This window comes from Mustela erminea, chromosome 2 (genome assembly GCF_009829155.1).
Source record: "Mustela erminea isolate mMusErm1 chromosome 2, mMusErm1.Pri, whole genome shotgun sequence".
NCBI lineage: Eukaryota > Metazoa > Chordata > Mammalia > Carnivora > Mustelidae > Mustela > Mustela erminea.
Window position 1 is genome coordinate 12,691,209 of NC_045615.1, and position 71,189 is coordinate 12,762,397.

General features: G+C 49.1%; 1 protein-coding gene across 2 annotated transcripts; it reads left to right on the plus strand.

Moving 5' to 3' along the window:
- Window positions 1-1,969: 1,969 nt before the first annotated feature.
- FAM167A (family with sequence similarity 167 member A) lies at window positions 1,970-42,052 on the plus strand. Of its 2 annotated transcripts, none has more exons than XM_032332262.1 (4): window positions 1,970-2,242; window positions 8,955-9,057; window positions 20,688-21,503; window positions 40,444-42,052. In XM_032332262.1, exons 3-4 carry the CDS (start codon window positions 21,135-21,137, stop codon window positions 40,705-40,707), a joined length of 633 nt encoding a protein of 210 aa, XP_032188153.1. In that variant the 5' UTR covers window positions 1,970-2,242; window positions 8,955-9,057; window positions 20,688-21,134; the 3' UTR covers window positions 40,708-42,052. The 2 variants fall into 2 exon arrangements, with proteins under 2 accessions (XP_032188153.1, XP_032188155.1); XM_032332264.1 differs by lacking the exon at window positions 1,970-2,242 and adding an exon at window positions 5,268-5,533.
- The last annotated feature ends 29,137 nt before the right edge of the window (window positions 42,053-71,189 follow it).

Consider the following 71,189-nt stretch of genomic DNA (forward strand, 5'->3'; position numbering starts at 1 on the left):
TACTCAGAATTCAGCACAGGCCCCGTGTGTCTAGGTACACCCCACCCAAGAGAAGGCTGAGTCCCTGAATCTGGACCAAGCCCTCTACCTGCAAACATGGCTCCTGTCCCGCTCAGCTGACAGCCTTAGAGGGAGACAGATATTAATCAATCACATAACTTCACAAATGAAGATAAAAATTACAGTTGGTCCAGGAAGGAGAGATGGGTAGTACTATGAGGACATATAACCTGGGGTTCCCTCGGGAGACAGAAATGTGGCCAGCCCCATGTGGAAGGAAGGAGCAGGTGTGGAGAAAGACCCGGAAGAATGATGGTGTGGAAAGCAGAGCAGCAATGCAAGGTGGAATCCAAGGGGTGGGCGGAGCCAGACCACGCAGGCCTGATGGGCCATGCTGGTTTCTTATCTTGGGAGGAACGGGAGCTGTTAGAGGGCTTTAAGCAGGGAGCAGCCAAGATCAGATTTCGATTTTGAAGAGCGTGCTCTGGCTGTGGGCGAGTCACTGACTCAGGGGCGGGGGCAAGAGTGGGTGCAACACGGACTGGAAGAGGCTGTGTTGGAGCTGGGGCAGGCTGACGGTTACTTGGGCCAGGGTGGTGGCAGAGGGGATGGGAAGAAGTGGAAGGATTGGATCGATATTTCCAGAATCAAGTTTGAGTCAATAATGTGATTTTTTTTTTTTCAAAGAAGTCCCCATTGAAGTACACTTGTGAGCTAGAAACATGAACCTGTTAGCAAAAAGAGGTGCTCACATTAGCAGGATGTCTCCTTAGACAACGTCCCTGGGCAGACATCCTAGTGAAGGCAGAAAGGAAGGAAGTGGGAGAGGCCCCAGATGGGGAGTTGCAGTGAGGGACCGGGCACCAGGGGGCAGCACAAGGGGCTCAGCCTCTGAGTTGCAACAACTAGACCTGCCCACCGAACCGGGTAAGTCACTTTGCAGTCCCACACCTCACTGTGTACCTCTGCTCGTTGGGAAAACAACGCGGGCTCTGCACCCACCCCCACTCCTGTTGTTGTCAGGATGGCAGATTAGATCATTTCGGAGGATCCTGCCAACCTCAAGTGTCTTAGGAAAGGAACTTGGCCATGCCCCAGGCTGCCCTAAGAATGAAGCCAACTTCCAGTAATCACCCCTGGGGTCCGAGGTTCCAGGAGAAAGTGGAGCCCTTGAGCTCCAGACCGGAGTCCTGGGTGTCCAGGCCAGGAGAGGGCAGCCCTGGCTGGGTCCGGGATGACTTGTAGGTTCCTGGAGCTGTAGGCGCTGGTACAGCAGGGACGGGACCTTCCAATGTAACTATCTCCCGTGGTTGACACAGCACAGAGAAGTACATGCCGGAAGGCACCCCGTGATTTGTGGGGAAAACACGTGCTCTGGGGGCAGGCCCCTCCAAAGCACTCCCAGCTCCTCTGGGAGACAGATCTGGAAAAAGTCTGTTTCCACTTAACCTCTGGTTTCTGCGGAGTCTCTCTGAGCCTCAGGTTCCTCATCTGTAAGCTGGAAATGCCCACATCTCCCTGCAGAGGCGCTGGGTTGGTGGGGCATATATTAGACACTCCGTAATGGGAGGAGCTGCTGCGAATTTGAACTCAAGCCCCCTGTGAATGGGGTGTCGGATCTGGGCTCGCCCACGCGCGCTGCAAGGTCGTTCTCCCCCCCCACCCCCCATACAGGCAAATTGCTGACAGTGGCAAAGCCACGTTGCCATGCTTGGGGGGTGGGGAGACTGCTTCGGTTTCGGATTTAATAAAATTTTTTAAAAAGGAGATATTTGGGTTTGGTTTCGTCTAAGGTTTGGCAAATGTGTGTGATTTGCTTCTCCTTGTGGCTGGGCGGCGGCTCCGGTTCAGGTCCTGGTGGGAAAGAGCAACTAGGGGGCTTTAGGACCCGGCTGCCCGTCGGCTGGACCCCGAGGTCCCGGGTCCCAGGTCCCGAGCGTCGGGTAGACAGGCTTGAATGAGAGGCTGGCGGAGACCGGACTGAAACCGCTCAGGGTGGAATAGCTCCGCCGTCGCCAGGCAACCGCCCTGACGCAACGCAAAAAAAAAAAAAAAAAAAAAAAAAAGTCCCTTAAAAAAAAGAATAGTGCTGAGAATTCACGGGAGCAGAGAGAAAGGGAGGCAGAAGCCAGCTCAGCCCCGAGGCTGGAGCCAGAGGCTGCGGCGCCAGAAGCCCACGTCCCGAGAAGAAGGCTGGGAGCTAGGGGACTCCCTTGGAAAGGGCCTTGGAGCGCCCCGGAAGGTGGGTTCGCGACCCGGGTGAGACGTTCCCAGGACTGGGGTTGGAGCTGGGTGCCCCGCTGAGGGTGGTGCGGCTGTGGCCCAAAGGCGGCTGCAGGGGAGGGGGCTTGAGGTCGCAGGTCCCTAGAGCAGGCACAGGCAGAGAGCAGTCTGGTGGGGCGGGGGGCCGGGTAGGAGGGAGTGGCTGGCTAGCACCGATCCCAAAGCACCCTGGAGTGGACACCGCGCAACCCTCCCGCAGGAGAGCGGGATCCCTGGAGGCTCACTTGTCTCATGGGGAATGGGACAGCCTGCTGGACTCTATCTCCCACATCCTTGCTGTTCCCTTCCATGGCTAAGATCTTGATGGAGTTTTGGGGTACACTGAGAGGGAGGAGCCCCACTCAGTCCCTCCAGGTCTATTCCCAGACTGTTTGTCGTCTCTAAGGCCGCCCTATCCCCTCCAGCCTACTTCAGGCACAGTGACATCAAGGTCCTGCCCCAAGGATGCAATCCCTAACTCAGAAGAAGTGACCCAGGGCACTTGGGCCCTGGGTGTTCTGAAGGGCTGAGGCCAGTGTGATCAGAGGGAACTGCACTGCCCAAAGGGCCCCAGGGGAAGGAGCAGGTCAGCCTTGAGACTGCCCGCCCCACCTCCACCCCAGGGTTCACTAAGAGAAGGCAGGAAGGTCTGTGGTCCTTGGCTTGGGCACAGGTGTCTCCCTCTACCAAGTCAGGTTGGATGTTCTGCTTTTAAAATAATCCCTTATTGTCTGTGTCTAGTTTTCATTCTCTGTGGCATGTGGTTCCTCCTGAGAAGGTCCAGAAGGTAGGCTGATTCTAGGTTGGTGGATCATGACCTCCTCTTAAACTCACAGGCACGTTCGCCCGGATTAAGTTGCCATCAACTCCCAGCCATTTCTGGTGAATCCCGGGTGGGATGAGCTCAGGTCACCATCAACAGCAGAATCCCCTAAGTGCCTAAGGGAATCAGGGCTTCAAAGCATCTTCCCTTCTGATGCCCCAGAGATGGTCCTGCCGCCCACAGGACAAGGAGTGGAGAGGGGAGCGTGCTGTCTCTCTGTGAGAGTGCTGTCCAGAAAGAGCGAGGAGGCCATGGCGCCTCGAGCCTGACCACGACCGCTCATTTCTGCTAGTCTGTTTTTAAGAGGTTTGGCAGAGCAGCCATGAGCTGTGCTTAGAGTGGATAAAGATGACAGCTCTTTTCTAAGTACACTTACCGAGCAGGCACTGCTTGACCACCCTTGTCATCCTTTGGTCATTTTATTCTCACAAGAGCCCCCGGAGGGGCCACTGTATCCCCATTTTGCTGATGGGACTCCAAGAGACTAGGTAACTCTGTATGGCTCAGGTAGCTAGTGAAAGAGCAGGGAGTCAGCCTCCTGTGCCTGACTCGTAAGACAGTGCTCTCAAAGGAAAACTGCTTTGGGAGATCCGAGGGAAGAGGTCCAGAGAGGGGGAGAAAAACAGTTGCACCCAGAGAAAATGAGAGCTCTGTGGCAGGGCTTATCCTGTGTCCGCGGACTGTGCGCTACCATCCTGAGGGACCCCGTGCAGACAGGAAATCCACCTCTTGCGTCAGGAACCTGAAAGGCTCTGCAGTCGGACTGGCTCGCTTCAACCACACTTGTCTCAAGTGTAAAGAAGGGCTCTCCCTCACCCCCTTCTTCTCCCTGCCCGCCAGACGCCCCCCAACTTTTCAGGCACTTGTTTCTCTCTCGTCCTCCCAAATACATGCATGGATTTGCACGAGATGAATAGTCCCATTTCCGTATCTACCAGCTTGGCCTCCCTCCAAAACCAGACTCTGATGGGGAAGTAAATTAAGGCAGTGCCTAACTGTTTGCTCAGAGAGACCCACAGAGCCCCAGGCCAAGAGGGGAGAAACTGCTTGTTAGGCTTCTCACACACTCGGGTGGTTTTCTCTAGGTAAATTTTGCTAGTGGAAAACTCCTGTGGTGCCACTCGAGCATCTGGAATTTTCAGACCCCTCCGGAGCTATGCTGTAACTGGCTGTGGCTCTTTGCTTGACTGGGATGTTGAGCTGCTTGCAAAGCTGGAAGGTGAATGATAAGCTGCCCCGGTTTTGCTCCCTGGTTTGTAGAATAAGGTTGAGAGAGTTCTTACTAATTGGAAATCTCCTAGGATTAGCCTGGTTGGCCCTCAATACACAAATGTACCCTGGGACGTGGATTGGGGTGAGGAGAAAGGAAGGAAAAGGCAAATTCTGAAGTAGTGGTCAGGCTGACCTCGGAAGGTGTGAGGCGGGGCTACAGAGAGTTTGGGAGCAGGGAGAATGAGATGGGGGGTGGGAAAGGGGGTTGGGCGGGAACTTGGCAATCAGCCTGTAGAGTTTGGGCTGCCCTAGAGGGTCGACTTGCCAACATGAGTTTGGAAGGCTGAAAATGTCAGCTTTTCCATGGTTAGGACAGTTGCCCTGGCGCGGGAAAGCCCAGAGCTGCCCCTGCCCCAATTCTCTCTGGAGAAGTGTGGGAGAGAAAGGAAAGAAAACAAGAAAGAAGGTGGGCAGGAGGAGAGATTAGAGGCTTGCACTCCCCACACCATCTGCTTTCCTTGTGAATGCTCCCTGACCCCCTACCCCAAGCATGGAACAGGCTTACCCAGGAACCTGGAAAAGTCCTTAGGGAAGGGAGTGCATAGGGCAGCAGCCCATCTCCTTGTGGGCACTGTCCAGTCCAGGGAAGGTTCTCATCCTTAGGGGTAGAGGAGTAACAAGCTCCCCGGCATCAGCGGCCTCCTCCCCATAAGCCCCTGCCCAGCAACCTTTACAGAGTCCTGGGAAGGGGCCAGGGTTCATCTTATCCAGGGGTATAGCCTGAGCTCCATTTCTTCAAGATAATCTCTCCCGTATGGCCAGAAACCCACCCCCCAACCTGCCCCCCACACACCCAGAATCTGATCTAATTGTGGGAGCTAGTAATGGGTCCCAAAAGACTTCCTCATACATCTTGTCCCTTGAGACCTCGAAGGGAAGGCCCAGCTCAGAGCTGCTTTTCCGGCTACTTAATGGGCCCAGACAGTGACCTTCACTGTGGCCACAGTTTCAAGGCTTACTGAAGGCCGAGCAGCATTTCCTCATTCCAGGAAACCAACAGAGCCTCTGAGTGTGAACTGGGCACTTCAGCCGCAGAGGCCAGCTGGGGAACTCTCAGGCGATGAGTACCCAGGCCCTGGATCGGGATCCTTGCCTGGCAGGCCTCTCAGGGCCCTGGCTCTCCCCTCCCTTCACCCCCACAGTGTGAAAGGAAAGTGACTCTACCTCCTTAGTCCGGTGAGCATTGACATATGCGGTGCCCTGGGGACACTGAGATTCTATTAACTGACTTAAGTCATAACTCTAGGGTTTGGCTGGGTTGGATTTTGTTTATTTGTTGGATGGCAACCCCTGCAAGGAAGGTGAAGGCGAGCCTGGTTAGCAGGTTGGATGAAAGCAAGCCTCAGACCACATTGTGCCGTAGATGTAGACATTTTTTTTTTTAAGATTTTATTTATTTATTTGACAGACAGAGATCACAAGTAGGCAGAGAGGCAGGCAGAGAGAGTGGGGGGGGGGGGGCGGGAAGCAGGCTCCCTGCTGAGCAGAGAGCCTGTTGTGGGGCTCGATCCCCAGACCCTGAGATCATGACCTGAGCCGAAGGCAGAGGCTTTAACCCACTGAGCCACCCAGGTGCTCCTGTAGACATTTTTTTAAAGAAAGATTTTATTTATTCATTTGAGAGAGAGAGCACAAGCAGGGGGAGCGGCAGAGAGCGAGGGAGAAGCAGGCTCCCCACTGAACTCAGAGCCTGACATGAGGTTCAGTCCTACGACCTGGAGATTACAACCTGAGCTGAAGGCAGACGCTTAGCCGACTGAGCCAACCAGGCATTCCCCTATGTAGACACTTTTTTTAAAAAAAAGATTTTTATTTATTTCACAGATAGACAGTGAGAGAGGGAACACAAGCAGTGAGAGTGGGGGTGGGAGAAGCAGGTTCCCCACAGAGCAGAGCGCCCAATGTGCAGCTCGATCCCAGGACCCTGGGATCATGACCTGAGCCAAAGGCAAATGCTTAATTACTGAGCCACCCAGGCGCCACTATAGACATTTTGTGAACAACTATTTGCAGACAGGCCCAGCAGAATTCATGCAGCTTGTTCTTTGGACTGGGTGAGGTCGCAGCCATCTGTCCCACTAGGTGTCCTGACCACGCCTCCCCTGAGAGCTCACTGGATTCCTTCACCCTGCCTCTCCAGGTCAAGATGTCTCGAGTAATTTTCGCCAACCACGTATCTAGAATACCTCTGTTTTCACCAAGCAGATTGCATTTCTAACATTTACTCTGTTAATTATCAAATGCCCGGTGTGGAGCAGAGAGAAGGACAGCCAGAGCACCTGCCAGAGTCCCCCTGGAGGGCAGACCCTCTGCTGAGGTGCCTGGCCAGGACGGGGGAGTCCCAATCGCCATGCACCCTTGTCCCAGCTAGCTTAATGAAACCATGCAGAAGGGTTTTAAGATCAGTTATAGACACCGTGTGACAGAGGAGACAATGGTCTTGCCCTCAAGGAGCGTGGAGTCTGATCAGGGCTGCAGGATAGGAAAGACCATTCGAGCAGCCCAGAGTCCTGAGCTGATGGGACAGTGATGTTCCGAGCGTTCTGGAGCACACAGACGTACGTCAGCTCGCTTGAATGGTTTGGCAGCGGTCCCGCCCTTTGATAGGCCAAGGAGAGGCCCAGCCAAGTGTTGTCATGGATGGGAGGAGACAGTCCTACTAGTGACTAGTAGACTAGTCAGATTAGTGACTAGTGATGTGACTAAGAATTCACGTACCCTCTAGTTCACTGGGACCTTCCACAGCTTTGAAGTAGGTTCCAGGATGAATCCCATTTCATGGATGGGGAACTTGAGGCCTAGAGGGTTAAATCAATTACCCAATGTGGTAGAATTAGTAAGTGTTGGGACTGGGCTATCAGTCCCTGTCCCCCAACACTCAGCCCTGCCCCATCCCTAACCTGCCCTATCTGTTTCTCCCACTACTGAGTCCTACCCTCTGTGAGGTATGAACTTGGCAGCTCAGCTGCCCAGCAGCTTAAGCTGACACGAGTGGGGAGCAGTCACTCATCCCACTTTCTGTTCTGCCAGAGCCAACTGTCCGCTCCAAAGCCCAGTGTGGGTGCTGTCCTGCCCTCAAGTTAGCTGCAGGCTAGACACTGCTAGGTAGCCTCAGTCCAGCCTGAAATCACCCCTGCCCCCCAGCCCCAGCTCCCGAGGACGGGCCCTGCCCAAACACAGGGAAATGCTAAGGGCCCTTCAGTCCCTGGAGAGGTCCGCACGCCCAGACAGAGTATGAAAGTGAAGTGATTTGCACAAGCCCATGCAACTTCTTAGGAAGTCCTTGCTAAACCATGAGGCTTTGGAACTTGTAATGCAGAGCAAAATAGAAAGCCTGTCATCAAAACAAATCCCCATTTGAGCTGAACTTTGTCGATTCTGCTTATTTGAAGTTGAAGCCAATTATCCTGTGGATGTGGATACTCCTAAATCAGCCTTGTGTGGGGGCTGAGACACATCCCCGTCTGGAGACACTTTGGTGGGCCACACCCCACAGGGGACGACGGGCACCCCAGCGCCCATAGTGGTGAAATGGCACCCTGAGTTTCAGTCAGCTGTGAAATGTTCCCTACTTTGATAGTCAGAACACCCTCTTGAACCGTGTCCTACTTTGATCTCTGCAAATTGCTTTAAAGGCCACTTTGTGTCTGCTTTCTACCCCTTAATCCCCAGTGCCATGGCCTTTGGCCAGAACAGTGCTGTGGTCACCAGCAGCAGTGGGCCGGAGCAGCAACGGGCTGCCTCAGCCCCCTCCTGGGCGTCTCTGCCTCCATCAGCTCTCCCTGGAGGAGGGCCCCTGCTTCAGACTCCGCATTTACCATGGCTCCTTCCCCACTCTCCCTTCCCTGCCCCCACCCCACCCCCGCCAGCCTTCCCCACCAGAGGACTTGAGGATTCTCAGGCACCTTTCTCCCTTCTTGTCAGAGCAGAGCAGCCCTTTCCCAGGACCTCACAGCCTTGGAGGGGACACTGTGGCCTCGACCCCGGGGTGGCCCAGCAGCCCCCTCCCTGCAGCAGCCCTGTGCTTTCTTCTCTCCTTCCCCTGAGGCCATAAATTAGATCTGCAGGTCTGAGGAGCCCAGGAGCCCGGGCCTCTCCCCACAGCAACAGGGAAGCACAAGTCTTTCTTGGTGATTTTCTGGGCAACTTCTTTCACTGGGTAAAATGATAGGAAAGGTTTCCACGTTCCCAGCCCTGTGTGTGGCAGGAGGCCTGTGTGTATGCTCTGAGCTGCCGGGAGCAGAGCCCATCAATTATTCAGCATGGGCTGAGCACTTTGAATGTGCAAAGGTCTGAACAAGTGTTTTTTATAGAATCTTGCCTCACAGTATCCCAGTGAGATGAAGCAAAGCTTCCCAGTATTCTAGACAGTAAAAGCTCAACATGGAGTCAGAAGAGGAATCTGAGCCCAGACAACCCCACTAACAAAGCTGTGTGACCCCAGGCGAGTCTCGAGACATCTCTGGTTTGCGGTTTGTCTGTGGATGAACTCTCAGGAAGGGCTCTCTGGCCCAGACCATAGTATGTGGGGAAAAACTTGTGATCTTTTGTGTAGAGGGTGATTTCAAAATCGTTGTGATTGTTCTCATTATTCTAGGTATGGACAGAAACTCTCAATGATAAGTGAGTGGAGGTACAACCATTAGAACAGGACACCGGAAACCGAGCTTCACGGAGAGACCCCCCCCGGGGGAGTGTGGGTAAGTGGGTTACCTCTGCCCCTCCGCTCTCATAGCTCATGGACATGGCGACCACCACCGCCTGCTGTGGTCTAGACTCTGCGCGTGTCAAGGTGGAGGAAGCGCGGAGGCCGCTATGCCCAAACTGCGCATTTTGCAGGGGAGAAGCAAAAGCCCTGAGAGGGGAAATGAGTCACCTCCGTTGCTCAGGATGGGACAGGGTCCCTGGAGCTGACTCTCAGACTAGGGGCTCTTTTCTCTCCAACCCTGGGCTGGGTTTGTCCAAATGGCTGTCTCCTTTCCGTCTGCCAGCATCAGGGCTGGGACGCTGGCTGGGAGGCTCCCTGGGCGGCCTGGAGCAGGGAAGTCCAGGGGAGTTAGGAACCCAGCCCACTGTGCCTCCCTGCACCTCCTGGGATCCCCAGCTGGGCCTCAGCCCATCAGCTCATCCTCCTGTGCCTACAGCCTTGGGTCTGGGCATCCCAGCTGCCCCTGGAACTGGCCTGGGAGTACCAGGCTCCCAACAGCAACACCACGGTCAAAAGAAATCAGTTCTGTCTCCCCTACCAGGCACATCACTCACATTCCAGAAAGTCATGTGACTTGTCCAGGGGGGTGTCATAGTCATGAATGGCAGAACTTTCCTAAGGCTCAGGTCCCCTCACTTGCCAGGCCCTGTCCTGGGAAGCAGGCTCTAGCCTAGGAGAGAGGCCTTCATGCTGTTTGGCTCACCAGTATCAACAGAAGGGGACATCAGTCTAGCTGTTTGGGTCTCATCCTCCTCAACTTCCCAGATCAATTTTATAGGAAAATGAAGTATTACCAAAGCACTATTTAAATGGCATTATATTCCCCTGGGATTCCTAAGAACCTGGGCTTTAAAATACTGAAACACTATAAAGCATGTGTTCCTGTTACTTTTCTACAAATGAGGCCAGTGGGGACGTGGTCACAGTGGTGGAGTTGGGAAAATTTGGGCTCAGATGGTAGTTTCTTCACTCACCTGTGTATGACCTGTCAGGCAGGGAAACTCTAGATACTCTTCCTACCTCAGGGCCATTTCAAGGGTTCAACTAGACGTTTGCACAGTACCTGGCCCATGGTAGCCACTAGAAAATGGTTCTCTTCTCCTCTTCCTCTTGATTCTAGGAATTTGTATTTTTATTCCTGTATTTAGTCAGAGAGGAAATAGCCATTCATGTATTTCTTTTATTTATACCCAAAATAGGTGTTAAAATTGAACTGGTGGTACCAAACCAGCAGCCATAAGAAGTATGGGGAGGAATTGGAATCAGATTGTACCTAGACAGATCCCACAGTCAGTACGGGGAGGTGACTCAGGCCCCTGACAGAAGTGCAGCTTAAATTATCTCAAGCAAAGGAGAGAATGTATTAGTGCATAGGAGTGGGAGTTTCTGTCTTTGGACACTGTTGGGTCCAATGGCTCTGAAGATGTTGACATGTCTGTCTCTGCCTCTCTTTTGGTTCTCCTCCCTAAAGTCTTACTCCTTCTCAGTACAAATGAGTTTTCTCCATGAGGCTGAGAAAGATGCACCCTGGAAACTCCAGCTGAAAAGCCACCCCATTTAAATCCCATGAACATATACAGACTGGCCTTGCTTGGCCTTCCACACATCCACTGGATGAGTAAGGGCTAGAATGAATGTCTTAGTCTGGGTCACATGAGCATCCCTGGGGGTGAGGGTGATGGGCAGGGAGCTAGGACTCACAGTCCCTTCCAAATACTGAAATGACACTGGGATAGGCCCCACAGAAGGGATGCTGAAGACACCCATCCACCTACCAGCTACATCATAATGTAACTCATGGGGCCCAAGGAGAGAAATGGCAAATACCCAGACTAGTTGGTGTGGAAAGGTGCTAAAAAAATTTTGTTAGGGGAAGAAGCAATTGGTTGCATTCAGAAAGAACAGAAGGTTCTAGAATGAGGTGGTGTTTGGCTCAAAGATTTGGTCATGTTCAAACATGAGGTTATGGAGCAAGGATAAGACATCAGGTTGAGGCCAACCCTCCAAGCCACGCTGCTTCCCAGTTCAGACTTGTTCTGATGCCTGCCGGGAAGAGGCATCCAGGCAGCAAATAGATGACCTCCAGGAAGTGGGAAATGAAGGGTTCTTCTGTGGGGCAGCATTCGGCCCCTGCAAGTGAGCTGTCCCCTGAGGGTTGTAGATCATGGGAGCGGGGGGGGGGGGGGGGGCAAGCATTTGAGGAAGATCCCATTGACATGCACAACACTGGTACCATCCCCCTTCCCTTAGTATCATCCCCCTCTGCACACCCAGAGCTCACATGCAACAGTATAAACACACACACACACACACACACACACACACAATGTCCCAGCACAGTTCACCCCCACCAGGGTCCAGTCTCTGCAACATGTCATTCCTCCATCATCTCAGGAGCACCCTCCCATCACCAGCTCAGACCAAGACATGGAATACAGATGAGCTATGTAGGTCCAGACCAGCGGGTGTCCCCTCCTGATTCTGTCACCATGGCAACCTCTGACAGGAGAGAAAACTTGCTTTCTGGCAGCTCCTCAAAGCTCTCTGGCTCCTTTGGGCAGCTCTGTAGGGTACAGGGCTGTGTCCCCCAGCCTCTCAGCCCGGGTCATAGGCACTCCTGCCAATGGCCAGTGTAGAGCACACACTAGAAATTCACAGCTTGTGTGGACCACCACCGGGGGTCAGGCCTGAAACATCAACTCTACCCCCAAATCTCCATTTAAGATAAGCATGGGGGTTTATAATTAAACCTGGCTGGAAAAGCCTGTCTTGTCAAAGCTCTGCCTCCAGGCCGCAGACCTACTGACCCCTCACTGGGGAAAAAAAAGAGAGAGAGAGAGAGAGAGAGAGAGAGAGAGAGAAATTAGCTGCTTTAGAAAAGGAAAGAAAAAAATTCAGGTGTGAGTTGTTGTGGCCTGAGCTGCCCTGAATTTAAGTTTATAAGATGCATGATGGTCCGCCAAGCCCTTTCCCTTCACTCTGTCTTATCCTTTCTATAGCTCTGCAGTGTGGACACTGCAACAGCCCCACTTTCAAAATGAGGGCCCTTTGATTCTCGGCTGGAGGGGCCCCATCTGCCTCTCAGGGGTGTGTGGAAATGTGGGGAGGGGGAGTTTTTTGGTTGGCATGCTGTTTTAGGACACTCCTGAGCCCTCAGGGGTGGATTCTGTCTCCCCAGATGAATTATACATCCCCCTCCCCTTCCAGTCAGGGCTCTCGGTCTAAGCAACAGGAAACAGTGTTGCTGTAAGGAGTTCACAGAATTGGCAGGCGGTAGAGACCCAAGGGAGAAAACAGGCAGAACCAAGGCAGCTCCAGAAAACAAAGAGTGGGACTCAAGACCCTGTGATTTAAATGGCTTGTCTGAGACAGACTCCATGGGGTGCTAGGTTTTTACTCACACAATAACCCCAAAATACTTCTGACACCAGATGTGTGATTTTTCCACACCACAGCCCTCCAGTTCTCTGCGGGCACCAGCTGGGTGTCCTACAATCTCCCTCAGTTTGGACACCATCGAGCCAAGGACAGTGTCAAACCCTGGAAGGGAAGCGTTCAGTCTCGCAGACTGTCTCTGCTTCCCACGCCAATTACAAGTCCCGATTATTATCCATAGTTCTCACCTACCGGCTGTACATTGGGAATTGCGCACAACCCCCTCCTCCGAGTCACTAGTTTGATAGAATGGTTCACAAGACTCAGGGAAGCATTTACTTGCATTCACCTGCCAATTAAGGGGTACATAAGGCAACATGGGAGGAAGGGGTACAGAACTCAGATGCCCTCTCCAGGTGTGTGACCCTCCCAGAATTACCGTGTGTGCACAAACCCAGAAGCATTCTGAACCCCTTCAGGTAGGGTTGTTATGGAGGCTCATTACATAGGCATGATTGATTAAATCATTAGCCATTTGCCATTGACTCAATCTCCAGGCCTTTCCTCCCACCTCCCAAGGCAGGGGCGGAGTTGAAAGTTCCAACCGTCTCATCACAGAATGGGCTTTCCCTTTCCGTGAGTCCTCTCATTAACAAAAACTCCGGTGCAGTTAAAAAGACACTCTTTTCACCTCTTTGGCTCTAGGGGTCTTTCAAGAACTAAGGACAAGGGCACCTGAGTGGCTGAGTCCATTATGCATCTGCCTTCAGCTCAGGTCATGATTCTGGGGTCCTGGGATTGAGTCCCGCATTGGGCTCCCTACTCGGCGGGGAGCCTGCTTCTTCCTCTGCCTCTCATCCCACTCCTGCTCTCTCTCTCTCATAAAAAAGCAAATGAAATATTAAAAGCAACAACAACAACAACAAAAATCTAAGGACTAAACCCAGACGTTACAACAAAAAATATTCTCATCACTCCCTCATTCTCATGGCATCACTTAGGACATGCCAAGGGTTTCCGGAGTTCTGTATCAGTTCTGTATCAAATATAATTCCTTGTTACATATCATGTCCTCCAACAGTCCCTTACAGGGATGACCAGGCTGGGATAACGCTCCCTCCCCTGCACTTCACATCTGCTTCCAAGGCCCATGTGACCACAAATGAATCCTAACCATTTAGCCTTCTGGGCCTCATGCGCACCACATTTTTTTAAATAAAGATTTTATTTATTTATTTTACAGAGAGAGAGAGATTACAATGGCGGGGGGGGGGGGGGCAGCAGCAGAGGGAGAGGGAGAAGCAGGGGCTCCATCCCAGCATCCTGGAATCATGACCTGAGCTGGAGACAGATGTTTAACTGACTGAGTCACCCATGCTCCCCACACCCCACATTCTGAGGCCTGGGCCTAAGCATCTGATCAGCTAAGCTCAAGTCCCGTGCTGTCACCTGGGTGTCAGGGCACGGGTCAGCAAGGAGGGAGGATCTGATCCTCTCTGCTCAGAGGAGAGGTACCCAGCCTGACGTCCAGAACAAGACGAAGAGCCCCCTGAAAGCAGTATATGATAAACAAACAGGACAAATACCCACTGTGTTATTTTATATTCTTTGGCCAACACATGCTTGTGTTGGTTATAAATGTCAGAAACACAGTTTCTCCCTGTGCTGAGCACGATGGCCCCCAGGAACCCCAGGTCAGCATGGAACATGGCTGGTTTCTGGATAATTCTGGTACAGAAACCTAGGGGGACTCTGATTGGCCCAGCTAGGGTCATGTGACCACCTACTCAGGACAGAGAACGCATGTCCGTCTTGAAAGGGTTTCAGGGTTCTTGTCTCACTGAATGAGACTCACTGAATGAGTCTCACAGGCACAAAAGGGTGAAGTGAAGTGAAAGTTTATTCAATGAAGATGAAAACAGAAAGGAAAGAAAAAAAGAAAAAAAGAAGGAAGTGAGAGGGGACTTGAATAGGGACCCCTGAGGGCTTTTATGGTCTGTCTTTTATAGAACACTGACCAGGGAACTTGAATCTCCTTGATGTCACCCCTGATAGCACCATGATTGCTTCTCCTTGGACTGTCTCATCTCTGCTGTTAAGACAGACGAGGTGGCATGGTTATGTTCCCTTATCTCTGGTTCTGTTATGCCTCAGCATTTCTGGGATTTTTGGTGAGCCTGATCACCTAGGCCCCTGTCTCTCCTTACCTAGCCCCACCTGTCCCTTACTCAACAAGAAGCACAGAGAGAAATGCCCTTTCCGGAAGAGGGAAAGGACAAGGGGTGCAAATGACCTCACAACGCTGGACACAGAGGAGATCCTTCAGCTATACCTGTGATGCTGGATTGCCCCGAGTGCCCCCTCCCTGTCCTGGCACTTGAAGCAGGATGAGATTCTTCCTGTCTTCCTAGCGCCTGACAGTCTGGGACTCAAGGTTGGGACAGGTCTCGTGAGGACAGGTGGGGAGGGGACCAGGTCCCCTCTGCTTCTGTGAGCCTGTCCAGACTGGCTCAGACTGAGGGAGCACAGGCAACGGGGCATGGGGTAGAGGCCCAGGGGGGAATCTGTTCTGTTTGCTTGTTCATGCCACAGACATTTAGAGAGAGCAGCGTGGGGCTAAGAGCTGCGTGTTCCAGGCTGCAAAGCCTGGTTTTCACCCTCATGAAGCTCAGAGTCTGGTAAAGGAACCATCAGGAAAGTTCCCTGTAGCAGTGCTATGGCTTGAGAGGGTCAGTACGTCCAGAGGTTGAAGATCCAGCCCAGGGCTAGACAGCAGAGGTGAAATCCCCACTTTCTCATTCCTAACTTCTGCTCCTCAGCCTCTCTGTGTCTCTCAGTCTCCTTATCTGGGTAACGGGTCAGTGATACTACTTGCCTTGTAGGGTCGTTGTGAGGATTCATGTGTTCGTGCATGTAACGCTCCTAGAACAATGGCTGGCGTCGTCCGCTCTGAGTAAGCGTTAGCTCATGTTGTGATGAGATCATTGTTCCGCTGGTGTGCTCTCCTTGCATCCCGGGCACACGCAGCTGGGGTGAGTCAAGGAACACTTCCTGAAAAAGAAAACTCCTGAGAAATGATAGACAGAGGGAGAGAGAGAGGGAAGGGTGTTCCAGGCTGAGGGAACAGCTTGTGCAAAGCCACGAGGGGGTGAGACAGAGTGTTCCTCCGTGGGACAGGAGCTTAGAGGAAATTGCATACTGTGGAGAAGATATGAGACAGTTCTCCGAAGAACCTTAGACTGGGGGGGACCAGGCATGAGCTTGGGGATCCAAACAGGGCGAGAGTGGCTTTTGAGTGTCTTAGAACGTGGAACAACTGAGAGTGAGTGCAGCCGGGGAACGGCTCAGTCTACCTTCATCCTTGAGAGAGACACAGACAGGGAAAGAAGGAGAGAAGGTATTAGCAGCCCCTGCACCCTTTCCTGCCCATGAAGTCCATCTAGGAAGTGGGTTTGAAAGCTGTCCAAGTGAACAGATTAGATCACAATGACACAAGGGCCTAATTGGCCAGATGACTGAGCTGCACCCACCTGGTTTCTCCAGCAGCCCAAGAATTAGCTCATGGCTGGCATGGCCTCCTTCGCCACAGCCACTGTGTGCTGGAGTGAGCCAGGAGCATGTTCGAGCAGCAGTCCTCCTGGGCAATGTAGGTCCCCAGGCTCTGGTTTGTCACTGCTACAAAAAGGTGGATGTGCCCCTGAGGCTTGTATTCTGTTGCGGGAAATCTTATGTTCCGCGCAGCTGGGTGGCCTGCCTGGCAGGGCTCGCCCAAGCCTGGTGGGATGAGGGTCTGACCTTGTTTTTCTGGGCTCCTGGTTGTGCCAACGTGCTTTGGCTTTCCTCCCCAGGCTGTCTGCCTTTGCAAGGCTCAGAGTGAGAGAAAATGTGTTCCCCAGTGGCAGGAAGGACTTAGATTAGATATAAAGCAACCCCCCTGCTCAGGTATTGAAGGGCTCTTCCTCCCAGTGCCCGTGTTCCCAGGTCCCTAGTTTGTCCAAAGTAGAGGGAAGTCCCTACCGCCCTTTCAGACCAGGAAGCCGTCCAGGGCTGGCGTCTGCTCCCCTGCACTCAGTGGAGTGCCCACTAAGTGCCCACATCCCTGCGGTGATCTGAGTCAGTGACATTCCAGCTCAGCTCCTGGCAGTCTAGCTGGATGGGGCAGGAACAGCCGCCCAGTGGCTCTCGGGCTCCAAGGCATCCAGAGGGGCAGTGATCCCCGGGATCTGTCGGAGGACCAGAAGACCAGACAACGAATCCTATTTGAGCAAATCTTCACCACGTGCATGTGCTGAGGGCTGTGGGAAGCAGTCTGGGGCTCAGTCCCTGCCTGCTAAGGGTGGCCATACACGTCAAGGGGCGAGTCCCTGCCTCAGGTCACCCCATACCCACACATGCCTTGATGTGATAATTGGGGAGCACACCTGGGGCCAGGGCTAAGGCATTCATTCAGTCCCCCTGCCTTTGCTCTTATCATGTCGATAACACACTGTCAAAGCCGGTCACTCCCGGGGCCCTGAGCTGGGGATGGGGCTGTTTAGAACAGGAGCAGGGAGGGAAGGGAGTGGGGATAGAAGAGTGGTGTTTTCCTAAACTGGGCTTTTTTTCTCTTTCCCATGGCAGACCTGCTAGTCACCACTGTATGATGAAACTCGGAGGGGGACACCTGAACTTCTGGGGGGATGTGAGCTCCCAGGGAAGGATGCTGGGTGCAAGGAGTGGCTCGGGCCACCTAACAGGTCTGGGACAAATGGGATGACTGCCCTGTGCTGCACAGAGTGGACTATCTGGTCACATGACAGATGTAGCACGGATAGGTTTCATCATCTTAAGAATAATAGTTTTAAAGTATCCTGTTGTCTAGGACTTACCACAGAACAGGCACCGTGGGAAGGGCTGGATATTTGTTACTTCAATCCTTGAAATGGTCCATGAAGCCCAGGGCCTGCTTCATGAGCAAGGGACCCGGGCAGCCCCGCTGGGCCCTGTGCTTGGGTCAATGCTCTGCAGTTGCTATCTTGAAATTCCTAAATACTTTTCCAAAGTGAGCGCTGCATTTTCATTTGCACCGAGCCCAGCAAATTATGTAAATGAGCCCAGTTATCCCCACTTCTTAGAAGGAGACAGAAGCATGGAGTGGTCGAGAAGTGACATGTCCAAGATCACAGAACTGAGCATTCTCAGGGGTCTAACACCAAGGCCCATGCCCTTTGGAGTAGACATAGAGGCCAGCCACAGTCTGAAGACTGTGCCCAAGTCCGGCTGCTGGCCGCGTCCATGGTCGGGGTGACTCACTCCACCCCTCCCAACCTCGATTTTCTCCTTTGTGAAATGGGGTGATCCCACCTGCTCCTCAAGGGCCACTGGGAGGCTTGAGTAAGAGGATGCATCCAAGGGTTCTTTCACACACTCCCTAAGCTCAGTGGATCAAAGACTCATCATTAGCTGACTCAACCGTGCATTGGCGCTCCTGGTAATGCCTCCAAGTCCTTCTGACACCGTCTTCACAGGGTTTCTCGGGATTGCTTTAGAAACCACCAATTAAAATAAACTCCCCTACCCTTGGAGGCAGCCTCCTAAAGTCATGGAGTCATAGCTCTTTCCCACTCCCAAGGGAAGACCCTCCCCTAGCAGGTTCTCCCTCCCGCCACAGCTGCCCCTGACTTCTGCAGGGAAGTGTGCTGCTCAGGGAGAGAAGGAGGGCGACTTCTGGTCCGTGTCATCTGCTCAGGCGACTGCGGTGTGGAGAGAGAGAGAGAGAGAGCACTGTCTGCCCTTAGATCCTCTCCCAAAAGCTTCACTGGCAACCATCAGAGCTGTCCCGTGGAAAGAAGTCCTATAAGGTAGAGCTGCCCCGAGGCACACTCAAAACACATTCTGGCAGCTCAGCAAAGAGGCAGCTGGCGCCTGGGAGGGGCTGCTAATAGGTCTTTAGATTCGGAGAGATTCTGAGAAGCCTGTGTGACCTTGAGAGGCGCAAAAAGCCCCTCAGGAAAACACCCTGCACTGGCAAAGCATGCTACACCTGCAGAAAGCTCATACAAACCTTAGTTCTGCCAATCCCCCAAACCTAGGAGATTGATATTATCACCCCCATTTTATAGGCCAGGAAACTGAGGCCCAGCAAGCCTGACAGCACCTGCAGCTCGGCCCTCAGACCCCTAGTCTAGGGTTTCTAGCTCCAGACCAGGGGTTCTCAGCCCCGACTGCCCCTTCACACCACCTGGGGAGCTTTAAAAACATGCTGATGGTTGAGTCCCCCCCCCCCCCCCCCGCCCACATTAATGCAATCCAAACCCATGGTAGTGGAGCCTGGGAATCCATTTTTGTGGAAGTTCCTGAGGATTCCCATCTGGGTGGCTGGAGGTGAGAACTAAGTTTCTCTGCCATTCGTTGGGGTAGAATATCCCCCCTTATTCCTCAGGGATACCTCCAGACAGGCCTGGCTCAGAGCATGAGGAAGACAGCCAGATATCCCTCGGTCAGATCATGTGACAGGCAGAGATTGTAGAAACGGTCCAGAAAGACAGCAAGGTCTGTCCTCTTCCTCCTCTTCCTCCTCCCTCTTCTTCCTCTTTAAGATTTTATTTGTTTATTTGAGAGAGAGAGAGAGAGAATGGGCACAGTCAGGTACAGAGGGAGAAGCAGGCTTGGGAGCCCAGCATGGGGCTGGATCCCAGGACTCTCTGAACCGAAGTCAGACATCTAACTGATGGAGCCACCCACGTGCTCCCAAATTTTATTTCTTTCTTTGAATGACAGAGAAAGGAGAGGCCCGGAGCATGAGCAGGGGCAGAGGGAAAGAGAGAGAACTAGACTCACCACTGAGCAGGGAGCCCAATGCAGGGCTCGATCCCAGGACCCTGAGATCATGACCTGAGCGGAAGGCAGAGGCTTGACCGGCTGAGCCACCCGGTCTGCTCTTCTTGAACATCTCTGTCTCTAGGTGGGAGGAAAGCCCCAGAGCTTCCCTGGAGGGCTGAGTCTATGTGTTTATTTTGCTCCCTCTGAACGCTCTGCCTCTTCCTATGCCCTCCCCCAACACCCCATGTCCAGTTCTCATCACCCAAACAAGAAATCAGAACTCTTAGTTTTAGTTCTTCTCCCTCCAGAGATCATTTCATTCTCATAGAAGTCAATAAAAATCTGTCCCTCTCCTCCTTTTCCACACCAGCGGTGTGCCCTCCAGACTACAAATACCTTGTTTTGTTTTGTTTTTCCATGGAAGCTTTATCTTGGACATTGTTCCATATGAATTCATTCTTTTTCGGCATGCCCTTAGCACATATTTTTAAAGATCAGCCTGAGAACCAAGGACTTCTCTCCTCGGTCCGAGTCAAATGTCCCCCACTCTGATGTACCTATCTCCAGTTGCCTGGACCCTGTGGGTGCAGGGATGCTGCTGGGAGGCTGGAGTCTCTTACTTGGACTCGGAGCTCCTTCTCTACACTGTGCTCAGACCACCTCTCCGGAGATGGGAAGGTCAGATCAGATCAGAGAGCCACAGCCCTTGTCCACGAGGCGCTGGAGTGCGGGCATTTTAACTAAATGTGAGAACTGTCTTTCTAGAAGTGTGGTGAGTCACAGTCCTCGCTCCGTTTAACAATCCTCCTTGAGGGAGGTCGGCTCTTCCCGAAGCGGTTGCAGGTTTATTTGTTTCCTCCTCGGAAGAGGTGAGGTAAGGTGTTGTCTTTGGAGGAAGAAGTTGAGGGTGTGCAGGAGGACCTGGAGGAGCCAGCGCCTGAGGACAGGGGCTGTGGTGGATGGGGTGGGGCGGGGTCAGCGTCCCGGGACCCCAGGGCACAACTGTGTCTGCCTGGGGACCCACAGGGCACTGTTGCTCCAAGGAGAGACCTGATCCCTCAGAATCAGACAACCCAGTCTTGTCCTTGCTGATGGCCAGGAGCTCTCAGGTAAGTCATCCACCCTGTCAGAGCCTCAGGTTCCTGGCGTGTAAAATGGGGACAGAGAGAAGTAACTACAGACCCGCCTTGAGGACTGAACAAGATAATGGAGGTGGAATCAAGTCGTCAGCGGTGGAACACTGTACAGAGCATTGATGTGTTATTAACTTCTGTGCGTTGAGTTAAGGCTTAGAATTGCCTCACTTCTCGTCCTGAGGAAGCCATCAGCAGCCCTGTCACCTAACCTCTCTGAGCCTCAGTTTCCCCTCCTGAGGAGCTCAGGAATGTGGCAAGCCTCCTGCCAGGGGAGGGATTAGTACTGACTTCATTTGCATCCTTCCTGCAGGGCCTCCAACCAGCCAGCCAGCAGCTTCGCACCGCCTGCCCTGGCCCGTGAGGAGGGAGCTCAGTCCTGCCTCCCCGCCAGCTCCCCGCCAGTCTCAGATCTGTCTGCACCTCCAGGACTGATAGATCTTCTTGGCAAATCTGCCCCCAAAGATTCCTGCTGACACTTGTCTATTCCTGCCTTTTGTGAAACATGGCATCCGCAGGACTCCAGGAAGAATCTTAAATCCTGACCCTCCACAGCTGCTCCGGAGGGCACCCCGTGTGGCTCATCCACGGCGGGCCCCTGTCAGCTCCGGGAGCTGCTCACATCCCAGCAATGCGCTCAGGAGCCCTGACCCCAACCGGATGAGAGCAGTCCTGAGTGGGACCCAACCTTGCCACCCACCAAGAGTCCCACACCACCTCCCGCTGCCTCCCATGTCTGGCCGCCCCAGCAGACTCTAGAATGTCTGTGCCTCAGATCCAAGTAGAAGAAGTGGTAGGTGGGGAAGAAGAGCCGGCAGGAGCGGCCCTGCCTCCGGATGACCACCTCCGGAGCCTGAAGGCCCTCACTGAGAAACTGAGGCTGGAGACCCGGAGGCCCTCCTACTTGGAATGGCAGGCCAGGCTGGAAGAGCAGACATGGCCCTTCCCGAGGCCCCCTGCTGAGCAGGGGGAGTGTGGGGAGGAGGACCCCTCATCCCCGAGGAGAGAGCCCAGGCGGCATTCCCCACCTAACGGGAGTGGCCCCCAGGACGCTGGGCCCCAGCCCACCGGCAAGCTGGAAGGCTTTGAAAGTATCGACGAGGCTATAGCCTGGCTCAGGAAGGAGCTGGTAAGTGGCTGCCCCTCTAAGCAACCCTGGAAAAGATGCCTCTGTCCCTCTCTCTGTCTCTCTCCCTCTCTCTGTTTCTCTCCCTCTCTCTCTCTCTGCTGTGTCTCTATCTCTCTGTCTCTCCCCATCTCTATCCCTCCCAACTGCATGTCTGTCATTTTCCTGTTAAATCCAGGTTCGACCTCATACTGCTCAGTGACATGAGATCCACACGCCAGCCAGCCAGCCCCTAGTCCTCTAGTCACAGGTACTTATGGAGGGACTGTGTTGAAGGAGCTACCCAGAGGGTGACATGGTTGATCGGCCCTGAAAGCTTTGGGCTGGGTCTCGGAGGCCGAGAGGGAGTCTGCCCAGAAGTCAGGACCTGGTTGGGGGGGGGTGGGTGGCGCATTCAAGGAAATGACCATGAGCAACAGCTATCCTTGGGGAGTAGGGGGCAGTAGATTGACCTTTTCTCTGCCCAGGGGACAGCAGGTTCCCAACAGGGGCATTTCTCAGCATGTGAGAAAGGGAACGGGTATTCAGAACTCTGTGCCCGTAGTCCAGAGGAGAATCACTGGTCCCAGGCATGATGGCTTCTTGGCAAAGCTGGGCACAGTGCTCATTCTCGCCATGATCTCAACTCCTGCCCCTCCCCATCACCTGTGGCCCAGGTCACACCTGCCCAGTCGGGCCTCTGTAGCCACAGGTGAGCCAGCAACCAACGGCCAAGTGCCTTCAAGAGCCACTTGTAACTCCTGTGTCATCAGGGTAGGCAGAGGTCTCCCTGGTTTGTTCTGCAAAACCCCGAAAAATAAATCCCCTTCGGGGCCTGGAATTCCTCAAGGGTTGAAATAAGTCATTGGGGCACAGGAGAGGGGAGGCTCAGGGACTCAGGTGTCCCATCCATTGGAAGTCTTTTTTTGTCTTAATGTTTAATCTTTCATTGGAACCACTTCCCCAAACACCGTTTCACCATGCCCGTCTTTAGTAACTGGAGTGTGAGTTGGCTTGCATAGCAAATGGGGCACCTGTGGCTTCACACCTCCCTCTCTGGACACCCCATGCGCCTGGGTGCTCCTCGTGGCTTCAGGAGGCTAGTCAAGAGGGATGCCCCGTGGGCCAGGCTCTTTAAAGCTGCTCTTTAAACTCGTGAGGCTGAACTGCTTTAGTTGGTTTTCACAAAAAGAACAAAAATATCTCCATCAATCAAGGATTCTGTTACTTGGCTCTGCATCCATTTGAGGTTTTATTGCTTCTGGGAGTGGAGGCGTTTGCTTTCGAAATAAATTAGCATTCCCTGTGGGCCCCCTTTGGGGTAGAAAGTAGAAAAGGTATTTCCTGTGCATAAACCAGGAGGGAGTTCTCTAGAGCTTGTCCTCCTCATCCTCTGCATGAGAGAGGGGTCTCTCAACCCCAGCTGCATATTAGTCACCTGGGAAACTTTAAAACATCCCAGAACCTAGACGCACCTCAGATCTATCAAATGAATATTTGATAGACCCTGGGTGGGTCCCAGGCATCAGTAGGTTTTAAAGATCACCCCACCCCAACTTCCACCCACCGCCCCAGTGCTTCCAAACAATGCAGCCTAGGTTGAAAAGCATTGCTATAGTTCTGCAGCCTGTGTCCCTTTTCTTGCCCAGCCACTGCAAACCAAGCTACACGAGTGCCTCAGGCAGACTACATGCTGAGGGAAAGCAGATGGGCCAGGTCAAGGACAACCATTGGTAATGGAGAGAGCAATGCTCTGTAGGCAAAAAGAGGAGGGCTAATTGCCAGGGCTAACTTGGCTGCCAAAGGCTGGCTGAATTTGCACGATATTTTCTTTTTTTTTTTTTTTAAGATTTTATTTATCTATTTGAGAGAGAGAATGAGAGAGAGAGGGAGAGAATGAGAGGGTCAGAGGGAGAAGCGGACTCCCCACTGAGCAGGGAGCCCCATGCGGGACTCGATCCTGGGACTCCAGGATCATGACCTGAACTGAAGGCAGTTGCTTAACCAACTGAGCTACACAGGCACCCTGCATGATATTTTCTTATTTTTCATATACCGTGTAGTAGTCGTTTTATCCTATTTTTATTTACATTGTCCGGTTAGTTAACAAACCGTGTAATATTAGTTTCAGGTGACAATATAGTGATTCAACACTTCTGGGCATCAGCTGGTGCCCTCCTTAATCCCCATCACCTATTTCCCCCACCTCCTAACCCTCCCACCTACCCCCTCCATTTCCCCCACCCCCCACCCCCTCCCCTCTGGTGACCATCAGTGTGTTCTCTGTAGCTGAGGGTCTGTTTCTTGGTTTGCCTCTGACTCTTCTTTTTTCCCCTTAGCTGGTTTGTTTCTTTTCCTATTTATTTATCTTTATTTGGCAGAGATCACAGGTAGGCAGAGAGGCAGGCAGAGAGAGAGGGGGAAGCAGGCTCCGGGGGCTCCATCCCAGGAGCCTGAGATCATGACCTCAGCCAAAGTCAGAGGCTTTAACCCACTGAGCCACCCAGGCACCCCTTAACTGGTTTGTTTCTTAAATTCCATGTATGAACAAAATCATATGGTATTTGTCTTTCTCTGACTGACTTATTTCACTTAGTGGTATATCCTCTAGTTCCATTCATGTCATTGCAAATGACAGGATTTCATTCTTTTTGTGGCTGAATAACACTCCATTGTGTGTACACCGCATCTCCTTTGTCCATTCATCAGTCGATAGACACTTGGGCTGCTTCCATATGTAACTATTGTAGATAACGCTGCTGTAAACATCAGGGTGCGTGTATCCCTTCCAATTGGGGATTGGGGTTTTTATATTCTTTGAGCAAGTAGTACAATTGCTGGATAGTAGGGTAGTTCTATTTTTAACTTAAAAAAAAAAAGATTTATTTAAGATTTATTTAAGAGATGGAGTAAGAGGCCAGGGACAAGCAGACTCCATGCTGAGCGTGAAGCCCAAGGTGGGGCTCAGTCTCCTGACCCTGAGATCATGACCTGAGCTGAAACCAAGTCAGAGGCTTTAGCCAGCTGAGCCACCCAGGAGACCCTCTATTTTTAACTTGTTGAGGAAACTCCATACTGTTTTCCAGAGTGGCAGTTGCGGTTCATTTGTATGGTATTTATCACCCTTCCCACCATTTCTCTGCGCTACCAGGTTTGGGTAATAATAGTAATAGTAATAATAATAATAATAATGATAATAATACAGAGATTTGTCACTAATTGTTGTGTGCCACACACTTCACATGTGTTACCTCTTTTGGTTGTCACGTCACTTTCTTGTCAACCACATTTTATAGAGGAGAAAACCAAGGCTCAGACAGGAATGTAGCAGTAAGTAAGAGAGTCAAAATTTGAACTCTGGTCCATCTGGCTGTGTTGCCCATGCTCTTCTTAGCCAACATACTATGTAGTATCTTCCAAAGGCAATGGATTTTGCTGGGTGATTCCTAAAAATGTACATTCACAAAGATGCCAGCAGTCACCAGAATGCATGTGCATGGGAGCCAAGGGAGAAGTAAGACTGAATGACAATCCTAGTCCTCACACCATTATTTCTTGGTCTTACATCAGACCTGTGTGATTGCTGTAATTGTCTCCATTTTACAGATGAGTAAAGTGAGGCTCATAGAAGTCAGAGGCCCTTCCTAGGACTCTGTAACTAGTAAGTGCCAGAGGCAAAGCTTGAACTCAGCCTTCTCCATTGAGGGTAGAGGGCTATGAGGAGAGAAACAGGAGAGCCAGCCCTCCTGCAGAGGGCCCAGTTGGGCATGCTGAATGAGCAAGCACAGGGGCAGATCTGTGCTCTAGAAATCACTCAGAAACACTTCTTAGAGCAGTGACTCCCAAACTAATGTGCATACAGATCACCTGGCTCTCCCATTAAAATAAAGATTATGATCCATGATTCCAAATTTCCAACAAGCTCCAAGGTAATGCTATGCTATGGGTCCATGGACCACACTTTGAGAAGTCAGGACTGAAAGGCAGGCAGGACTGGAGCCAGGGGACCAGCGAGAGACCACAGAAGGAAGCCCCAGGGATCCCCAGGCCTAGACCCTGACATGAGCCATTGCCTTAGCTTCCCTTTAGGCTCAGGGCTCAGTCCATAAATGGGCCTCTGGGAAGGAAGTCCCAGCATCCCACACTGAGTTGTTCAAGACTGAGATTCCATCAGAGATTGTACGTCTGAGGTCAAAAGCAGCTCCTATGCAGACTGGCAGGCAGGCGCACTTGAATGTGAACTTCTGCCCACTTCCATTTTGGGGATTAAATAATAACAGGCAACTCATAAAATCCTCCAACTGGTTGGAAAACACGGAGTTCGACATCTGCACAGCAAACGGATTCTCACATTTTGAGAATTGCAGTCAAAACATTTAACTTCAAATCATTTGTTTTCCTAATTTGTCATCTGACAACTCACTGCTGGTGGCATTAAAAATTAACCTTTTTATTGGGGCCTGGGTGGCTCAGTCGGTTAAGCAGCTGCCTTCGGCTCAGGTCAGGATCCCAGGGTCTTAGGATTGAGCCCCATGTCTTGGGGCTCCCTGCTCAGCAGAGAGTCTGCTTCTCCCTCTCCTTCTGCCCCTCCCACTCATGCTTTCTCACGCTCTCTCAAATAAACAAAATCTTTTTTTTTTTTTTTTTTTAATTAACCTGTTTTTCTAACCCGGTGAAAGTAGTTTCAAATAACCTTTGTTTTATTTTAAGCCCAGAGTTATGTTTTCTTTATAGCTGGGCAGGCTCACTCCACCAGTGCGTCAGGCTCATAGGCAAATTTGTCTTTTCTCTTCATGTGGCTAAAGGTAGCAGATTAAAAATCTGTAATTCAGACAATCACGTGGCTGCTTTCCCTTCAGGAAGCCAAACCCTCCCTTTGTGGGAAGTTTTGGCCCCAGAGTAGATTGCGCCCAGCAGTGGGCAGGCCCCGAATGACTCTCTGATTACCCCAGGGCTCTCCCAGGGACTGTTAATAAAACCAGGGAGGTGTTGCCCTTGTTGACCCTTTCAGGGGCAGGCCATGCTGGGTCCGGACAGACGGGCTAGTCCACCTACCGTCTTCTACGAGGCCAGCTCAAAGGCAGAGAGTGACTGCCTGGATCTCATTTCCAAGCCAAGAAAGGATCCTAAGAGCTCCCTCGGGGATTCACTCTCCCTCTCCGCTCTCACCTAAGGGATGTGCTCCAGGGATCTGTAAGCAGGGCAGACTTTTCCTCTCAGTCTCATGTATTGGAGGCAAGGAAGGTGGAGATTTCTCAAACACTGTCGGCATTACTCCTCCAAGCTAGGAAGTCCTGACCTTTGGCTTCCCCAAGTATCCAGGGACCCTGTCGCCATCTGCTTACGACAGGCAGGGTTATAGCCTCTCTGTGCAAGAAATGGACCCAGAGCCCAGTCCAGTGGCCGTGGTGCATCTCTGCCTATTCCAGACTGCTCATGTTGTCAGGAAGTCCCAGTTTTAGGTCCTTGCCTTTGGGGCTGCCTCACTAGGTGGCCAAGGCATAAGGGTAGTCCTCCAGGAAAGAGTGAGCTAGAAGGGGCATGCCTCAGATCATGTGGGACTCGGCTCTCTAGCTGAGTCTGGAATTCAGATTTCACAAACCTCTGTGCTTAGTCCCAGAGCTTGTAGCACAAGGGGGAAAGGGACACTCCCTGGTCTCCTCGCTTCAACCCTGCTAAAATATTCCCCTTGCCAACCTGACAGATAAAGAAAAGGGGGGAAATCTTCCACTTGGCCTGTGTGCTGCCAAAACTAAAAACAAAAACAGAATGGTCCTGCTTCCTCAGGGTTTGTCTTTGGGGCCAGAAGAATCCTTGGGCATGAGAAATATTTTTCTTGTAGTTTCATGCAGGTGTTTGATACCCACAGAAAGCCTCCCAAAATGTGTTTATGGTTGTTAGAAAAAGGGAAGAGGAACCTGACAAGTTTTAGTAATTCTAGGACCTGCTGTGGCAGGTCACAGACTTGAACTTGGCTGGCCCTATATGTGGCTACAGCTTGATCTCAGCTTCTTCTGATTAAGCCTCTCTTGCCTGTGCTGCCTGTTTGGCAAGCACATGACTGGTGTGTCCCAGGCATGGCCAACAAGGCCAGTGTTACCCATTTCCACTGAATGATACAGCCAAGTGGCAATTCAAACACACCGAGCAATGTTTGATGATCGTCGTGGTCCTGCCTCCTGTCTAGGGAGCATGGTATTGTCCCCAAAGCACTTTTACATACAGTATCCTGGGAGAAGCCTTGGAGGTACTTGCTATTCCCATTTTACAGAGGAGAAGACTGAGGCTCAGAAAGATACTAAACCTGAAATCAGAGAGGTTAAGTGACTTGCTCAAGATCACATGCAAGGATATGGCCAAACAAGGACACAGACCCACATCTCTGGGCTCTGGATCCAGATTGCTTACCTTTGTGCTAGGTATAGGTACTGACACTCTCGGTGTTCTAGTCAGTGAGGCCAGGAGTTGTCCAAAAGCATGTATTTAAAACCCTGCTGGATACCTAAGTAGCTCAGTCAGTTGGGCTTCGCCTCAGGTCTGCCTTTGGCTCAGGTCATAATCCCAAGGTCCTGGATTGGTCCTGCATATTGTTCCCCCTGCTCAGTAGGGGAGTCTGCTTCTCCCTCTCCCTCTGCTGGTAGCCCTGCTCCTGTTTGCTTACCCTCTCTCCCTCCCTCTCTGTGAAATAAATAAATAACATCTTTAAAGGAAATACATAAATAAAACCCTGCTAATTACGGAGCAGGACACGTGTAAAGGGTGAGCAAGGCCTCACAACCACCGTGTAGCAGGGCCTGGGAAAGCTGTGGCCATTCTATGATAAGGATATGCTCAGAGCCATCCGGAGAGGTGCTGGCTGAGCTGGGGTTCAAGTCCCCAGAGTTTCTAGTCTGGCTGTTCCTTTGTCCAACTTGAGTCTTCTCAGTGTACCTGGGAGCTTTCAGCCGGCCTGGTATGAGCAATCTGCGGGAGGAAGACTGTTCTAGTAATCTGGCCACACACTTGAGTAACACTTCAGTCTTTACTAAAGTATTTACAAACAAAGTCACCGGCAAAGGCAATAGGACAAAACATCAGTGACCTTTATTTCTGAATGCCAATATTATTCTTTGAGCTTTTCTATAGCTTCTGAGGTTTCCCAAATAGGAATGCATTATATACCACTAGGAAGAAAAAAAGACTTAAAAATGAAAGGTAAAAGAAAGAAGTTCCAAGCTCCTCTCTGACTTGCCAATGTAATTGGTACACATTCCTCACCTTATAATCTGCAGGTTTTAAGAAAGGCATAGACTCTCCTAGACTAAAATAAGAAAACTGACACCTAGTTCCGCAGAAATTCCCCAGTCACAGTGACGGCTGACGATGTGGGGACCGTTGGCCAGCGAGATGAAGCCAGCTCCAAGAATCAGGTCCCGCCCCTTTCCTTTCCTTAAGTGTCTTGCAGTTGAAAGGAAAGGGAGGTGGAAGACCGGAGCAGAGGCCTGATAGGAGCACCCACCCCCAACAGCAGCAGAAGGCAGCCCTGGTGGGTGGGTGGGGGTGGGGTCCTTTGATCCAATCCTCCATTCATCCACTATAGCCAGAGTTCACGGAGTACCTGAAATTAGGAGCTGGGTGCAGGTGCGGGCCAGGGTGAATGGGACAGGGTTCCTGCCTTTATGGGGTTCTCCCTTTTGTGGAGGAGACAGACACTAAACACAATGACACAGTGTGACAAGAGCTATGGTATAATAAGTACAGTTCCAAAATGCTTCGGGGAGCTGAGGCGTACGCTGAGTGGTCGCTGTGTGCCAGGCACAGCGGACAATCAAATTAACCAAGGGGAAATAGACAACTCCCTACCTTCTTCCACAACCAAATCCCTGTCTTTAAGTGGGTTTGACATTAAGCGGCTCCTTATTTCCAATTCACATTTTTCTGATAATAAGGAAAACCCAATTCCTCTGAGGGGCACCCCCCAGGTTATAATAACTACACCATATGTTAATGTGTAGTAAGTTTTGGAAAAGGTACCCATGGGCATTTGTTAAAAATACAGATCCTGGAGTACCTAGTTGGTTCAGTCTGTTAAGCATCTGCCTTTGGCTCAGGTCATGATCCTGGGGTCCTGGGAAAGAGTCCCTTATCCGGCTCCTTACGCAGTAGGGAGCCTCCTTCTCCCTCTGCCTGCCGCTCCCCCTGCTTGTGCTCTCTCTCTCTGACATATAAATAAAATCTCTAAAAAAAAAAAAAATTACAGCTTCCTCTCAACTCTCCATGGAAATTCAGATTCCATTAATCTGCGGTGGTATCAGGAAATTTACAAGTGCCTGTGGGGGGTTCTAATGGAACTGGGTCACCAACCAGACACAGGTGGACTGGGAAAAGCATAAAATTTGTGACTAAACCAGACTTCCAGTCAGGTTCTACTATACTCTAGCTGTGTGACTTTAGGAAAACCGATTAACCTAGCCCCAGGTTTTGTCATTGTAAAATGATCTAATAAATACCTACGTGGCAGAGTGTATATAATAAATACCTACCAAGATAGTCAGGGTCTCTGCACTAAATGTCCTGTGAACATTTATAGTCATCACAACATTCATACTGTGCTCTTTTAAGGCAAGCACTGTCCCCATTTTGCAGATGAGAAAACTGAGGTAGAGTAACTTGACCAAGATCAACCAGCAGGGTAGGGGGTTGAACCCAGAGCTGACTGACCTCAGAATCCCTGCTTTGAATGGCTGATACACCATCAGTTGCTCCTGGGATTGAATGAGCTTGAATCTACTTTGTATTTCATGGGGTTTTAGGCTCGTTCAACATCCTCTCAACTCTTGGAGTTCTAGGCTGTTATTCTCCAAAGTTTGCTCGATTTTGCACTTTTCCCAAGAACTTCCCTCTCCCTTGGAGAAGTCTTCATTATTCTAATATAGACGGGCCGGATCTGGTGGCACAGAGGTTCAGAGAGAATTGTTCAAGATTGAGAAATCCCCTTAGGCTGAACGTCCCCTTTCTGAAGGATGTGTTATTTTATAAGCTTCGGGACCCACCCCTGTCCCCAAGCCTCCACCAGGGCCAAAAATAAATAAATAGATTAAAAAAAAATAAAGAAAAGAAAAGAAATAAAAAAACTGGAGCACTGTCCAAAGGGGGTTGTTGGTCATGTTCCTGGGCACGGGCCTGAGCCAGACACAACCAGTGAGCAGGCAAAAGCCACAGAAAGCTGACAGAGAGGCTCACTCAAGGCGGCTGAGCCTTCTGCAGGGGAAACGGTTTCCACGTCTGCACTGTCTGCACTGAGGGCCTGGCACTCAGGAGCAACCCGGGGAGAAGGAGAGTCCCAAGCCAGTGGGCAGTCCTGGCTTCTCTGCCTCCCTCACTGTTCCCCCGAAGGGCAGGCATGCCCGCCAGCACCAGCAGCTGAGGACGATCCTCTCTGGTGGAGCTAGTTCTTACCGCGCTAGCTAGAAGGATGCACAGAGCCACCACATGCAAGAGCGGGAAGGAGCCAAGGGGCTGATCACTCTTGTTTATCAATGAGGAAATGCACAGAGAGATCCCGTGAGTGCCCATCAGTCAGCTGTCCCAGGCTCACTGCCCAGCCCTCTCCATCCCACCCCCTCCTCAGCTCACACTCTGCCAGCAGCCCCAGGGCCACCGCTGGCCACATTCCACAGCATTCACCAGTTGGTGGCTTTACTAAGCTCCTGGGGTGTGTGGGGGAGGGGAGCAGCCCTGACTCAACCCTCACTCTGGACTCTGATGGGAGTAGCTGGGTCACAGCGGCTTCCCAGGTGCAGCAAATACTCTCCCGAGGTGGGTTTTGCTTTCACCCCAGCGGCCCTAGGCTGCTGCCAGTTCCCTCAGGCAGATGAGGCCCAAACCATCTGTTCTTTCTAAGGAGGCAGGCTCCAGGTTAATGGAGTGTGAAATAACTTTGGAGAGTGAAATGGCCTCAGTCATGCCTGGAAGGTGGGGCAGAGAATAGATTAGCTTCACTTCCTCTTGAAGGCACTGTGAGAATCTATATATAGAACCTCCAGGTGCCCCGGAGCCTTGATTACTCATACAAGCCCCAGCCCCAGAGAGCTCTTGGCCCACAAGCAGTGGTCCTCACTCGTGGACACCCAGTGTCTCTGGCTGGTTCGGGGCTTCCTCAGCCTCTGGTGTGAAATTCCCACTCTGTCCATTTCCAAGCTGGGAAGCCCGGAACCCAGGAGAAGTCTCGAAGTCCCGGCAGGTGTGCTCTAGGGGTCTTCTCGGGGCTCTCCACGGAAGTCAGGGCGCCTCGGCCCCCTTCATTCAGTTGACAGCTGCCCTGGCCACAGCTGCCTGATCTCTAGGCAATGTCCTAAGGAAGCACCACCCCCACCCGGGACGGATAGTGCTCCCTGTAGGTACAGTGTGAAGACAGTGCGAGGGGCTCACGGGGGAGCAGGCACCCAGCCCACAGGGGGTCCCCGCTCTGGCAACTTACCCACCCAGAGACACCCCAGCAGGACGTCCTGCTTTAGAGAGGCCAGGGAGCCAGGCTCTCCTTGTAGTCTGCCTCGAGGCCTCGCTCTAGCAGCTTGCCAGGAGCCGTGCAGCTCTGCGAGGCCCCTGCTGGCTGTCCAGGGCACTGGCCGGGAAGTTGGGGAAGGCCCGCACCGGCCAAACTGAGAACGCCCCACCTGGGAGGGTTTCCTGCCAAATCCTGAAGTGCTTGGGCATTACCAGCTCCATGAAACCTGATAAGACACGTGATAAGGGGGACGTTAACGCCACCCTGCCAACCCCACCCAACTATGCCTAAGTGTGAGGAGCGACACAGGTGTCAGGTGTCAGTAATAATCTGCGAAGTGAGTGGGAAGCATGATTTGTCAACCAGCTCTACTCCGGGCCCTGCTGATGAGGGAAGAGGAATGATACCAGACCTCGGCACTCAAGGACTCCTTTGACTTAGTGGGAGAGTAAAGAGTGACAAACAGGAAATAACTCAGCTCTGCAGTTCTGGAGGTTAAAGTGGAACTAATACTTATGGAACCTCATGTCCTATACAGAGTGTCTTACACATGTGTTACTCGTGTCATTCTCGAGAGCAGACATTATGATTATGCCCATTTCACAGATAAGGAAATCGAAGCTCAGACAGCTTGAGCAACTTGCCCAGAGTTACACCATCAGCGAGTGGTCAGTGAAGGACTTTGAACCCACAAGCCAGTGCTCTGTTCATACTATTCACTGCCTCTCCACAGGCCTGGAGGGCAGCCTGGGTGAGAAAGACGGGAAAGGCTTTCCCTGGGATTGCCCCAGCTGGAGAAAATCAAAACATGGCTCTGGGGAGGTATCATCCATTGATGGGCTCATTCTTTCTTCCTTTCTTCCTTCCTTTCATTCTTTCATTCAATCACTCAACAAATGGCTTTTGAGCACCAGAGCTATGCACCAGGCCCTGGGATGGGCCTGGTGAATACAGGGTAGTCATTTCTCCTTGGTGTTTTGCCACCTGATGGGGGGACAGATGAGTCAACTAAGCCTTATGGAAGTACTGCGGTAGGAGGCACCCATGGTGGGGAGTGTCACCCAATCTTCAGGGTTTAGGGGCAAGGGCTGGTCCTGAAGGATGATACGGAAGGGAAGAAGTATTCTCGGGGAGGGAATAAGGACCCAGTGTGACTGCCATGGAGGGAAAGAGGCTCAGAGTGGAAGAGCTGAGGCTGAAGAGACCAAGGGAGCCAGGAGAGCTGGTGGTACCTTTGAAAGTTTTGAAGAGTGGGGAGACCTGTCCTTTAGCCTCTTGAGTGTAGGGCCCAGGGCAGACAGTGGGAGGGAAGTTGTCCTTCCCAACACGGCCACAGCACCCATCTCTTCTGCTCTCACTCAAAGGACACAGGATTCCTCTCTTGGTGGAGCTTTCAGGCCCACCTCATGTCCAGGAGGCAGTCTTATCAGGGAGGGGAAGGGGATCAGCATCCCCTTTCCATAAAGGGGTCACACCACAGCCCAGAGCCACTCATCTCACTAGGGGCTGGTCTAGGACTGTGTCTTACTCTCTTGCTGCTACTGCAACAAATACCACAGCCTGGGTAGCTTCTCAGCCACACACATCGAATTCTCACAGTCTGGAGGCTGCAAGGCCAGAATCGGGCGACCAGCACGGTCAGGAGAGGGCCCTCTTCGGGTCACAGACTTCTTGCTGAGTCCTCACATGGGGGAAGAAGAGGTGGAGGAATCTCTCTGGAGTTTCTTAGAAGAGTGTCAATCCCATTCATGACTTAAGCGCATCCCAAAGGCTCTACCTCCAAATACTGTCACATCGGGAGTGAGGGTTTCAACGTGTGAATTTTGGGGTCACACAAACATTCAAAGCAAACTGGAACCCAGAGCCTCTGGGGACAGATCTAGGGGCTCTTCAGGATGCATCAGGCTGTCCTTCTTAAAGGCCAGCCTTGTGAGTGAAGACGCAGTTTGGTCTAGGACCTTCCAAGTTTGAAAATCAATGGCCTGATCATATACATAGAGTTTGACTCTTGCCACAGAGAACAGACAGTCCCTTGCAGGGTCCTGCTCTCTTCTCTGGCTCTGGGCTCTGCTCAAACTTTCCCTCCCATTAGGCACAAGAGCCCCTTGGAGGAGCTGAGACAGATGGTTATCTTCTGCCCAGACAATGGGAGCCGTGGTGCCCTTCTGCCCACCCACACCCTGGGCCAGGGACAGCCTGGCACCTACCCAAGACCAGTGGCATCAGAGTGGCAGCCATGAGCACAGCCTCTCCTTTGCCAGGAAGAGTGGTCTCCTGCTGCCAGAGTAGAGACCTTTGAGAAGCATGTTCCAGCCTCCTCTCAAGTCAACAGCTTTGCTGGAAAATCAATCCCCAAACAGTTTGGTTTCTAGGGGTGTTGGAAAAAAATGTTTTTTAATTTTTCCCAGACCCTAAAGTTGCCTCTAGCAGCACATTTCAGTGACACTACTTGCTTGCTTTCCTAACAGCATTATTCTGGCTCTTTCTCAGAGGCCAAACCCAAGATCAAATAATGAATAATATTTTCTCCAGGCTTCTAAGTGTGTTCCTACCCAGCACTGATGAAAACAATAAGCCGGACCTTTCGGTTAAGTTATATAAATCACCACTCAGCTTACAAAAACTACTTCTAAGGTTCAAGAATGAAGTCTTGTAGAGAATACAGCGCGTTCTGTCCTTTCATGCGCAGCTGAGAAAATGGCCCGGATTTTTCTACTCTGAAAATGGCCCGGATTTTTCTACTCTGAAAATGGCCCGGATTTTTCTACTCTGAAAATAGCCCGGATTTTTCTACTCTGTCTCTCGTCAACATCAGTCAGAGCCTAATTGTGACTGTGGGGCTGGGGTGGTTTAGATCCGAGCCTCAGAAATAGGGGTTGAATGAAATGCCCTTGATCACCTTGGGATTCTTTGTGTCTTCCGGGACCTGTGCTAATCCCTGTGGGACTCAGTCCTGCTCATTCATGGCTCCTCTGGTTTGCCCTGGGCATAGGCCCTTCTCTGGGGTAAGCTTTAGAGATAGATTTGCAAACCTCTGCCCAGAGGTGCACAGGGCCGAGTCTCAAACCCTGGTCCCCATCTTGTTGTTTCTTCAAATTAAGAAAACAGAAACTTTCAGGGGCAAATGTGCAGAATTGTCCAGAAAATGAAAAAAGCAAAGCAGGTCAGAACAGGACTTCGGGGAGGCCCGGTGCTGGAGAGAGGAGGGTGTGTCCCACAGGCCATGCACTAGCACTCGCTTTAGGAAGCAGGAGCTGTGGGGAGCAAAGGCAGAACATTCAGACCAGGTCGGAGTGACTCCCCCACCCCCCAGATGTGTAGCTTTTGTTGTTTTTTTAATGGTGGTAAAATACATGTATATTACATAAAATTACCATTTTAAGCTTTTTAAAGTGTATAATTAATTAGGACATTCACAGCCTTGTGCTGTGGTGCTCACCGCCATCCATCTCCAGAAAGGCTTTCTTCTTCCCCAACCAAAACTTTGTCCCCAGTAAACATACACTCCCTGGCGACCCCCATTCAATTCTCTGTCTCTATGAGTTTGACTACTTAGGTATATCATGTAAGTAGAATTGTAAAGTACTTGTACCTTTGTGGCTGGCTTCTCTCTTCCATATCATCCTCAAGGTCTCCCATGATATGTCAAGATGGCGGAAGGACATGCCATTGTATGGGCAGGCCGTATTTTGTTTATCTCTGCATCCATCCCTGGACACATGGGTTACTCCCACCCTTCGTCTCTTGTGAATAACGCTGCTATGGACACGAGCTACCAGTTAATGTACAGCCCCTACTTTCTATTCTTGCAGGGATCTATCCGCAAGAGGCACTGTTGGGTCATGTGGCAATCCCATGTGTCATTTTTTGAGGAACTGCCTCACTGTTCTCCACATTAGTTCACTGCAACGACGGCTTTCACTCCACCCAGCCCAGAGGCGGGAGTCAGCCTGTCTTCTAACTCCCCCTGAGAATTGGCCCCAGAGCCTTCCCGGCAGAGCCCTCTCCCATGAGGTCCTTCCATGAATTTCCGCAGCTGGCCAGCCTACCTGGGTTGGCTACAGCCAAGCACCGCGGTTGCTGCCAGGCCATCAATCGGCCGCCTTCTCCTTCCTGGGCTTCCTCACCCAGTGGGAACACGCCCTGTCACCGCAATGTGCTAACAGCCGCCACACACTGACATTTCTCCCCCTTTCACCAAGTACTATGCCCTAATTACAGGATTACAGTCACTGTGGGCGCTCCTCCGAGAATCCAGCAAGAGCCTCTATTGTGCAGGAACAACAGGCCACCCTGGGCAGGGAGATTAGAAATCAGCACGTCCTACAGTGGAGTCTTTGCCAGGGAGAGCATTAACCCACACTGATTGTTGAGTCACTGGGACCAGGTTTTAGGGCCAGCATCTCAGTTGTTTTAATGAAGTCTTAAAAGTGGGAGGTTTTGGCCAGTTTCCACATTCTGCACCTAGGCCCAGAGAAAGAACTTAAAGGTGAACCTCTTACCTTTGACTGACAGCGTTCAGCTCACCTGGCTTTCACTTATTGTCTGCTATGTTTCTCATAGTCCTTAGAATAAACAGGATCCCTTCTCTCTAGAAGAAGAGACAGGAGTTCAGGACTCACCCAAAGCCACATAGCTAGTAAAGAGGGGGTTCCACTGGAACCAAGAGTCTAACCCCAGAGCAATGGATTTCCCACTTCTCACTGCTTCTGGGATCCAGCCCACCTCCAGGTCAGCGGATGCCATGGAGAGGCCTCCAGTTCTGGGCTCTGATGGGCCCTGGGGTGATCCGAGTGCACACACCCTGGCTGGCCAACCCCAGACAGTCCCTTAAACTTCTCTGAGTTGGTTTCCTCTGTTTCCTCTTCCGGAACACAGATCAAAATAGCTCTCATCTAAAGCTATGCTTCCACTGCACCTGACAGTATGTGGCAGAAGATGGGATGTGAGGCCATCGCTGCCTGAACACCTCCTTGGCAGAGAAGACAGAAAAGGCAGGAGGGCCTCCACCCCCCCGCCCAGGAGCTGCCATTTTCCAACTTACTGCAAGCAGGATCCATGAAGACATACTTACGTTCGTTAAACATTTCTGCAAAGGTTAAAATCTAAAAAGGGCCTCTTAACCTGTATGAACCTTGTAGACATGAGGCTAAGTGCAATAAGCCAGTCACAAAAGGACAGATTCGGTGTGATTCCACTTACATAAGGCAGGTGGGGCAGTTGCATTCATAGAGACAGAAAGTGAAATGGTGGTTCTGGGGGTTGGGGGGATAGGGTTGGGGGGGAGGGGGAGTTGTTTAGCGGGGACAGAGTTTAAGTTTGACAAGATGAAGAGATCTGCAGGTAGATAGTGGGAATGGTTGCATATCAGTGAGGATATGCTTAATGCCACTGAGCTGTACACTTAACAGTGATGAAGACAGTAAAAATTTGATGTTCTGTGTGTTTTACCACAATGAAAAAAATGAAAAAAAAAATTCTAGGGTGCCTGGGTGACTGTTGGTTAAACAACTGCCTTCAGCTCGGGTCATGATCCTGGAGTCCCGGGATCGAGTCCCACTTCAGACTCCCTGCTAGGCAGGGAGTCTGTTCTCCTGATGACCTCTTTTCTATCATTCTTTTTCTCTCAAACAAACAAAAATTCTACGGGTGGGGCAGCAGGGAGACTGTACATTTTGCTTAGGTGTTTTTTGTTTTTTTTTAATTTTTATTTTTTTTTTAGCTGTGAGAGCTCATTTCTGTCTGGATCTGGTATGATTACAGCAGAGTTACCTCTTAAGGGCGGGCGGGGCGGGGGCGGGGCTCTAATTAATGTTCAAGGTACAGAGTCACCCTGGGGAAATCCTTAGTGAGTGAGAATAGGACCAACAGGGCCAATTTTCCCGGTGGTGTTGGAACACTGTTTCTCTGAGCATCAGATGCAGCAGCGGACTGACATTCAGGGATCATAATACAATAGATACTCTGAGTGACTCCTGGGGCAGATATTGACACTGAGACACCCTCAGAACCAGGGTCTGCTGGGAAAACAGCAGCTTTCCAGTCCCCCTCGTGGTCCTTGGGGCACAAACAAGTAGAATGGGCAGAATCCTCAGCCCCATGGGAAGTGTGGTCTTACTTCTCTTCTTTCCCTTATACAGAGTTGAATGAATCCAAGCTCAGTGAGTGTGTGAACTGGCCCCCCCAAGAGAACTGGACATGTACCTTACACTCACCCCTCTGTCCAACAAACACTGATGGGATTTCAACCCTAAATTGTCCTCTGACCTTTGTCTGGATCTATTAGCCCTAGAAAAACAGACCTTTTCCTCCAACCCTACAGATCCCATCTCACAGATACTCCCAGACACCTGCTCAAACCTGAAACTTTCCAACTTCAAGGTTCTTTTCAGATCTAAGATCCAGTTCCTGGGCCCAGAGTTTAAACCTAAACCATGAAGTTCCTATCTTTTCAAAGAGCTCTATCTTCAAATTAGAAAATACCCCAGAGAAATGGTTGAATCAAGACTCCTCAAAGACCATATTACATAAAGCAATGGGTGTGAGCTGGCATTGTCTTTCAGACAAATCTGATGACCCTCTCCTTTAGAAGGGTTTCAGACAACACCTAGCCCACTTTCAGGCATGACTAAGGGCTCCATAGCTAATGAATGGATAACCAGCTGCCCTTTGATGAGTCTGCCATCATTAATTTGTTGCTATTCTAATTCAATAAAATATTCTTGAAGATTTATTTAGTCATTCTAGAGAGAGAGAGAAAGCAGGGGTGGGGGCAGAGGGAGAGGGAGAGAAACTCAAGCTGACTCCCTAATAAACATGGATCCCAGGACCCCAAAGCTATGACCTGAGCCAAAATTGGGAGTTCCTTGTCAGTGGCTTGGGCTCTTGAGTCTGTTTGTCTGGGTTTCTCATCGCAACTCTGCCATTTTTGCCCTTTGTGATTTGACACAGTGATTGATTTCATGAGTTGCTGCCTCTTCATCTCTTAACTTGTGGATGATGATGGTGTTATTACTTAACAGAGTTGTAGTGAAGAGTAACTGTAACATGTTGATGTACCCACTTTAGACTGAATCTTTGTGTCCCCCCCCCCAAATTCATATGTTGAAGCCCTTACCCCCAGTGTGATGGTATTTGGAGGTGGGCCTTTAGGAGGTAATTAGATTTTGAGGTCATCAGTGTGGTGCCCCCATCATGAAATTAATGTCACTTTGAAAAGAAGGAAAGCTGAGCTTTCTCTTTCCATCATGTGGGGATATAGCAAGAAGGTGGCCATTTGCAAGCCAAGAGAAGGTCCTCAGTAAGAGTAGAATCAGCCCACCCCTTGATCTTGGACTTCTTGACCATGAAAACTATGAAAAATAAATGTCTACTGGTTAAGCCTGCCAGTCTGTGGTGTTTTATATGGCAGCCTGAGCAGACTACTACATACCTGAAGAACTAAGAACAATGCCTGGTTCATAGTAAAACATCCAGTAAATATTAGCATATATTTACATATTTGTTTGTTTGTTTTGAAACTTTATTAAGAAATACTACAGACAGGTGCGCCTGGGTGGCTCAGTGTGTTCAGCATCCAACTCTTGGCTTCGTCTCAAGTCATGATCTCATGGTCATGAACTCCGAATTGGGCTTAGCGGGGAGTCTGTTTGAGGATTCTCTCTTTCCCTCTTCCTTTGCCCCTCCTCCTGCTTGCTCTCTCTCTCTCTTTCTCTCAAATAAACAAATTAATTAAATACTTTTAAAAACATATTACAGGGCGCCTGGGTGGCTCAGTCGGTTAAGCGGCTGTCTTCAGCTCAGGCCATGATCCTAGAGTCCCAGGATCGAGTCCTGCATCAGACTTTCAGCTCCACAGGGAGTCTGCTTCTCCCTCTGACCTTCTACCCTCTCATGCTCTCTCTTATTTGCTCTCTCTCTCAAATAGATCAAATGTTTGAAAAAAAAAAAAACATATTGCAGTCATTTTAAAATGTTTAAAGATTTAAAGAATGATCTAACAGTAGACCCACCACCCAACATAAGGTATGAAATATTACCAATACAGCTGAAGCCCCCATAAACCTTCCTTAACCACCTTCTTTCCTTCCCACCCACAGGTAATCATCCTTCTCAGTTTGGTACGTAAACCACTCCCGCGCATTCCTTTATACTCTTACTCTACCCATGTGTGTCTGTGAACAATGAGACTGAACCTTTAAGCCAGGACAGACAGGTGCCTCTTCCAGAAGTATTTAGACATAGAATCTAGCCTGACATGAAGTGTTGTTGGGGGAAACCGTCTGTCCCCATTTGTCATCTTGCTGTGTGTGTCTTTTCACCTTCCTGAGCAGGGAATGTGCCAGTATCTCCAGGTGGACCAGCTGGTGGTGCAAGCCATTAATTAGGTCTCCCATCAGCAGGTCTGTGTTTGTCAGAGACTATGGAGCTGCAACCCCAGCCCACCTCTTTGCTGATGCCTCCCTTCCTCCCTTCCAGATGGAGATGCGGCTACAGGACCAGCAGCTGGCCAGACAGCTCATGCGCCTGCGCAGTGACATCAGCAAGCTGAAGATCGAGCAGACCTGTGACCTGCATAGGAGAATGCTCAATGACGCCACCTACGAGCTGGAGGAACGGGACGAGCTGTCTGATCTCTTCTGTGACTCTCCGCTGGCCTCCTCCTTCAGTCTCTCCACCCCACTCAAGCTCATTGGAGTCACCAAGATGAATATCAACTCCAGGAGGTTCTCTCTGTGCTGAGAAGCCCTAGAAGGGGTCCGAGGAGCCAGAACAGAATGTTTGGGAGGCGGGGAGGGGAGGCGGGGAGGGCATGGAGGTTGTATCACCTTGAGTGAGTCTCCCCAGGGGCAGGGCTTCCCTGTGGCTTCCCCGTGTGGGCCCTCAGACCCATGGCAGGTGCTCTGTCAGGGGGCCCCGGCTGTGGAGCCCCACAACCCCTTGACTGTCCGTGACCCAAAGTGTTCTGCAGAAGGGCTGCTCCATCTAGGTGTTCAGTGAGACCTGGATCCTAGCATGACTCATCTCCATCCTCCCCTCACTGACCCGCATTCCGTTTCCTCAGAATCACTGGTGCTATGATCTGAGATCCCAAAGGGGGGCCACCAAATGCTATGGTTCTTGCAGAAAACTTTCCCAAGGGCACTGAGCCCCCAGGGAGGAGGTGACTAGGTACCTCAGATGAGCCCATCTGCTGTTGTTGTCCTCTAAGTACTGGCTCAGATTCACCATAGACAGGTGACTCAGCAGCCCTGACAGGGACCCAGGAGGAAAGGAAAACCAGAAGGAGCGACAAACCAGAAGCTTGGGAACACAGGCCCCATAACCATCGCCAGCTTCTCTGCTGAGCGGCTGTCCAGGCTCCTGTCAGTCTTAGACCTTGGCACAACCACGGCTGTGTCAATTGTTTCTAGTGCGTGCCAGGATACACGGGGGCCACAGGGGTGGAGCAAACACGGATGTCCTTTCTGCTGCCTTCCCTGGCCGCACACACCAATCCCAATCTCCAAAGCGCCCCTTTGCCGCCACCCTGCTCCTCCAGGGGAGTGCCCGAGTGAACTAGGTAAGTCTGTCAGTGGATTTCCCAGCACCAAATTCTCCTGGTGGCATCACCTTTGTCCCCTTTCTGCCCTCCCCAGAACGACTTGAAGAAGTTCAGGAGCTCACCCTGAGCCTCCTCTGACATTCTGTGCCTGATTTAAACCACTAATTTCAATTGAATCAGACTGTTACTAATCTGTTGCTAACGTGTTCAGAGCTGTTTGATTTTTGTCCACATGGTGATGCCAGTTGGGTAGGTCAAGTGCATTAGTTCAGGATTTGACTTGAAAAGTTCTCCCTGATGACAAGCATGAGGATGAGCAAGGCGAAGACCAAGGCCTCAACAGGGAGGAAAGTTAGCCTCATAGAACGCCACCTGGTGCAGGTTCTCCTGCCAGCGGGGGGTGGCTTTTGACGTCCCCTAGTTCAAGCCTCCTTGTGCATAAAGGAGTAAAGTGAAGCCAGGGAAAGAGGATGACTTCCCTCAGATTATGCGGCTCCGTAGTGGCTACAGACGGCCAACAGGTTAAATCATTATTGAGAATGTCAAGACAGATCATATATCAAGGAACTTGAACCCCAAAGATGGTCCTAATGCTTTGCCAAACCCACCAACTGCCAAGCCCTCTACACTCCACCTCATCACACATCCCCCAAGCGTACCTCTCATTTTGCAGTCCTGAATATTTGGGTCCAACTTAGAGCAATGCTTGGAAAGTGGACCCACAGAACACGTGTTACCAATCACACTTCCATAGTTGAAGTACGGTGTCCTGATGTTCTTTCATGTTTCATCTTCCCGTAGAGTCTCTCTGGGCCCATGCACACCTCACACAAACACACACACACACGCACACACACACACACACACACACACTCTGACCCACATTGGGAAGGTTGTTTTTCTTTGGTGGGCTGGCAGTGGGAGGACATGAATGAGTGGTCCCTAGTTAGAAGAGAACTTGTTCTCTTTTGGAACGCCTGACCCTTTAGACCTGCTCCCCCTCAGGCAGGAAGGGAGGGGGATTTTCTCGACCCCAAGCCGTCTCTCCTCAGGGATAATGTACTAGCATTGCCCATTTCCACCGAGACATTCCTGCCGGGCTTCTCTGAGACGCGTCCTTGGGACGGCAGGGGAGCAGGCTGGCCCACACCCGCCACCCGCTCCGGGGAGGCACATAGGCACACGCACTCACACCCACACCCACGCAGGAAAGCCCAGTCCATCTTCTGAAAATAATGCCAAACTGGGTTTGCTTTTTTTTTCCCTTTCTAGAAATCAGTCATTACAGTAATTGAAAAAATTGGCTTCAACGGAAGCTGATTTCGTTGATTTGGTCGGTCCAATTGAATTGGCGTCAACTGGGCGATTTAGTTGTTCAGCTCGCCTAATGTCCCCTTCCTTTCTTTGTTCTCTGAGAGGAAACTGAGATCACGGCACACTTTTTGGAATAGGTTGGATGTCTCCGCTCTTTTGCTTCGTTCACCCCAAGAGAATTTAAGTTGGGGATGAGGACGGAGGAGAAAGGGGAGGGACCAGAGAGGAGAGTGGAGGAGGATCGACTGGGAGCATCTCCTTACTCACCCTTCACCCCGTGTCCATTAGCCATTCTGCCAGGGAACACACATAACTTGGCAGGTCGGTTCAGTGTTGTGAATTCCCTGCCTTATGGGGCTCAAGTGATGTCTGTGCGTCACCTGTAACCTCACCTGCATCGCCAGCATCCTGGGGCCACCTTCTGGTGTGCCACATGTACACAATGTTTGTAGTTTAATCATCATCTACCCATCTCTGTCATCCTCAAGGACCCTGGGTGTAAGCCACAAGGTCTCCACTGACACCATTGTGCACAGCAGTGTGTGATGCCTTCATGGACTTGGCAGAGATCACAGAGGCCCGGAGAGCCTGGGGAGGCTTGAGAGGGCCTGCTCCAGCCCCGGGCCTCCTCCCTGTAGCAATACCAAGTGCTATTACATAATTGATGGACAATTTATAATCTTATTTTTTATGATTCTGTGTTTCTATATTGCTGTTAGAAGAAGTGAATAAAAATATTTCAAAAGGAGATACCACATAAGGGGGAGAAATTTGTTTTCTTTTACCTCCTTCCTATTACAGCACACAGGGAAAGAGAGAGAGAGAGGGAGGAGGGAGGGAGGGAGGAGGGAGGAGGGAGGAGGGAGGAGGGAGGGAGGGAGGAGGGAGAGAGGGAGGAGGGAAGGAAAGAGGGAGGAGGGAGGGAGGAGAGAGGGAGGAGGGAGGGAGGGAGGGAGAGAGAGAGGGAGGAGGGAGGAGGGAGGAGGGAGAGAGGGAGAAGGGAGATAGGGAGGGAGGGAGGAGGGAGGAGGGAGGGAGGGAGGAGGGAGGAGGGAGAGAGGGAGGGGGAAGGAGGGAGCGAGGGAGGAGGGAGGGAGGGAGGGAGAGAGGGAGGGAGGGAGGATGAGTTTGAGATTGACTTTGGCCCTGCTTTGGGACATAATTTGGAAGTAAAGCCAACAGCTTGGCTATGGAGTGTGAAGGAAACCGAGGAATGGAGAACCACCTGCTGGCCGGCAGCTGGGTGGAGAGGGTACCATTTACTGAGACGAAGATCTCTTGAGGGGAACGTGACTGGGGCAGAGGGACAAGACCAGTAGTTGTGTCTCAAGTGTGGTACATGTAAATGTATATCCCAGTGGGGAGTGAGGGAGTGGTTGGCTATAGGGACCTGGATTTCAGGAAAAGGTCATTGTTGGAAACACAAATTTGGGAGTCTGGATTTGGGTATTTGGATGATCTTAAAAGCACCATGCCTGTGTAAGTCCTCAAGGAAGAAAGAGAGGATGTAAGAGAAAGGCTCTAAGTACCACCTCCTGAGACTCCAGCATCTAGAGGTCTGGAGACCAAATGGAAGATCTCCAGACCTCTATGGGGGGAGCAGAAGTGACCTTCTAGGGCTGGTGTGGCTGCTCCATTCAGGGGCACAGCCTGACGCTACACTAGCTGCCCAGCAGCCCCAGCTGAGGGTATCCCTCCAGGACCGATGACATAGGTCACTATGGTCACCCCCATGGTGACTTCCAGACCCCCCTGCAGATCTTTTCTAACTTATTTAGAAAGGGTTTTGAACTCTGTTGACAGCATTCCCTTTGGCTTCTTAGCAGGAGCAGAAGGTTGTCCCCACTCCTGACTCTCCATGGCAAAGGTAGGGAGTCTGTGACCCGGGCTGCTGGGGAGGAAGGCTTGGGGGAGGGGTGGGTTGGGCCCTACTGCGGACAGCTGACAGGGATCCTGCCGCAGCCTATCACAACAGCGGGCCCTCTCTTCAGGGAATGGCTCCATCTCACTGCAAGTTTTCAGACCTGACTCTTTTCAAATACCCTGTTTACTGGCTCAAAGCCAACAGTGACAGAGAGAGCAAGGTAGTCTCCAGAGGAAGTTGCTTCAGGAAAGGAAAACTGCAAACATTTGAGGGCTCTGGCAAGCAGGGTCCCCTTCCCCACAACCACAGGGTGCCAAGTACAGGGTGGATATTTCCCCAACCAGCAGGAATGGCACCGGTAGTGTGCTCCCTGTGCCAGCTTCCCCGCCCCTCGTGTTTCCTAAACCATTTCACCGAACAGAGAGCCAACCCCCATTGTTACCCTGCCTACCCCCCCCATTGTTACCCTGCCTACCCACTTCTCCACATACAGATGGCTGAAATGCTAAGAAAGGATGACTTGCTAGAGGGCATCTGGGGTCCCAAGGTCAACCTGAGTGAGGGAATGATGAGCCAGCATCCTCATCTCCCCCACCCCGGGGGCCTCGCCTCCCTGCTGCCGGCCCAGGCACCGCAGGGTTCCACCTGTTGCACAGTGAGCCTCATCTGGAAGGGGTTGCCATGGGTCAGGGGGCATGGGCCGGGGGCCAAAAAAAAACCACTCTTTGCCCTGTCCCATCTGTACCAGACAGGGCTGGGGCGGGAAAGCAGAAGTGGCAGCCAGCATTCCAGGAGGGGAAGGATCTGACACAGGGAACTGGGGGCCACAGAATCATTGGAAGGTCTGGAAAGTGACGGCTAGGGAGTGATGCGCTGGACTTCAGCAAGCTCAGCAGATGCCCTCCACCAGGAAAGCACAGCCTCATGCGGGGTCATGGCCTGGGCTGTGTTCCCTCAAAATTCAAATGTGGAAGTCCCAGGGCCCCGTAGCTCAGAACATGACTATATTTGGATATAGAGCCTCGAAAGTGGTCATTTAAGTAAAGTGAGGTCACGAGCCTGGGACTTGTTGTCCTTAGGAAAAGAGGACATCGGGACACAGACACACGCAGAGGCAAGACTGTGTGAGGACACGGGGAGAAGATGGCCGTCTGCAAGCCGAGGAGAGAGGACTCAAGAGAACCCGCCTCGGCCGACACCTCAGTCCCCGACTTGCTGCCTCCAGCACAGTGACGCCGCAGATGGCTGTGACTGAGGCCACAAGTCGGGGGGACTTGGTACGGCTCTTGCAGACGAAGTCACTGCTGTTCCTCTTTATCTCCCTCTTCCTCTAGCCCCGGCTCTAGCTGCTTGCTCCTGGAAGTGATTCTGATCACTTCCGCTCACATTTCTTTGGCCGGAACAAGTCTCATGGCCCCATCAATCCTTGGGGGGAGGAGGAAGGAAAAGCTTACCACGTGCCAGGGCAGAGGAGAACTGGAATGTTCAGGACCAGGAGATGAATGACCATGCCCACCATCCTCCCCCACCTCACCCTGAGCCACCTGGGACCCCATGGGCCTGTGGCCCTGAGGACACCTTGGCCGGCAGACTCGAAGGTGTGGGACAGACACCGGGGAGTGTGCAGGACGGGGCCATAGGGGACGTGAAGAAAAGAAGTGAACCTCTATGAATATTTTTCATCTCTTTCTATCTTCAGTATGCTTTAAATGTGCATAATGCTTGGGTCCAGTAATGCATGCTGTGAAGCGTGAATCTTTTAGGCAGGGGCAGAGGGCGGGGGGTGGTTAGGCACAAAACTTCTTCCGGATGGAACACAGCATCAAACATGTGGGCCTTAGCCTGCAGACACTGGTCCTGGATCTGAGCCAGCTGCAGAGTGCTAGGCTGGGCCACACACGACTCAGGGATCAGTGCTTTTCTCCTGAGAAAACACACAGGTATGTCCCTCTGTGGACACCAGCAGCTGCTCGCTGCACTTGAGTCCTTGGGTAAGAGATACAGCTTTCCTTCCCCTTAGTTCTGGGCTCTGCACCCCTGGGCCACACAGCAGAAAACAGAGGGTGGAGAGGAAGGATCTAGATGAAGGGAGAGAGGAAAGAGGGACAAGGCCAAGAGAGAAGGCACAAGAAGAAGCAAAAGACGATTTTCTAAATTGTAGAGTTGACACCAAGTCCAAGAACATGGAATGACATCCCCTTCCTGCGCTGAGTCCCCCCACCTTTTTAATAAAGTCCTGGGCAAGTCTTAGAACAGGGCCCAGAAATCATGGTTTCTGAGATGGAGTCCTGGGGGGCAGGCCTGGATTCAAGGCCCAGAAGCCAGAGGCATTGCCAGGCACCCCACAGCCTGTTGGCGTCCACACCCTCGCTGGAGCAGAGTGGCTGATCTCAGTGCCTGCTCTTCCTGTCTGCCAGGCCTTTGACAGGCCACCTCCTGCACAGCTCCCCCAGGGCCCTGCTGAAAGGACCAGAGCTCAGCCCACAGAGGGAGGGGCACCTGGCACTCAGGAGAGCCTGGGGGCTGGCCACAGGGAGGGAGGAGGTCCCCCCTGCTCCTGCAGGAGACAAAGGAACACAAAATGTCATCTGTTGACCCCCACCCGCACCCCAGCCTAAAGTTGGGTTGATTCTACTAATTCTAAGGAAAGACAAGACGGAACAAACCATCATAAAAATGTCACAAGGCGCCCCAGGAGGTGGAACTAGATTTTCTAAGAGCAAGTTTCTGTCAGAAGTTTCCAGCTACTTCTTTTTCTAGCAGAGGAGACAGCGAGTCTCCCTTAGAAAAACCTCCTGAGTGGTCCCTTTCAGGAAGTAGATGAAAGGCAAGTCAGCAAGCACTCCTCTTGGGGAGGGTGAGTCAGGACTCTTGGCACCGACAAAGACCATCCTCCCCAGCTCCTGCTGTGACTGCTGGAGAGGAGTGGACAGGGTGTCAGGGTCTAGGAGCGTTCCAAAGAAAGGGGTCTTGATGCCTTTGCAGATTCTGTAGTACTGAAGCCTCTCTGAAGTTCCTCTAGATCCAAATGTCTGACTCCTCCAGGGGGAAGGCTGGATGTCCTCAATCACAGACGTGCAGAACTACCAGACCTTTGTGGACGGGAACGCTGGGAGCCCAGACCTTAGAGGAGAAGACAGTCTCCACTTCAAGGGGCAAAGGAGAATGCCAGGGGCAGCCTCAGAGAGGGATGAGTCTCAGGAAAGAACGGAGAGGAAAGACACAGACTTATCATGATGAAATGGGGCTCAGAATTAAATCTTCCAAAATATAAAAGGGGCCTTATACCAACCCCAAGCTGCTGAGGTGATATGCATCCCATGCGGTCAGGTCAGAGGGCTCTGGCGATCAGAACACGGTCTTTTCCTAGTGCAAATAAAGAAGCAGGTCCAGGAGCTGAAGTGGCTGGCCAAGGTCACCACCCAGTTGGTACAGAGCTAGAAACGCATCCTGATCCTGGCTCTTCCCAACACCCTGTCTTTCCTGCAGCCTTCCCACCTCCTCTCACCTTGCTGGAACCTCACAGAGATCTGAGATAACAAACCTGTGAAGTTCTTCTGGAAACAAAAGATTTTTTCATTTTGGTCATGGAGACCCTAAAGTGCCCTCTGCTGGAGAAACCGAGGAATCAAGTCTCATGTGGATTTTTTTTTTCCCCAGAGTTTCAGCAACACCAGTCACTTACACCTTGATACTTGCTGATTTTCTCGGCGTGTGCGCTGTCATCACCGTTCATGTTTGCTAAAAAATTCAAAGCTCAGGTGCTCTTTCCACCACTCAAAACCCAAAATCTCTAGTTAGAACACTCTGTCACCCTGTAATCAATCTCCTAGTATCTTTTTAATATCTGGTTTGTGTCAAGCACTATGCCAATTCCAGGAAATAAACACTTGGGTTTCTTTCACTCTATCTAAAGTGAAACTTGGGACTCCTGGGTGGCTCAGTTGGTTAAGCGTCTGTCTTTGGTGGTCATGATCCCAGGGTCCTGGATCGAGTCCCGCATCGGGCTCCCTGTTCATGGGAGTCTGCTTCTCCCTCTGCCTGCTTCTCCTCCCTGCTTGTGCTCTCGCTCCCTCTCTCTGACAAAAAAAAAAAAAAAAAAAATCATTAAAAATAGATAAAGTGAAACTCATGTTTTATCTCAGTTCCAGAATGCAGTCCTTTACAAAGAAAATAAGCTAGCCGCTAACCTGAAAACCATATGGGAAGTTTTTAATTAATATGGTTTCATTTGGTGCTTCCCTTCTCACTTTTTCAAGCTACAGTTCCTAATTATTGGGACCATTTTCCCAACTACAGGTGTGAAGGGAGAAAGCTTTCCATTTTTCTGTCACTTGTTCCCTCAAAATGCATAACTACTCCAGGTTGTCCCCCCTCACTGGCTTCACCCAGTTTCAAAGCTCTAGCAGTCTTCCTTGGCCTCCCGCTACAATCTGGCTTTCTCCCCCAGAGAGACAACTTTCAAAGACAGTGACTCAAGCAATTCATTTTGCCCCTTCCATCTTTCTTCCCATGAATTAGAAGCAAAATGATTAATTCACAAGTCCTTTCCCTCCCCTATTGTGTGTTTCCTCGTGACTAATTGTGCTCTGTTGGATGTGTCTCAATTCATTTTGGTTTTATGGTCTTGCTTGCTTTATTTTGTTTTTTTAACCTTTAGGAGAAGATGCCTCTCAGATTTGCACCCCTTGCTCCAGATGGCCACCTCCCTCTCCAACAAACAGCATATTTTCACCTTAATTGGCCCTGGCAGCTGACCAAGATCTAAATTAGCGTCACAGCGAAGTCCACGTGACACATTACGAAAAAAGTTCCTTAAAACGAAGTGTCGGGGAGGGGCTTTCTGGAACTTACTCTTAACCCAAGTTCAAGAAACAATGCAATTTATATCTATTGTCTTTTTTCTCAAAACCTCAATGCAAAAATGATTAAAAGGAAGGTTTAAACAACCCAAACCATCCAAATGACCTCTATAACATCAGGCGTCGGGTGTGCGATCATTTCTTTCTAGACCAGCCCAAATTCCAAATGGATGTTGGTCACCAAATGTTAAATTGTTAAGTGTGAACTTCCTGATTTTAAGCAACAGAACTGTACAGTAACTCTTAACATCAGAATATTTCTGACCCACTCTCTAGACCAGTGATTAATGTATATTAAAATGTATGTGTGTGATTTTATCTTTGCCCCTTTGTGCAGTTGACCCTCTTTTCCTGTGCTTATTCTGACTCCACTGAAGCTTATTCTGACTCCAAGGCTGAAGTTTCCTCTTTATACTCCTAGTGCCTAACTCAGTGTCCAGAAGGGTCAGGGCCCTGAATAAATGAATAGGCTCAGAATGATTTTCTAAGTCTCGCCTACCTCAAGTGTTTGCAGAACGTGGCTATCTGGATCCTGAGAAAGAACAGCATTGTCCGATGGTTACTACTGAGCTAGACAGAAGAAGACGGCTAGACAATCACTTCCCCTGGCCTGAGTCTCTGACCCCCTCTGCTGTTGCTCCTTCCAATTGTCCATGAATAAGGCAAATCAAGATGACTTCTAGGCACAGCCAACATCAAAGCATCCTTGGTATGAAGACATCACACCTGGCTCTCAGAAAAGATCAGGTTCAGGAAACATTAGATAGGGGAGCCTTGGTGGCTCAGTGAGTTGGGTGTCTGGCCTCAGCTCAGATCATGATCTCAGGGTCCTGGGATCAAGGCCTGCATGGGGATCCCTGCTTAGTGGGAAGCCTGTTTCTCCCTCTCTTTCTGTGTGTGCCTGTGCTCTCTCTCTCCCAAATAAATAAAATCTTTTTTGAAAACAGAAAACATTATTTTAGCACACATTAGGGATAACTGATAAAAAGAAGTCTTGAGCATACTGTGTCCTAGAGGAGCCAGAAGTTGTGAGAGGTAAACCAAATGAGCCTGTGCAAATTTGTCCTTCCCTAGACCTATACATTTGAAAAATCCCCAAATAATTGGAAAATTAAGAAACATACTATTGAACAGTCCATGAGTCAAAGACAAAATCAGAAAACACATTAAGTTAAAAAAAAAAAAGAAACTATTTTAAGCCATGCAAAATGGATACATGATATATCAAAATTCGTGCTTTTCCAGTTAATACAATCATTAGAGGGGAATTTGCTTTAAACATTTTTATTGGAAAGAAATAAAATTCCTAAATACATTTTCTAATTGTCTACCTTAAGAACTTAGAAAAGAGAACAAATTAAATGTGTTACAAGCAGAAAGAAAACATAAGTATTACATAAATCAATTAAATAGAGATGGAAAAATAGAGAAAATCAATGATACTATAAGTAAGTTAATTGAAAAAATCAATAAAATTAATAAACCTCTAGCTAAACTGAAAGAGAGAGAATACACACAAATTATCGTTATCAGGAGTGAAAGAGAACAGTACCATAGATTCCTATAGAAGTGATAAGGGGACATCATGAAAAATCTCTACCTAAATTTGACAACTTAGATGAATGGAAAAACTCCTTGACACAAAGATTATTGAAACTAACTAAAATAAAAACAGAAAATCTGAGTAACCCTGTAGCCACTACAGAAATTGAATTCTTATTTTATTTTATTTTTTTATTCATTTATTTGACAGACAGAGATCACGATTAGGCAGAGAGGCAGGCAGACAGAGAGGAAGGGAAGCAGGCTCTTCGTTGAGCAGAAAGCCTGATGGACTCTGGGACTCTGGGACTCTGGGATCATGACCTGAGCCGAAGGCAGAGGCTTCAACCCACTGAGCCACCCAGGCACCCCCAGAAATTGAATTCTTAATTGAAAGTCATTCCACAAAGAAAACTCTAGGCCTAATTGGACTCATCAGTGAATGCTATCCAATGTTTAGAAAGAAAAAGAAGATCATCCTATAGAAGCTCTGTCAGAAAATAAAGGAGAGCACACTTTCCTACCCGTTGTATGAGATCCTCATTATTCTGATATCAAAACCAGACAAAACACTACAAAAAAGAAAGAAAAGTACAGATTAATATCTCTCATGAAAAAAAATTACTAACAAATTCAATATAGCAATACACAGAAAATGAGATTTATCCCAGCTATTTAAGGCTGGTTAAGATTCAAAAACCACAGTTCACCATAACAAGATAAATTTTGTTTTAAAAATTATCTTCATAGATGTAGGGGAAAAAATTGAAGAGTTTCTACTTTTGTGGATGTTAAAAACTTGTAGCAAATTAAGAATAGAAGACTTCTTCAAACAGATAAAGAATTATGAAAAGCCTAGGGATAACCTCATACTTAATAACAAAAGACTAAATATTTTCATTCTTCCTTTGGGAAAAGGCAAAAAATGCTCGCTCTCATGACTTCTCTTCATCAGGAAACTGAGAATTCTAGCCTATGTAACCAGGCAAGAAAAAGGAATATAAAGCAGAAAGCACGGAAAGTAGAAGGTAGAATTGTCTTTAGCACAGACTGTGTGGTCATGTATACAGAGAACCCTAACAACTTGCAAAAAACTACTAGAACTAATAAATGAAATTTACGGTGTTGCAACTTACAAAGTCAATGTGCAAAAATCAATTGTATTTCTATACATTAGCAACCAGAACTTGCTCCTTTTAAAATGAGTATTCCAGGGAGAGACAGTGAGAGAGAACATGAGCGAGGAGAAGGTCAGAGGGAGAAGCAGACTCCCCATGGAGCCGGGAGCACGATGCGGGACTCGATCCCGGGACTCCAGGATCATGACCCGAGCCGAAAGCAGTCGTCCAACCAACTGAGCCACCCAGGCGTATTCCAAAACATGAATAATTAGGGAGAAATTTAACAAAACTTGGCTAAGACTTGTAATTGAGACATATAAAACACTGTTGAGAGAAACCAAAGAGGCCCAAACTAAATGGAGACATATGCCATTTTAATGGATTAGAAAGCTCTATCTCCCTAACTAATCTGTAGATGTGATGCAACTCCAAACAAAATTCCACCAAGGCTTTCTAGTGGAAACCTACAAGCTGATTTTAAAATTTACATGGAAATACAAAGGGCCCACAAATGCCAAAATAAACTTGGAAAGAAGGACAAAGTTAGAGGCCCTCGCTATCTGCTTTCAAGACACTGTGGAGTGACACTAAGACAGTGTAGTATCAGTGTAAGGATAGACACAGAAATCAATGGACGGAAGACAGAGTGCAGAAATAGATCCCCACGTATATGACTAATTGATATTCAACAATTTGCCAAGGCAATTCAGTAGAGGAAATTATAACTTTTTCAATAAATCATACCGGAACACCTGGACACTTATATTATTCATATAAAAAGAAAATAAACGCTAGCCTTCACAACATACATAAAAATGAGATAAAAATAGCATTTTTACTCATAATCATAAAAAATGTGGAAGCAATCTAAAATGTCCCTTAGTAAATGAATGGATAAAAAAATTGTGGTGACTGCCTGCGAGGCTCAGCATCCGACTCTTGGTTTCAGCTCCGGTCCTGATCTCAGAGTCAGGAGACCAAGCCCTGCGGTCAGGCTCCCAGTTGGGTGTGGAGCCTGCTTGGGATTCTCCCTCTCCCTCTGCCCCACCCTACCCTCTGCTCAAGCATGCACACTTCTAGTTGCAAAAAAAAAAAAAAAAAAAAAAGTGGGATACAATAGAATACCACTTAACAACCAATGATATGGTAACATAGATGATCTGAAAAATATGCTGAGCAAAAAAAGTGAACCACAAAAGAGTACGTGCTGCATAATTCCATTTATAAAAGACAAATTCAGTTTACGGTGACAGAATGCAGATCTGTGGTTACCTGGGGCAAAGGCAGGGATTAACTTGGTTTGAGACACAGGGTACTTTGGGGGTAACAGGAATATCCAGTATGTTGGATGTGGTTGTGTGAACATATACATTTGTCCAACCTCGTCAAAATGGGGTATGGACACAGGATAAATTATTTTTCAGTACATTATAACTCAATAAAGTTCATTTTAAAAAAAACCCTAAGCAGTCTGGGGGGAAAGGAGGTTTTAAAAACACTAATAAATAATATATGAAAAGGAAAACCACAACTTGACGCAGTCCTAGAGGCAGGGGCCAGAAGGAAGGAGGCGTAAGGCAGGTAAGAGTCTGTGAAATGCCTTTCCCCTCCCTTGGCCCCAGGTGTCGCTGAGGCACAAGCGACAGGATCCTGTCTGCGATCACCTATAGGTTCTGCTGACTTTATTTCTGTAGCAGTTGCTGGCTGAGCCCACGCACAGACAGTCACCATCACGGGGAACCTTCCACAGCCACATTGGATCTGAGGGTCCACGGCCAGACATCTTCCCATACGCTTCTTTTCGGAGCCTCACATCCCCTCTTCACTACAGTGTCATCTCTGTTACTACAGCAAAGGAGACTGAGACTCAGAGAACTGAGTGACTTTCCCAAGATCACAGAGGAAACGACAGACCTCCGATTCAAGTCCAAGCACCAAGGAACTTTGTTTTCTGTATTCTCTGATGCCTTTTACCCTTGTGTCCCTGGGAAAAGTAACTCGGTTGTAATTAGTTGGACTCACCAGGAGCAATAACGTATCAATCACAGATGGTAACAGAGCTGGGAAGTGTATCTGGGAAACAACACTCCCCTTCTTGCTCCGGCCATTCCACGTGTATTTCTGCAAGAAGGGACTGACTAGAATTCTGCTTGCTGCGCTCAACTAGGTTTTACTTAGCAGGTCAGTTCAACAAATATTCTGCGGGTGGGGCACCAGTAGCAGTGGAGCATTTGGCGAGGAATAAGACATGGTCTTTGCCTTCTAGGAACTCCCTGGTTAGTACTAGACCCTCCTGACCAGCTTAGGCCTGTCTTCTCCCGTGGTCCTAATGCCAACTATTACTTCCTACTGAAATCCCATGAGCTCACTCCCAGTGACTCCCAGAATGGGGAAGATAAGGGTCCGTGTCTAGATTTTCTGTTTTCCAAGAAGGACCATGGTGTTCTCCAAGTCCAAATGGAGGCAGGATCTGACAAGTACAAGAGCAGTGGTGGCCACAAAGGAAAGAGTAATTTAAATCAGACAGAGTGCGCAGAATCCAGAACAGAGAGCTTCTCTGTACGGAGCTGTAAGCCCTGAGCCCCACACCCTCAAGCTACTTGAGAATTGCTGATGTTACATTTGGGGTTGTTTGTCAACGTAATTGCCAAATCTGATAGGTCAAGGAAACAGTCACCAGGTCTCCTTATGTTTTCCCCTACAAATCTTGTTTTTTAAGATTTTATTTATTTGTTTGTTTGTTTGTTTGTTTGAGAGAGAGTGTGTGTGTGTGTGTGAGAGAGCATGAGAGGGGAGAAGGTCAGAGGGAGAAGTGGACTTCCACAGAGCTGGGAGCCCAATGCGGGATTTGATCCTGGAACTCCAGGATCATGACCTGGGCCGAAGGCAGTCGCTTAACCAACTGAGGCACCCGGGCACCCATTCCCTACAAATTTTAAAACACTTCTTTTACTTATGATCACATATACCTCAAATCACAAACGTTTCTCTGGGCAAGGAGGTGGCGTAGAAAGAGACACATTTGTGATAAGCACCATTTCTTCTATTTCTGCCCAGGCTTTAGAAGGAAGGGGAAGGGAAGCAGAGGTTGTTATTCCTGTTTTCCAGGATGAGATGTTCAGACACCAAGAGGAGTAACATGAGAACAGAATGGATACCCCCTTGGTTTTGTGGGTCTCAACCCTTTTTAACATTTTGACATATTCATCTTTCTTTCTATAATGCTACATTATGCACATTCATTGGAAAAATTAAAGTGAAAAATTTATTACATCATGACATGTAAAATAGGGATGCCTGAGTGGCTTAGCTGGTTAAGCATCTGCCTTCAGCTCGGATCATGATCCTGGAATCAAGTACCGAGTTGGGAATCCTTGCTCAGTGGGAAGTCTGCTTCTCTCTCTGCCTGCTGTTCCTCCCTGCTTGTGAGCTCACTCTCACTCCGCACCCCCGACAAATGAATAAAAAACTAATAAAGTCTTTTTTAAATTATTAATTTTTAATTATTTAGTTTAAAATTTTATTTTATTATTAATTTTTAATTTTAAAATTTTTAAAAATAATTAATTAATAACTTTGGGTGCATTTTCTTTATGAGACACGTATGGAGCAGAAAGCATGACACAAACCTGAATTTTGGCTTCCTTAGACACACATGGTTCCTACACAAATGGCTCCTTGCTCGTGATGCACAAAATAACCTCTGTCTTCTCACCCATCAATTTCAGCATACACCAACCCATTGAATCTTTTCTCCAGCTGTCCACCCGGTCAACACTGGGGTGCCCCCTGATGGCAGAGGTTTGGATAACTTTCAAACACCAAAAAATTTTTCAAAGTCACTCCGTATTTAATTATGTTCTTTCGTCTTGATGTAAGGTCAGTGAAAGACATAATCTTTATCTTTTTAGCCACCTCAAGTATCCTTCACAGTTAAAACAGCGTCTAGCACACAGTAGGTGTCCTGTAAGTATTCGTTAAATGACTGAAATAGTGAGTAAGCCCGCCTGCCCACACCTGGCTGTCCAGTGAGCCTGCTCTGCCAGGCTCTTTCCTGTGTTTTTGCTGGTATCCATGTGTGGTGTGTGGCTGAAGCCCCTCTCCCAACTTATCAGTGGAAACTCAGCCCCAGCCTCTCCTCAAAGAAATGAGCTTTGCGTGCAGCTGCAGCCTGAATATATTTAACAGCAAGAATGATCATATAAATTATATGCAAATCAAATCAGCAAATATATTCTACTTCATATCTAAATAAACTGAATTCTATGGATACTGCAAACCACAATGGCTTATCAAGACATATAAATTATTATGAAAATAAATCATGAAATCATTCTAGGAGTTTCCAAATCACATATTCATTTTTAGAACTTTTTACAGTAATTTTTTTTTTTATAACTACCTGCCAGATGATACCCTTGCCTGAGCCATAATTCAACTCAGAGACTCACATGAAATTCTTTCAGGAACTTCTGCATTAGGTTGATATTTGGTGATGGCTTTTTGTCTTAATCAGTCCATTTCTCTTAGCATCAACAATTTAGATTTTGGTTCTGAGTCTTCTCTTATCTTTTACTGAAACTACTGGAAATTTCACTAAAGAGCTTCTTAGCCCTTATCATACTGCTTGGTATTCCCACTTATTCAATATTTTTATTATCAACTAGGCCAAAAAAAATGCTTAGTGAAAAGTCATATTCAAGACTTGGCTTAATTTGGGGACGCCTGGGTGGCTCAGTGAGTTAAAGCCTCTGTTCAGGTCATGATCCCAGGGTCCTGGGATCTAGCCCTGCATCGGGCTCTCTGTTCATTGGGGAGGCTGCTTCCTCCTCTCTCTCTGCCTGCCTCTCTGCCTACTTGTAATCTCTGTCAAATAAATAAGTAAAACCTTAAAAAGAAAAAAAGAACTGGCTTAATTTTATCAACTTAGATTCATCGGCAGTTCACAGAACTTTGTGACCATCAGTCAACCACACTGAAAAGACTTAAAATTCATTATGACTTTTGTCATCAAAATGCATTTACACATAATTTATTTTAAGATTAATAACCTTTCCCTTATAATTGATATTTTCTTTTATTTTAAAATGACATATTTCTTCACAATTTCTTCATTTATTATGTCTTCTGCTTCCTTTCTTATTCCCTCCATTTAGAATGACAGGTTAGTGATTTTATCAGTCATCAAAATAAACTATCAGCTTTGATACTGGAAATATGTTTCTTATATAGCTAAATAAATTTTGAGGTTTGTTAGGATATTATTTACTTACACCAAATCACTGATTAAAAGAATTTTTTTCCACACATGTAACCACTCCTATTTCACAGTTTCTATGCAAATGACTATTTGTACTTTTTTTTTTTTTGAGAGGTAGGAGAGGGGCAGAGGGAGTCTAAAGCAGACTCCATGTCCAGTGTGGTACCAATGCGGGACTTGATCTCACAAGCCTGAGATCATTACCTCAGCCAAAATCAAGAATCAGATGCTTAAACTGACTGAGCCCCCAGGCACTCCAACTATTTGTCATCTTAATGTGATTTACAACCTGCTTTGCAAAGCTTGCAATTCAGGTTATCACTTAAGGTTATTGAATATTTCAATTATCCTCTCTGCTTGTTAGGAAATCTAAACATATTATCTGTAGATCCCCACATTGGAAAAGTTTTCTGCTCTGTAAGAACTATGTAAGTTTCCCATTTGGATCTAGAGTCCTCAACAAAGAGGCCTTTCCTTCCATAAATTGTCTGATCGCCAAGAAATACTCAAAAACATGGGGGCAGGCCACTTATACCCATTGGCCTTGCAGTAGGCATGGTGACAATTGGGCCAATGCTAGGTACCCATGCCTAGATCAACAAGTCCTGGGCCTGGCTATGCTCAGATTCATTCCTCACCCTTGCCCTGCTCTGCTGTAGCCTGCAAGCCCCCATCCATTAGCCCGATGGGAGACACTGGTGGGGACAGAAAGGTGGGAGGAGAAGAGAAGCTGCGGTATTTCTTTCCCTCCCTGTCTGCCCTGGCTCCATCTCCACCAGCATCTACATGCTGTCAGCAGTCCCAAGTCCTGTGGGGCTCAGGTCTGCCAGGGGACCCGTGCCCTGGCCCTGATGACCCTCATCGCTTCTTCTCTTTGTCTCTCAGCTTAGAGATGGAATGCCTTCCTGCTGTTCCTAGTCTTGCATTGTCCCTGTTTGGTTTTTGAGGCCCTCCCTCATCTAGATATCCAATTCTCTGCATTAAATCTCTTTTACTACACACAGGTTTTCCTGGTGAATCTAATGTGGTGTGATTTCAGAGTCAAATAATAACATCCCCTTTAATGCCTCTCACGACTTGAGTCTGTCCCTTTATCATTTCTTTCCAACTCTGCTTTCAACAACATCCTGTCTGTGGTTGGAAAATGCCCATGAAGGGAGCATTGACACCGTGGAAACCTGCAAACACTATATACCAAGCCCACCCTGCCCACCCCCCACTCCATCAAGAAGTTGTTGACCATTTACCAGCACACCACTAGCAGAACTCTGGATGAGTAGGGTAATGGACACTTGGCCCTTTAACTAGAGACAGGACTTCCTTGTGGAGTTTGGTTTTTAGCTTTCCTCACCTAGTCTTTAAAGAGAACTGCCCCGGAATGAAGACTGCTGTACCGTTCTAGGGAGCCATGGCTAACCACTTTCTCCTGAACAGGGTCAGCATTACAGTGAGATGAGGCAGGAATTTGCCTCCAGCACAAAATTTTAGGAGGCATCCGAAAACCCAATAACCAAGATGACTGGTATTCTAATGCAACATTCTCAAAATTTGCTCAAAATTAATGCTCCTGGGTGGCTCGGTGGGTTGGGCCGCTGCCTTCGGCTCCAGTCATGGTCTCAGGTCGTTGGATCGAGTCCCGCGTCGGGCTGTCTGCTCGGCGGGGAGCCTGCTTCCTCCTCTCTTTCTCTCTGCCTGCCTCTTTGCCTCCTTGTGATCTCTCTCTGTCAAATAAATAAATAAAATCTAAAAAAATAATAATAATTCCCCCAAACCCATGAAAAACAAAATGTCAAATTTTCAAGTAAAAACAGGATTGGACAGGGGTGAGATTGGGCTGAGGTGAATAAGGTGAGTAATACAAGTCCAGGTAGAATCCTGTGTGGGTTAGATTTTGGTAGTTTGTTCATACGGGTTTTTTTTTTTTACATTAATTTGGATTTTTAAGAATTGTATTTAGCAATGATTTCTTGGCTATGACACCAAAAACATAGTCAACAAATGAAAAATAGATAAATTGGAGCTCATCAAAATTAAGAACTTCTGTGCATCCAAATACACTATCAATGAAATTAAAAATGCATGCAGAATGGGAGAAAATACTTGTGAATTACATACCTGATAAGGAATTAATATCCAAAATATAAAAAAAGTTTCTAAAACTCAACAACAAACAATCCAATTACAAAACAAAACAAAACAAAAAAACGAGCAAAAGACTTGCATACACTTTTCTCCAAGGAAGCTATAAAAATGGCCAAATAAATGCATGAAAAGATACTCAGCATCACTAATCATTAGAGAAATGAGAATCAAAAATACAATGAGATACCACCTCACACCCATTGATTGTGTTGACTATTACTAATAAAGAAATTAAAAAAAAACAAGTTTTGGAGGGGTGGAGAAATTGGAAATCATGCATTGTTAATGGGTATGCAACATGGTAAAGCTGTGGGGAAAATAGTATGGAGGTTCCTCAAAAAATTAGAAATAGGGACACCTGGGTAACTCAGTTGGTTAAGTGTTCAACACTTAATTTTGGCTCAGGTCATGATCTCAGGGTCGAGAGTCAAGACCCACAGTGGGCTCTGCGCTGAGCATGAAGCCTGCTTAAGATTCTCTCTTATTCTCCCTCTGCTCCTCATTCCCCCACTCACACTCTCTCAAAAAAAAAAAAAAAATTAAAAATAGAACTATTTGAGCTCCATATCACTCGGCATCAGGGAAATACAAATCAAAACCACAATGAGATATCACCTCACACCAGTCAGAATGGCTAAAATCAACAAGTCAGGAAATGACAGATGCTGGCGAGGATGTGGAGAAAGGGGAACCCTCCTACACTGTTGGTGGGAATGCAAGCTGGTGCAGCCACTCTGGAAAACAGCATGGAGGTTCCTCAAAATGTTGAAAATAGAACTGCCCTATGACCCAGCAATTGCACTATTGGGTATTTACCCTAAGGATACAAACGTAGTGATCCAAAGGGGCACATGCACCCGAATGTTTATAGCAGCAATGTCCACAATAGCCAAACTATGGAAAGAACCTAGATGTCCATCAACAGATGAATGGATCAAGAAGATGTGGTATATATACACAATGGAATACTATGCAGCCATCAAAAGAAATGAAATCTTGCCATTTGCGACAACATGGATGGAACTAGAGCGTATCATGCTTAGCGAAATAAGTCAAGCAGAGAAAGACAACTATCATATGATCTCCCTGATATGAGGAAGTGGTGATGCAGCATGGGGGCTTAAGTGGGTAGGAGAAGAATAAATGAAATAAGATGGGATTGGGAGGGAGACAAACCATAAGTGACTTTTAATCTCACAAAACAAACTGAGGGTTGCTGGGGGGAGGGGGTTTGGGAGAAGGGGGTGGGATTATGGACATTGGGGAGGGTATGTGCTTTGGTGAGTGCTGTGAAGTGTGTAAACCTGGTGATTCACAGACCTGTACCCCTGGGGATAGAGTATTATGCCTCCATCAGAAAGGATGAATACCCAACTTTTGTAGCAACATGGACGGGACTGGAAGAGATTATGCTGAGTGAAATAAGTCAAGCAGAGAGAATCAATTATCATATGGTTTCACTTATTTGTGGAGCATAACAAATAGCATGGAGGACATGGGGACTTAGAGTGGAGAAGGGAGTTGGGGGAAATTGGAAGGGGAGGTGAACCATGAGAGACTATGGACTCTGAAAAACAATCTGAGGGTTTTGAAGGGACGGGGGGTGGGAGGTTGGGGTACCAGGTGGTGGGTATTATAGAGGGCACGGATTGCATGGAGCACGGGGTGTGGTGCAAAAATAATGAATACTGTTATGCTGGAAATAAAAAAAAAATAGAACTATTTGATTCTACTTCTGGGTCTATAGCCAAAAGAATTGAAAGTAGGGACTCAAACAGGTATCTGTACACCCATGTTCATAGGATTCAGCATTATTCACAATAGCCAAAATGTGAAAGCAACCTAAGTATCCACTGATGGATATAGAGATACAAAAGAATAGTCTATATAATGCGTATTATTCAGCCTTAAATAGGAAGTACATTCTGACACAAGTTATGCCATGGATGAACCTTGAGGACATTATGCTAAGTTAAATAAGCCAGTCACAAAAAAGACAAATACTGTTTGATTTCACTCATGTAAGTTTTCTAGAAGAGTCAAATTCATAAAGACATAAACTAGAATGGTGGTTTTTAGGGACGAGGGGGGAAGAGGAAGTGTTGGTGCTGGTGTTCATGGGGACAGGGTTTCAGTTTGGGAAGATGAAAATAGTCTACAGAAGGGTACTCATGAAGAGACTGTCTTTTTTCCACTGTATATTTTTTCCTGCTTTGTTGAAGATCAGTTGACCACAGAATTGCGGGTCCATACCTGTTCCACTGGTCTATGGGTTTGTTTTTGTGCCAGTACCATGTTGTCTTGGTGATCATAGCTTTGTTGTAAAGCTTGAAATCAGGCAATGTGATGCCCCCAGTTTTCTTTTTCTTTTTCAACATTTCCTTAGCAATTTGGGATCTCTTCTGGTTCCATACAAATTTTAGGATTGTTTGTTCCAGCTCTTTGAAAAATGCCAGTAGGATTTTGATCGGGATGGCATTGAAAGTATAGATTGCTCTAGGCAGTATAGACATTTTAACAGTGTTTTTTCTTCCAATCCATGAGCATGGAATGCTTTTCTAGCTATGCATAGAAGAATGAAACTTGACCATTCTCTCACACCATACACGAAGATAAACTCGAAATGGATAAAAGAGCTCAATGTGAGGCAGGAATCTATCAAAATCCTAGAGGAGAACACAGGCAGCAACCTCTTCGACATTGGCCACAGCAACTTCTTTCAAGACATGTCTCCAAAGGCAAAGGAAACAAAAGCAAAAATGAACTTCCGGGACTTCTTCAGGATCAAAAGCTTCTGCACAGCAAAGGAAACAGTCAAAAAAACAAAGAGGCAACCCACAGAATGGGAGAAAATATTTGTAAATGACACTATGACAAAAAGCTAATATCCAAGATCTATAAAGGACTCCTTGAACTAAACACACACAAAACAGATAATCACGTCAAAAAATAGGCAGAAGACTCTTCTCCAAAGAAGACATACTAATGGCTATCAGACACATGAAAAAATGTTCATCATCATTATCCATCAGGGAGATTCAAATCAAAACCACATTGAGATACCACTTTACATCAGTTAGAATGGCCAAAATCAACAAGACAGTAACAAGTGTTGGAGAGGTTGTGGAGAAAGGGGAACCCTCTCACACTGTTGGTGGGAATGCAAGTTGGTGCAGCCATTTTGGAAAACAGTGTGGAGATTTCTTAAGAAATTAGAAATAGAGCTACCCTATGACCCTGCAATTGCACTACTGGATATTTACCCCAAAGATACAGATGTAGTGAAAAGAAGGGCCATCTGTACCCCAATGTTCAAAGCAGCAATGGTCACAGTCACCAAACTGTGGAAAGAGCCAAGATGCCCTTCAGCAGACAAATGGATAAAGAAGATATGGTCCATATATACAGTGGTGTATTATGCCTCCACCAGAAAGGATGAATAGCCAACTTTTGTATCAACGTGGATGGGACTGAAGGAGATTATGCTGAGTGAAATAAGTCAAGCAGAGAGAGTCAATTATTATATGGTTTCACTTAGTTGTGGAGCATAAGGAATAACACAGAGGACATTGGGAAATGGAGAGAAGTGAGTTGGGGGAAATCGAAGGGGGAGACAAACCACTAGAGACTCTGAACACTGAGAAACAAACTGAGGGTTTTGGAGGGAAGGGGAGGGGAATGGGGATTGGGTGAGTCTGGTGGTGGGTATTAAGGAGGGCATGTATTGCATGGAGCACTGGGTGTGGTGCATAAACAATGAATCTTGGAATACTGAAAAAATAAAATAAAATAAAAAGAAGGGTGCTGGTGATGGCTGCACAACATTGTGAAATGTACTTAAAGCCACCAAATCGTGCATTTAAAATTAGTTAAAACAGTAAATTTGTCATAATATCTATTTTACCACAATTTCTTAAATATTGCCTTAAAATATTATTATTCTTGATTACTGCGGTCTTTTTGGCTCCTCCTCAAATTTTCCAGTTGTGGACAGTACCTTATTTGCCTCACTCTAGTCCCAGACCTGCCCTGGAACACTTGTCAGGCAAATGTAAACAGTTTTCTGGTTGTCTTATTAGTAGGATGACGCTTCTCCCTGACATGAGCGTGGCCCGTGGTTGCTGGTAACCTTCCGCTCCTGAATCTGGCAACTGGGGGATAAGGACTTAGTTTGGGGTGGGGGTTCAGAGCGGAGTGTGACAGATGGTAGATTTGGAATGCTGAGGGATGGACCCATTTCCGAGAAGTCTTTGAGGCAGGAGATAAGATGCCAAGGGGAGAGTGGGTTTATGGGAATTGGCTGCTACAGGTAGCCGCAGGAGGGACACCTGGGTGGTTCAGTGGTTAAGCATCTGCCTTTGGCTCAGGTCATGATCCCAGGCTCCTGGGATTGATTCCCACATCAGGCTTCCTGCTCAGCGGGGAACCTGCTTTTCCCTCTGCCTCTGTCTCCTGCTCTGCCTATGTGTGCACTCTCTCTCTCTCTTTCTCTCTCTGTCAAATAAATAAATAAAATCTTTTGGAGTGTGGCTTCCCTTTCTGTCAAATAAATTAACAAAATCTCTGGAGTGTGATCAGCGTAGGATCAGTGTCTCCCCACTCTTTCAACCTGTGACACACCAGGAAGACGAGAAAACACACACCACATGCTGGAACCTAGGAGGCAGTGTGGCGATTGAGACAGCATATGGGCCCCGAGGGTCCCCCAGGATCACCAAGTGTCCCCAAGGGCTCCCAAGGGCCAGGGGTATCTGCACATTTGTGTTGTATTCACAGCACCCCAGTTGAAAAGCCTTTTTTTATGTCTTAAAAAAAAAAAGTGTGAGTGTGGTGGGTAAGAATCTAGTATTTTATTTTCTTGGATTTGCATTTTTCAAGCTCTGGAAAGATGGAATCAAGTTTACCGAGGGCGGTGTGGGAACTGGGCAGCTGGAGAGCCAGGGTGGTTATGACACTTGTCACAGTATCCTTTATAAGTTCTCATTCTATGTAAACAGGTCTCAGAAATTCCCAGCTGCTTATGGAAAAGCAGAACTATCCCAGTTGGTTATGTAATGGTCCCAAGACCTCAGAATGCCAACTCTTTCTGGCAGGGTTTACCTTGACCTGCCATTGATCACTGCCTTGTTTTTTATCTTATCTCACTTGAAACCCAGAATGGGCCCTCAGGCCAACCCCGCAGAGCACTTTCCTCTGGAAAGAGTCCCATTCCCTTGAGAGCAGTGGGGTCAGGGGACAACGTGCCAACTCAACTGGGAACCTTCCCTTGGGGGGGTGGTTCCATCGTTCTCCTTGACTTTCCGTCATCCCCATGGACATTATTGGATTCAATGATCGTGCACTGGACAGTTCACAGACCTGCTTGCCAAGTTCCCCTTTATCCACTAGGAAAATTCCAGGGTCTCCCACCTCAAGTTTTACTGAGGGTTGACAGCACCTGGCGCTGTCAGGGGGCAATGAGAAGGTGAGGACGGACAGCGCCTGGGCGTGCTCCCTCTAGTGCTATTTACCTCTCCCCTCATCCTTCCCTGCACAGGGGAGAGAACCCAAGGGTCTGAATCCTATCCCGCCCTGCCCACCCTCACTCCTTCTAGGGCCTGGCCCTCCAGTCCTGCCCTACGCCTCCCCCCACCGCAACCCCTGCCTCCCACACAGGAGCCCTGCCCACTTAGCACCATCCTGCAGTCAGACCCACGCAGGTGGGTTGAATTCCGGCTGGGCTCCTTCCCAGCTGTGTGTGACCCCAGGAGGGCTATTAACTTACCTGAGCCTGGGATTTCCCCCCTGTAAAATCCTTATAAAGTAACACCTATAGGGGCACCTGGGTGGCTCAGTGGGTTAAAGCCTCTGCCTTCAGCTCAGGTCATGATCCCAGGGTCCTGGGATCGAGCTCCATATCGGGCTCTCTGCTCAGCGGGGAGCCTGCTTCCTCCTCTCTCTCTCTGCCTGCCTCTCTGCCTACTTGTGATCTCTTTCCATCAAATGAATAAATAAAAAAATTAAAAAAAAAAAAGTAACACCTATAGGTATAATCTCCTGCAAGGGAGTCCACATCCCACACTCATCTCTGGGTCCCTGCATGGCTCTGCTACTTGGTGCCTACACAGGACTTGTCTTTATAATTATTCAACTACATTTTTATTTTATGCACTTTTCTGTATGTATGTTGTATTGTGCATTTTCCTCAAAAAGTAATTTAAAAAAAGGCAAATCTGTAGAGGCCGCTTTTAGGCCACAGCCTTGAGCGATAGAATGGAGAAAGGGCCCAGAGTCACCACCTGGCTGAATGCAGACAAAACATTATCCCAAGTGTTTGGTTCTATAGGTGATAAGAAGCAGTATCACCTGCCCTTGCATCAGAATTCCCAGGGTGCTCTTAAAGACACCCATTCCTCAGCCCCACTGTGAAGAAACTGTGAAGAAGGAAACTCCAGAAAATTCTCATCCATCAGGCACCTACTATGTCCCAAGTGCTTCCACCCATCAGCCTATTTCATTCTTCCCCCAGTCCCATGAAGTTGATGCCATGACTGGCCTCATTCTGCAGGTGAGAAACTGAGGCTCAGAGAAGATAACGTGGGCAGGAACAGTGGAGTCAGGATTTGGAACCATGACAGTGTGGCTCCCTGGGCCCTGCTCCCCCCCTTTCCTTCTCCCCTGGAAACCACACTTTTCCAGACTCACTAACTTAATATCTGGTGGAGCAGTGTTTCTCAAAAACATGGACATGCACTTGAATCACCTGGGAATGTGCTAATTCTGACTTGGCAGGTGTGAGGTGAGGCCCGAGAGCCTCCATTTCTAACAAGCTCTCAGCCAGTCTTGTTCTGTACACCCTGCTGTGAGCAGCAACACAAGAAAAGAGGCAGAATTACACATTCCTGGGACACAGGCAATCCTGGAGTTTCTGCTTAAGGGTTTCCAGCTAAGGTGCTATAGACTGAATGTCTCCCCCCAAAAATTTATCTGTTGAAAACCTAACCCACAATGTGACAGTGTGAGGAGTTGGGGCTGCTGGGAGGCAATTAGGTTATGAGGGTGGATCCACAAGAATGCGATTAGAGCTCTTATAAGGGGACCCCAGAGGGCTCCCTCACCCCATCTGCCATGTGAGAGCACAGCAAGATGACCATCGATGAACCAGGAGGAGGGCTCTCACCAGACACGGAACTTGCCTTGATCTTATCACCTTGATCTTGGACGTCCAGGCTCCAGAACTGTGAGAAATAAATGTCTGCCATTGAAGCCAGCCATTCGATGGTATTCTGTCATAGCAACCCAATCAGACTAAGACATAACAGAAACTAGATGACCCCACCCCCCAGCCTGAGGGTGCCCTCGCCACACTGCCTCCATTCTGCCGGCATCAATCCGACACAAAGCCCAGCCCTCTGCCTGCCTTATAAGAATTTGAGACCTTGGACACTTCCCTACAAATGTGAGAGGTGACAGGGGCAAGCTCATCTCGGGCCACATGCCAACTTCTCCCTCAGCTCTGCTATGTCCCAGAAGGTCATGCTTGAGACCCATGGTCCCCTGGGAGGTATGGTCAAGACCCTGCTCCAGAAGTTTCTCTCTCAGGGATCCCCTGCCCTAACTAGGTCTCTGGTGTCTTGGGGAATAAATGCTCTTTGGCACATTACCACTTCCTCAAGAAATTTGCAAAAATGAGGGCCCTTTGCAAATCCTTGTTCTTATTGTTGTTGTTTTAAAGATTTTATTTATTTATTTATTTATTTATTAAAGACAGATGGAGATCACAAGTAGGCAGAGAGGCAGGCAGAGAGAGAGAGAGAGAAGCAGACTCCCTGCTGAGCAGAAAGCCCGATGTGGGGCTAGATCCCAGGACCCCGGGATCATGACCTGAGCTGAAGGCAAAGGCTTTAACCCACTGAGCCACCCAGGTGCCCCCTTACTGTTTTTAATGCAAATTATCTCCCTACTTGGCTGGAAAAAGGGACCAAACACAGTACTTACTTGTCAAACCCAGGCTTTCTCTAACTAATTGTCCTGCCCCTAAGGATTCAGGTGGACTCTTCTTTGAAGCACCTTTTGGGGTGTGGCTTCCCAGTTCAGCCTAGCATCAGTGTCTTCCCACTCTTTCTACCCTGTAGCACACCAGGAAGACAGGAATACATACGCCACCTGCTGGAGCCCAGGAGGCAGTGCCGCGGCTGAGACAATGTGCTGGCCCGGAGGGTCCTGGAGTGTCCCCAGGGGTCCCAAGGGCCAAGGGTGTCCGTATCTCTGCACGTTTGTGTCGCATTCACAGCACCCTAGCTGAGAAGCCCTGGACAGAGATTCTCTCCTTCCTTTGAGGGCACTGGTTTCCCACACACTCCACGGATGCCATCTGTCCTTGTAAGTGGCTACAGCTCACATTGTGAGGGCTTTAAGGTGATCCTCAGGTGGATCTGAGTTCCAAGCTCTGTCCTCAGAACACAAGCCTGCCCTGTGTCACCAAGAGAGTGCCTTGCCCGCTCTTGCACCCACCCCCCGCCCCAGTGTCATGGCTTCTGACAGGGAATAGTGAGTAAGCTCTCTGTCCCTCTCTCTCTACACCCACCCCAACCAGAATTGTTCATCACTTTGTCTCCTCCCCTGGCCCCTGACCTGACATCCTGGAGAATGTTCTCTGCACCTGCTCTGAGATGCCACACAGCAATGGGCAGGAGTGTCTGTCTCTGAATCATGACAGAGCCTGCTTCTAACACTGCCCCACACAGTACAGGGCCTGCCCAAGGCCCCAGGGTGAATCTGTTCAGGGGCACATTTGCAGGCACAGTCATCCACAAAAACAGCAGACTGGCTCAGGGTTTGCATTGCCTTCAAGCCAGAAGTGGGGTCCTGCTGGTGCCTGCTCCCTCCATCTGACCCTGGCAAGCTGAGTGCCATCCCTTGCACCTGCCCCCATCCCATCTGAGTCAGTGTCCCCCATTCCAAAATGGTGGTTTGGCCTCATTTCCCAACCTCAACCAGCATAGCCTCCCCGCTCCCTCTTATGAACTTAGTTTCACAAGGAAGGAGAAGTCAGGGGCCTCTCTGCCCTCTAAGTTCTGGAGCTATGATTTTGCCGTCAGTCACTCTCGCAGTAAGTGGCCCATCCAGCCCGATGTGCTTTCCAGGATGTATAGTCGACATGCCTCCAGATGCCTTTCTAGTCACAGCTTGCTTCTTTCTTCTGGCGGTGTGAGGCAGGAGCCCTGGCCGGGAATCCTTGCGACTCTCCATAGCGTCCCCAGGGAACCTGCACCAGCCAAGCCCCTGCGACACCCACCCCACAGAGCAATGCTTGGCTAATTGCCCTCCGTCCTGCACCTGCAGCCTGCCCCAGGTGCCCCCATACTTGACAACAGATCCATAATCCAGAAACATGGGTCAACCGCAGGTTCCAAGTGCCTACCTGGGGGCCTGGGCTGCCTCCCTGCTCAGGTGTCAGAAGCACAAGGCCCGCCAGCGTTCCCATGGGGGAGGAGAAACGTCCCTGGGCCAACAGTCCAAGAGAGTGGATCTTACTTGACACCAGATCCAAGAGAGCCCTGGGCAGGAAAGAGTTTCTGCCCTTAGATCCGCTATAGGGCCTGGTCAGAGAAAAAATGAGAGAAGTCAAAGTACCTGTCAAGATGAAGGCCAAGCACACCTGCAGCCTTAGTCACACTGTGGTCTTCAAACATGGCCCCACCTCCATCCCAGGAGCTGCCAGCAGCTTCCCGGGCCCCCGAGGTGTTGACTCTGGCAATAAGGGAGGGTGCTATGAGCGCACAAGGTCTGAGGGTCAAGGCAAGGGCAGAGCGACCGATAAGCTAAGTGGGGTTTGGGAATGGTTCCAGGCAGAGGCACATGTGCCACCACTTTGCTTTTCCCCTGCCGAGAGCTGGAGCTATGAAGGACTTCCCAGCTCAGGCCTGAGACATCCTGGGCAGAGGGTAGGACAAGGCGGCCAGCCGTGCCCCCAAACAAGAGCTATCTGAGTTTTCTTCCAAATGTACTAGTAAGGATCCCCTAAAGCCATGGTTCTTCACCTTCTTGGGTAGAAGGGGACCTTTGAGAAACTGATCAAAACCAACACCTTCTGCCTGAAAAAATGTTGCATCTGCTATGTGGCTGAGCTTGGTGTCTGGTCCCTCTGCGACCTGGTTGATCCACAAGCAGGATCAGAGGATGGGAAAGCTCTTGGAGGGTGGGGTGAGAAGTGGGTGGAGGTCACTGAGTGCCTGGAGAAGGGGGAGCAGAACCTGAGGTGAGAGGAAAGATGGTGTTAAAGATCTGAGTGAATTTAAAGATCTGGTTGGCTTTATTCAACTGTTCTTCAGGTGGGCAGCATCCCTTCTAACAAACAGAAGGGTGCTCTGAGGAGTTCAAAATGGAAGCCTTGTGTAGGCAGAAAAGGAGGAAGATAAGCAAGTTAAGGAGCAAAGGGAAAGAAAAGATTGTTTTATGCAGGTTGCCTTCCTTTAGGGGGAAGGGCAGAGGGTCTTATCAAGCAGATGACCTCACGCGTGCTGGTCAGGAAATTCTGGACTGTTGGGTTTAAAATTCCACTCCTGGGAGAGGCTAAAACTGCAGTTAGGTAAGCTATGAAGTCTTTCTTCTTAACAATGGGAATCTCTCTCTCTCCGGGATGGCTTCTGGAATAAAGAAAGGATGCTATATCCTAATCTGGTTGGGTTAGGTGTTAGTGAAGCATCTTCAGCTGGTCCTGACTTGATCACCTGTCCAGGGAAGAATCCAGCAGGAGACCAAGAAGAACACAATTCATGGAAGGCTTTGGGAATAACATGGAAGTACCTCCTCCCTTCCTTTTCTCTTTGGGTCTTAGTAAATAATTTAACACCATCATGTTGAATTCTTTGTGTGGCTTTCAGGTTGCCAGACAACTTTCAAACTTGGCCATTGTAATGGGCAAACCATAAGGTTTTGCCACCCCACAAACCGTGCCTCCAGGGGGGATCCCTCTCCCCTCAGGTGTAAGCAAGACCTTGCCTCTAACTATAATAGAAATCAACCAAAGGTGATGGGAGGTCACTACCTTAATCAGGTTACATTATGTACTACTCCAGCTTGCTAGGGGACCTACTCTGGAGACTGTCATTGCTGGATGGATCATTTCATTCATGTTGGGAAAGCTTATAATGGCAAGACACTTCCAGAAGCCTCTACAAGCTGGGAGTAGTTTCTGGGAGCTGAGGGTGACCTTTGGCAATAGTGTGCAAAACCCAGGGAGGACCCTTGGTGATATAATCTCAAGGAAATCTGCCAGCGACCTAAATGAGCTTAGAAGCAGATTCTTTCCAGTGAGGCTTCCAGATGAGAACCCAGCCCTGGACAACACTTTGCAGCTTTGTGTGACCCAAAGCAGAGAACTGCTTAGCATCTGTTAGGATTTTTACCTGGACTCTTGATCCACAAAAACTGTGGGATAATAACTATGCATTATTTTAAGCCACTAGGTTTGTTATGAAGCAATAGATAGCTAGCATGGCCATGGGCCAAGAAAGTAGCTTAATGGCTTCTTGTCCCTGGATGGTAGTTACTAGAAATGTCCATGCTGGTGAACAAAAGCAGAGAGGTTCCA

Bases quoted from the DNA above. Each gene is read 5' to 3' on its own strand.
- FAM167A (XM_032332262.1), top strand. From the start codon at position 21,135: ATGTCTGTGCCTCAGATCCAAGTAGAAGAAGTGGTAGGTGGGGAAGAA. The intron at 21,504-40,443 runs GTAAGTGGCTGC...CCTCCCTTCCAG, and splicing joins CCTGGCTCAGGAAGGAGCTG to ATGGAGATGCGGCTACAGGA.